Source organism: Schistocerca americana, chromosome 1 (assembly GCF_021461395.2).
Source record: "Schistocerca americana isolate TAMUIC-IGC-003095 chromosome 1, iqSchAmer2.1, whole genome shotgun sequence".
Taxonomy (NCBI): Eukaryota; Metazoa; Arthropoda; class Insecta; order Orthoptera; family Acrididae; genus Schistocerca; species Schistocerca americana.
In genome coordinates this window covers 1,212,290,928-1,212,363,016 of record NC_060119.1, presented here as the reverse complement: position 1 = coordinate 1,212,363,016, position 72,089 = coordinate 1,212,290,928, and the positions used below count along the sequence as shown (strand labels likewise).

The window sequence follows — 72,089 nt, the reverse complement described above, 5'->3', positions numbered from 1 at the left end:
AAGGAATTTTGCCTCGGATGTGGATTTGGCTGTCGCTTGATTTTCTCGGCAATAACAAATGACTCTAATACGTTAAAAATCAGTTGCAAAGAAGACATTTTATAGAGCATTCAAACATCAAGAGCCGTGAGTACAGTTAGCCGTCATGTCGCTTGCATCACAACTTCGCCCCTGCTCCACAAACATCATACATACAGATATTTATCAGAACATGGACCAGTTAATTTGTGTGAGTGATTTCAATAATAATCCAAATGCTATGAATCTGTGTTTGGAACCATATCTTCTATCCTGATCACGAACCTATGCAGGGTCCTCTCCTAAGTGTTACTGAAACTGAGTATCCTGTTTCAAGTGAACTATTATTGATTGTTTATGTTTGTCAGATGTACAAGGATTAGCAAAAGGTGAAGTCAAAACCAAAAAAGTGAAGTTCGTTAGAAATCTGCGAAAGTACTCTCAGTTTATTGCAGCGTATCGTTTTGCAAGTGAAGTAAGAATTAACTTTGGTTGAATTAGTCTTTGCTACTGTAACAACCGTAGAACTTGACTAGAGACACTATACTAGTTTATGGGTCCAAAAATGGTTCAAATGGCCCTGAGCACTATGGGACTTAACTGCTGAAGTCATCAGTCCCCTAGAACTTAGAACTACTTAAACCTAACTAACCTAAGGACAGCACACACATCCATGCCCGAGGCAGGATTCGAACCTGCAACCGTAGTGATCGCGCGGTTCCAGACTGTAGCGGCTAGAACCTCTCGGCCACTCCGGCCGGCTTAAGGGTCCCCATAATATTTTTCACATATTAGGAATAGTAATAGGACTATTATTGCTACTAAGGAAATCTGATATATTTCTATAAATGGGAGTATAAACAGTGTATTTGTGATATTAATTGTTTTTATTTGTGGTTGTTACACGTCAGTTAGGTCATAAGCCCCTCCTCTCTAATTTTAGTTCTGCACTTCTTGCAGTAACATTTCGTACTGATTCAAGCAATGATTTTGAGTGTAGCTCTTATTAGTGTCAGTGTGGTACAATTTTGCTTTCAATAGTTTTAGTAGGTGCTTTATTGGTGACTGCTGCTACACACAGCTGAGAGTGCCCTTGTCAGTTTGTATCCTATATGCTATTCGAAGGGAAATCTTAATGAAAGTCGCTTCAACAACTAGTATTCAATTTTCTTAAATATATATTTCCAAACTGATGTGGCTAATTGGGGTGGCGACCTTTCATTTTTTTTTCATTAGTAGCTGAATTTTACTACTTTCATTAACCCCCAAAGTTTGAAGTCTGTATAGTTTTTCTATTAATTGCAATATAATCAAAATTATAGTCCGATATCTTTGTCCATTAGATACACGCACGCTCAAATTTCCCAAATCCGATCAGAGGGTAACATTACCTTGTGCCACTGCAGGTTGCTGTTATAAGTTCAAATGTCAGAGTCATACTGATAGTTTTCTTTCATTTGAAGCATTAGTTCATCATGAACTCGTGCCACAGCGACAAACGGTTAATCGATGGTACTATCGGTACGTATTGCGACGCCTGCAAGAATATGTGAGAAGGAAACGGCCTGAAACGGGGCTCCCACGCCAGGGTTCCCGGGTTCGATTACCGGCGTGGTCAGGGATTTTCTCTACCTCGTGATGACTGGGTGTTGTGTGATGTCCGTAGGTTAGTTAGGTTTAAGTAGTTCTAAGTTTTAGGGGACTGATGACCATAGATGTTAAGTCCCATAGTGCTCCGAGCTATTTGAACCATTTTTTGAAACGGGGCGAGACCATTCATGGATCTTGTATCATGATGATGCATTCGCGCATTCACGCGTGCTGGTGCCTGGCTGTTGCACAAAAACGAAACCACTTGCTGCCTCTTCCTCCATACTCTCCCCACCTGGCACCTGTGGATTTTTTTTTAATTTCTGAATTTGGAAACTCCGTTGAAAGGACGAAGATTTGCAACGACAGACGAGATAAAAGAAAATTCGCAGACGGCGCTTCGCGCGATCGACGGAGAGGCATACCGAGACTGCTTTCAGTAGTGGTAACGGGACTGGGAGCGGTGTATCAATTGTGTAGGAGGTTATTTCGAAGGAGAACATGCACAATAAGTAAAAGGTAACCGCAGAAAAATTTTGTGGGTAAAGTTCTGGAATTTGTTGAACAGAACTCGTATCCTGCCTACTGGCAGTGCAGTGGAGTTAACGTAAGAGCTGGTGACACACACGTTCTATCGAGGACACATGTGGGAATCTCAACATCGCACAGACAATTCATAGAGACACGTGCCCTGTATGGAAGTGCATGACATCACGATAGTGACGCATGAGAGGCGACGTAACGTGAAACGTAGGGTCTCCATGACACACCACTGTGTCGGCAGAGTTCCCTTAAACACCACCAGCCGTTATCTGCAGCCATATTCGGTGAGTTCCCACACACCACGGCTCCACGAGTGACACCACTGTGTTTGTCCAAAACATTGAGAGAACAGGACTTCTCTCCAGGTCGCCGACATACTAGCCGGCAGTTTTTCCAGTCCCAGCAAGATAACCAACAAGAAAGAGTTTGGTTCGCAACCAAGGAAAACTGGCAATCATTGCCCGTTTTGACTCAAAGACAACATCAACTCACTGCTTTGATTGCTGTTATGTGACGTGTTCGCCTGTCTCATCTACAGTAACAAATTACTGCACAAAATGATTGATATAAAATGGTCCGAACACTGTTGAGAGTCATTTTGCAATTTTTTACTGATCATTAATAAATGAGCAGCTGCGCGGGTACCCGCAGGGTCCAAGACCCCCTGTCACGGTTTGCGGCGGCTCTCCCCGTCGGAGGGTCGAGTCCTCCCTCGGGCATGGGTGTGTGTGTTTGTACTTAGCGTAAGTTAATTTAATTAGTGTGTAAGCCTAGGAATCGATTACCTCAATAGTTTGGTCCCATAGAACCTTACCACAAATTTCCAATAAATGCGCCACCGATTATTCACAAAGCCTTCTACGAGTATTAGATAATTCTTCTTCCTTACGATACTGCTGCGACGTTAACTATTTGATGTTGTGGTCTTCAGTCCAGAGACTGGTTTGATGCAGCTCTCCATGCTACTCTATCCTGTGCAAGCTTCTTCATCTCCCAGTACCTACTGCAACCTACATCCTTCTGAATCTGCTTAGTGTATTCAGCTCTTGGTCTCCCTCTACGATTTTTACCCTCTGCGCTGCCCTCCATACTAAATTGGTGATCCCTTGATGCCTCAGAACATGTCCTACCAACCGATCCCTTCTTTTGGTCAAGTTGTGCCACAAACTCCCCTTGTCCCCAATTCTATTCAATACCTCCTCATTAGTTATGTGATCTACCCATCTAATCTCCAGCATTATTCTGTAGCACCACCTTTCGAAAGCTTCTATTCTCTTTTTGTCTAAACTATTTATCGTCCGCGTTTCACTTCCATACATGGCTACACTCCATTCAAATACTTTCAGAAATGACTTCCTGACACTTAAATCTATACTCGATGTTAACAAATTTCTCTTCTTCAGATACGCTTTCCTTGCCATTGCCAGTCTACATTTTATATCTCCTCTAGTCCGACCATCCTCAGTTATTTTGCTCCCCAAATAACAAAACTCAATTACTACTTTAAGCGTCTCATTTCCTAATGTAATCCCCTCAGCATCACCCGATTTAATTTGACTACATTCCATTATCCTCGTTTTGCTTTTGTTGATGTTCATCTTATATCCTCCTCTCAAGACACTGTCCATTCCGTTCAGCTGCTCTTCCAGGTCCTGTGCTGTCTCTGATGTAATTACAATGTCATCGGGGAATCTCAAAGTTTTTATTTCTTCTCCATGGATTTTCTGAATTTTTCTTTTGTTTCCTTTACTGCTTGCTCAATATACAGATTGAATAACATCAGGGATAGGCTACAACCCTGTCTCACTCCCTTCCCAACCACTGTTTCCCTTTCATGCCCCTCGACTCTTATAACTGCCATCTGGTTTCTGTACAAATTGTAAATAGCCTTTAGATCCCTGTATTTTACCCCTGCCAACTTTAGAATTTGAAAGAGAGTATTCCAGACAACATTGTCAAAAGCTTTCTCTAAGTCTGCAAATGCTAGAAATGTAGCTTTGCCTTTCCTTAATCTTTCTTCTAAGATACGTCATAAGGTCAGTATTGCCTCACATGTTCCAACATTTCTACGGAATCCACACTGATCTTCCCCGTGGTCGGCTTCTACCAGTTTTTCCATTCGTCTGTAAAGAATTCGTGTTAGTATTTTGCAGCCATGGCTATTTGACACACATATAATAACTATAAACCCAGATCACAATGTAATGCCAAATTGCAGCATTTACTTACCTGAAGCCTTCACTGGATCTATAAAATTTAACACAATATTACCCTCACCAGTGTTAATATATGATCCAAACAGGTGTGTAATGTCAATTTCCGTTATTATACCAAAAGTCTTTCTGTACTCTGACATCAAAGTTTTAAAATATGTTACCACATTTGGCTGTTTTGAATTATAGAATGAATGATTCGTCATTTCGCCATTTGCATGTACTTGTACACTGGTAGCTGCTATCAAGGTGTGGTGGCTATTTAGGGCTTTGTGCGAACTAAAAAAAAATCTGTATTTGATCCATATTTCACAAAAAATGGAGCAACATTTGAGTATAAATATAACTCTTTATAGCTTGTGTGGTGGAGAGTTCATTTATACTCCTATGTCGTTCCAATGCCTCTGTAATGTAAAGATAACGATGATTTTCCCTCTCACATGAAACTCATGATAATGATTATGTGCTGAAAAAAGCTGGTAATGTATGACAAATAAATGAAATAAGGTGGATCCAATATAAAATTAAAAACTGTTGAATGGGGTAAGTGGTTGTAACATAAGCAAAACTTCAGATTTTTCGCCTTACATACCTTTCGTGTTAGCTCAGTAAACTTTCTCCGCCGTCGAACGCTGATCTCCGTTATTTAAAGATAGATTTACTGATAGCTGTATTGAAGTAGGAATAATGGTGCGAAAGTTTGTTTCTCGAGTCTGAGTTATCGGCAGCAGCTGCCATGTTGACTAATTGCAGTTTTATCTTAGTTCTACAAAATGGAAAAAAGGTCCAAAGGTTACTCTTGTCACGGTTCGGGTGTTCTTAGTTTGCAGCTGTTCTGTGAGACAGGCTCATAATTACACGGTGATAACCTCTGTAGTTTACTGCAGTACCGTGCAGTACTAGGCGACTTGGCAGCACAAATCTCTCTCCATGCACACAGTAATAAATGTCTTTTGCTTTGGCGGACAGCCATATACAGATTTCTTTCGCGGCTGCGTTATTAATACCCCATTCTGTCACAATTAATGAGGCATCAAAAAATTATATGACTGTCGGTGTGCTTTAACACGGTAACACGAAATCCGCATCATTCGTTAATCTGTTTAAGAACAGCAGAACTCGTGTAAAGCTACTGGCCACAGACAGATACAGCTTCGCAAGAGGGAGGAAAGAAATAGTGCCGAGATGAATAAATCAGCTGCTGAAATTCGCCGCTCCCTTGCTGCCTGGCCGTAAAATGCTTTACGATCTTCTGTCGGCGCGGTGTTGAACAAAGGGAGTACGCGAACTGTTTGAGGGTTCAGGAGATCGCGTTAGATGCCAACGTATTTTCCAGCGAAGCCTTCTTAGCTACAGAAGCAGAGTGTAGAAACGTCAGCCATATCCACTTATCAAGAATAGCTAACGTGTGATAACGTGTGTTAGATGTACAACGAGTGAATGTGAGTAGAAACCCTTATATATCGCCAGAGAAATTGCACTTTACAGAAATTAATTTTTTCTTCCGTTTTTCTCCTTATTTTATAGTTGCAGTTTGTTTATAGTTAAGCATTTCTTCGAACCGATGTTAGTTGCCTCTGAAGTTCTTCTAGGAAATTAATATCGTCTGGCCGTATTTTAGGTAAAAATCATTATTTCCGTTGGCGTTAGACCATCAACACGCATCGTTAGGCGATGGGCGGAAGTAAAATCTGACACGTTATCATATTACTGATAATACAAAATTATTTTGAATATCAAGTGGGAGTTAGAAGTAGTGGAGTCGGTAATATTGGCAGTGCGTGCAGTGCTATACTAGGGTGTTAGTTAACAGCAGTTGTACGGTAGTACTTGCAGTACTTATTACGCGCTCGTGTTATCTTCGTACATATCCTCCCCACCTCTGACTGGACAGAGCTTCGATGACATTAGAAGGCCAGTGTTTTAGGACTCCTTGCAGCCAATAGTACCAGTCAGATAGTGAGGCGTGCAGTAACATTTAAACAGGCGTTATTGAAAACTGTGTTTCATTACGCTCGTGCGTAACTTATATGGTAATACGTAGAGGCGAGTTTTTATGTTGTATCGACATCCAAAATATGTAAATATTAATGTAATGAAAACCAGTAAAATATTTAAGAAAATATGTAATATCACGAAAATATTTTATTGAATATTTAACGTAATACAATAATATGAACTGAATTCAGCACTTTTAAAACTACCAGAAACACCAAAGCTGATTAAGAAGGTATATTTTACGTTATTTAATTTTTTATTTTGAAAGACTATGCTGTACTAAAAAAAGAAAAGTATTTAATATAACAGTATTTAATATAACATCTGTTTATTAAAATATCCATTTCCACTGAAATTGCTGCTGTACCCTACTTTACCTTTCATTTTGAAATGCAATTAACAGCCAGGTATTTCTCCAAATTCTCTGTAGTCAAACAATATCGTCGATCAAAAAGAAAGTTTTTGTAGGAGGAAAATGATCTCCCCACATTACAGGAAAGTGCAAATTTTAGAGAATGACATATTCCTGGAGAGTTTGGCACCGGAGTGTCTTCTTCTCCCCCCACAGAGGATACTGCAGATACTAGAAAAGTCGAGCAGCCTGAATTTCCTTCCAAAATAAAAAAAGAAAACTTTAACCGAGCAGGCCTTGGAGGCCCAACCGCACCGACCGGCCGCCGTGTCATCCTCAGATCTTAGGCGTCATCAGATACGGATACGAAGGGGCATGTGGTCAACACATTGCTCTCCCGACCGTTGTCAGTGTTCGTGACCGATGCCGCTACTTTTGAGTCAAGTAGCTCCTCAATTGGCCTCACAAGGGCCGAGTGTACTCCGCTTGCCAACAGCAATCGGCAGACCCATCCAAGCGCTGGCCAAGCCCGACAGCGCTTAACTTCGTTGATATGGCAGAAACCGGTGTTACCACTGCGGCAAGGCCGTAGGCTTCCTGTCAAAATAGCACCAAAATTATTCACTAGCCTCCGCCTGATATAACTTCTAATGTCAGCTTGCGCCTGACATTCTGAACCTTTTCAAACGATTTCTGCAAAAGCAGACCGATAGATTTTAATTCTTTAATGCTGCTGGCAAGGAAGCCGAAGTTGCTATGTACGTACACCAGAGCATTTTCCATTTTAGGTTCATTGAAAGCATTTTGCGCCTCTCGTACTGAAACCGGTGATTCTCTCGGAAGTGAGTCACTCGTTAATTTCAAGGCTTGAATTACCTCAGGTCACAGAACTTTCAGATGGCCATTCACAAAACGCTCTATTGCGCTTTACAACACTTGGCTTGCCCTTTTTCCACCAGATATACTGCGATGGCTGAAGAGCAACAGGAGGATTGCATATTTCTAGAGTTCCTAATAGCATTTGACACGGTGTCCCACAGCAGATTGTCAACGAAAGTAAGAGCATATCGAACAGATTTCGAGATACATGAGTGGGTCGAGGGCATCTTATGCAATAGAACACAGTACGTTGTAATCGACCACGCGTGTTTATCAGAGACAAAGACATCGTCAGCAGTATTCATTTTAATTTCAATAATCAACATCCTCAGTTGCAACGATTACCTAGAATTTACCTAGATTTCAGTCTGGATAACCCAACCTTCTTCAGAATAACTGTAACTACCGTTTGTCCATGCAAATCCATAAATTATCGTCAGACTGTAAAAACTTATATGAAAGTGCCTCGGCCCCACTTCGCGACCGCGATGCGGCAGCTTCTAGTGCTGTACTGGAACTGACCATAGCGTCATGAGGCCCGCCTAGGCGGACACAGTACCTTGGGCCTGCGCATAAACTGTATGATAGTTACTTGTTGGGACAGGACGCGAATTTAGCTCCTGACCTTGAATTTACTAGGAAAGTGAAATAAAAGGTATAGTTGAGGAAAAGGGCGTATATGTTATCCTGTGCAGAGATTACTTAGATCGACTGTCTCAACATTTATGAAGTATTCAATGGTCATGATATGGGGAAGACGTAATGTGCTTACAAGGTATGGCCTATCTAGGAAAATTTTTGTGGTTAAGCACGAAGTTTAATCACCTAAAAAGAACTTAGGAGTGGGAAGGATAATATAAAGCCAACATCGTCATTATTATGACTAGGTCTAGAAATTTTTAAGACGTAATTGTTAAGCACTTGCTTAGCTATGGTTACAACGTATGAACATCCTAATGACTTAGCACACAAATGTTCATGATTGAACTTATGAACATATCTATATCTAATCTGTCACATGCTGCAAAACGGGCCGTATAAAATAGATGGTCATTATACAAGATTAGTATATTCGACCTGAAATAGTCTAGAATCATGTCAAAAACTAATGCACGTCCCTGATTGAGCTTCTTGGCGAAGTTATGGTTTTGACTTACAGAAAACACTATAGTAGGGGATAATGTGGCGGCAATGGGGTACTGAATTTGTCTTCATGGAGGTGATCCACAGACACACATACTGTAAAAACTGTGTGTGGACCACTGCCATTATAATTCGGGCCTGGTGACCACTGCCATTGAACTTAGGTAATGACAGCGGAATTATGTTTAAAGCTAAAGTGTGACTTGGCGAACATCGCTCCAGTCAACACACTTAAAACTATTGACCGACAGAGGTCAATTATGCTCAAAGCTAAAGTGTGACTTGGCGAACATCGCTCCGGTCAACACATTTAAAATTATTAACGTCAGAAGGATGTAGGTTGCAGTAGGTACTGGGAGATGAAGAAGCTTGCACAGGATAGAGTAGCATGGAGAGCTGCATCAAACCAGTCTCAGGACTGAAGACCACAACAACAACAACAGGTCAATATGTACTTGCAGAACTAGTCTAAATTATGGGAGTATGAAGGGAAATGGTTAAATTACAATATGATTTGGTGAGTAACGCTCCAAGGACACCTTTAAACGTCATTGAGGAAGATAAATTCAAACTGATCTGGCTAGTCTGAAGCAAAACTTCGTACCCAGTAGATTGTGACAAGGTGACGTTACCCTCTCGTGATGCTTATATGGATATGACTGCCATTAATTATGTTAATAAAAAGTTGCGTATGACTAGGTGATGGCATCATTGCTGTCGTACACACATAGGATTGACCACAGTCGGTCACATTGAAGGATTAAGTGGTAGCACCTATATTCTGTAAAGGGGTAGTAACTTGGTGATCTTCATTCCGGTTACTACACGTACATGCTATTGACTGACGAAGTTATTATCCACTAATTAAATCAAGTGTTGAAACCGTTCTTAACTCTAGAACGTGCATACCGAATATCGGTTGACCATCTGTGTGCATGTTCAAGGTGTTCAATACGCCAAATGTTAACCATTTACGCTGTTACCCTATATAATAATGAAATATTAATTAGGTAACTGAATATTCCTATATAACTAATAGACAACGTCATAGATGGGTCCAAAAAATTTTTTATGGTGTCAAACTAATATACTTAGCTATTCAATCTACGGGAGTACAGACATATGTTGGCAATAGTAAAGCATACCCCGCATTAACATTACAGTAGATGAAATGATGGTTGTAAACCTTCAAAGTAGCTTCTATTTCGCAGCTGCAGCTGGTCGTTAAGAAGGTTGTTTTTGTCATGTAGTAAATGTTTAAAAATTTGCATTTCCTCTAAAATGTCTAATCTTGCACCTTTTACTTCACTATGCAAGAGCTGAGTATTGGTGGGGAGGGGGGGGGGGTTGGGTGCATGAGCTCATTGCAAATGTCCAAAACCGTGTGCAATCTCCAGGTTTAGTCGGAATATGCTCATTGTACCTTGTTAATAAGGCTCTTCCTGTTTGGCCAATATAAAATTTCGGACATTCGCCACACGTGATCTTGTATGCTCCGGATAATGACAATTTATCTTAAGGCTTTTTTGAATTATGAATCAGATTCTTCTGAAGACTATTATTAGTGGAACAAACTGTCTTAAATCCCTGGTTTTTCAAAAGACGCCCGATTTTATACGAAACTTTGCCTGTAAAAGGAATAGGTACTATGGCAGACGGAGTAATATCTGGCGCGGTGCCTAACGTAGAAGCTGTCATTGTTCTGTTATTGTTTACTTTCTTGTTATAGAGCCGTTTCACTATTTCAGGTTCATATCCGTTACTTCGGGTTATTGTTTCAAGAGTTACCAGTTCGTGTTCCAAGGCTTCCGCAGATAAAGGAACCGACATCGCTCTATGTAACCTAGAATGAAAAATGCCATTCTAGCTAGATATATTACTAGTGTAGGGCTTGTACTATTTTTCGACATAATCATCATTTACCTCAATACATTTTGTCATCCGTGGGACGAGTTTTTTGATTCCTGTGTCATAGAGGTCTCCCGCCGCCTTCTTCAGCCAGTTCTTCACTTCGACTTTCACCTCGTCAATGTTGGAAAAGTGTTTTCCACGAAGGTGTTCCTTCAATTTAATGAACTGGTGATAATTACTAGGAGCGAGATTGGGGCTGTGAGAGGGGTGGCTGAAAGCTTCCCATCTAAAGTAAGTGAACAATTCTTGTGTTGCATGAGAGGTATGCGGACACGAATTTTTATGAAGAAGACAGACTCCTGTTGTCAGCATCCCGCGACGTTTATTTTGTATAACACTGCAAAGTTTGTCCGCAGCTCATGGTCTAGTGTCTACCGATGCTGCCTGTGGATCACGGGGTCCCGGGTTCGATTCCCGGCCGGGTACAGATTTTCTCTGCCCGGGAACTGGCTGTTTGTGTTGTCCTCATCATTTCACCATCATCATCGTTCGTGAAATGGGCTAAATTGGACTGTGTAAAGATTGGGACTTTGTACGGGCGCTGATGATCTCGCATTTGAGCGCCCCACAAACCAAACACCATCACCAAACATCTGCGAAGTTCCTAGAATGAAATTTTCACTCTGCAGCGGAGTGTGCGCTGATATGAAACTTCCTGGCAGATTAAAACTGTGTTTCCTCATGGACCCACAATATCTTGCAGCATTTATTGTTTCACCTCTTTCCAAAAAATCAACGGGCAGAACCCCCTTTTCTGTCCCAACACACTGACACCATGATTTTCGTCGCTGTTTCCTGAGTTTCGAATTTTTTGGCTGAAGGAGAATTATGGCGCCACTGCATTGATAGTCGTTTGCTCTCTATGGTACGGTGATAAGCCCAACTTTCATTTTCTGTCACTAATGAGTTCAGAAAAGCCTCGCCTTCATTCACAAAACGATCAAGAAATTCTCGAGCGACAGTGACTCTATGTATTTTGTGTGCTTCGGTAAGCATCTTGGGGACCCATCGCGCACACAACTTGCGACAATTTAGTCCATCAGTTACGATTTCATGAACAACAGTTCGCGAAACGTTTCGTCAAACTGCATGCAGGTCGTCAATTGTCGAACGGAGATCAGAGAGAGATGTTCTTCAATTTTCAGCACCACACCATCAATCACAACAGACGGCCTTCCGCTTCTGTCTTCATCGTGAATTTCCGTCCTCTCAAAATTGAAATTCCGTACCCATATCGTCACATGTTGCCTCGACATTACGTCCTCTCCATAAACTGAAACAATTTCGCGAGGAATCGCAGCGGCATTCATGTCCTCAGCATTTAGGTAGCGAATTACAGCACGTACTTCGCGGGAGCCGAAATGAAGACACTCACTTCTAACAGTCGCCACAATGCCAATCGACGAGCTATTGAGGTGTTGGGAATACTTGTTCCTACCGCTGGCTTGCCGCTAACGGCAGTGGTACCAACTTCCCCCCGGACATTCCATGTTAAAACTACATGCCTTGTAACCTTGCACACTGGACTCGCAATCGGGAAGACGACGGTTCAGTCCCGTCTCCAACCATCCTGATTTAGGTTTTCCGTGATTTCCCTAAATCGTTTCAGGCAAATGCCGGGATGGTTCCTTTGAAAGGGCACGGCCGATTTCCTTCCCAATCCTTCCCTAACCCGAGCTTGGGCTCCGTCTCTAATGACCTCGTTGTCGACGGGACGTTAAACACTAACCACCTACCTACCACCTTGTAACCTTAGTTTCCGCATAACCCTCGTACTACGGAGATACGACTATAGCTGACAACATATAATGGAAAAATTCGTTTATGAAGTTTTGTGTGTCATTTAAATCTGCGTTAAAAACATTTGTTTCTTAGATGATTCCACTGCTTTGTTCATTGTGTGAGCATCAATACGTAGGTGTATGTATTGCTGAAGTTGGGACCTGATGGAGTAACCTTTCTGCTTAATGCACGCTCGACATAGAAGAATCCATCAGTAGTGAAAACATTGTCCAGCTTAACCTAAGACCTTAATTAATATGATAATTTTAGTATAACACGAGGCATCCTGAACACAAACATTCATTAAACGTTAAGAAGGACTTACTGGCATTTTTCTGGGCTCATACAGTCCTTAGTTCTACACTGGCAAACGTACCTAGCGGTCCGGAAAATTGCTTTGCCTCACTGCCAGTGTCAACAGAACACAAAGCCCTTTACTAAACGCAATATTAGCTACTACACTGCTACACTCAGTATTGTTACTGTATCTGCCCTGCTTTTGAGAACTGAAATACCAGCTCACAGAAAAATAAGCTGAAAGACGTTCATAATCCATTATGAACGTCATTTTCAGATGTAGTTTACTTCCAGTCTTTAGTTCTTATGTAGGCTGGATTGGGACATTTTATCGTAGGGAGTGGCTTACCGAGAGTGTGGAGAAATATGAAAAAGGGTTAAAAAGCGGTAATACGTAACTTTTGTAGCATAAAGTTAAAATATGAGAAAAAACATGTAATTATAGGGAAATATGTAAAAATATGCAACAGTAAAACGAAATATATAAGCGGCAGTAACACAACTTGTGAACACTTGCATTTCGCACGCGCCTAGGAGCGAAGAAAAAGAATATGCAATTATATAAAAATCTGGGCTCTGGTAATAATTAACATTACTGAACGTGTCTATACCGTGGTTATGATTTTACTTTCGAGTACACGAAACATTTGCGCAACCCGAAGCGTCGTGTGTCACTTGTGCTGCTGTAGACAACTGCTACGAAGTACAACGCACAGTTTTGGGAGCCATTCTCTTACATCCAATGGGTAGGCAAAATACAACTGACCCGAAAACATACCATGCACGAAAACAAAGGAAGTAGGTTACAGTACGCTTGTTCGCCCACTGCTTGAATACTGCTCATCAGTGTGGGATCCGTACCAGATAGGGTTGATAGAAGAGATAGAGAAGATCCAACGGAGAGCAGCGCGCTTCGTTACAAGATCATTTAGTAATCGCGAAAGCGTTACGGAGATGATAGATGAACTCCAGTGGAAGACTCTGCAGGAGAGACGCTCAGTAGCTCGGTACGCGCTTTTGTTAAGGTTTCGAGAACATACCTTCACCGAAGAGTCAAGCAGTATATTTCTCCCTCCTACGTATACCTCGCGAAGAGACCATGAGGATAAACTCAGAGAGATTAGAGCCCACACAGAAGCATACCAACAATCCTTCTTTCCACGAACAATACGAGACTGGAATAGAAGGGAGCACCGATAGAGGTACTCAGGGTACCCTCCGCCACACACCGTCAGGTGGCTTGTGGAGTATGGATGTAGATGTAGATGAAGACAGGTAACCCAATTTACGTCATCTCCACATGTAGCGTGGATAGCGTAATCTGAGTTGCCCATCTTAAGGTACAATTTCATTCTGTCCACCCTGTACGTGTATACTCTACAAGCTACTCTATGGTTCTATATCACGGTATAAGTGTCGTAAAGGATTGTGACTATAATACCAGTTAAATGTTTATTTAACACTAAAATGGTAGCCGGCCGGCGTGGCCGAGCGGTCCTAGGCGCTACAATCTGGAACCGCGCGACCGCTATGGTCGCAGCTTCGAATCCTGCTTCGGGCATGGATGTGTGTGATGTCCTTAGGATAGTTAGGTTTAAGTAGTTCTAAGTTGTAGGGGACTGATGACCTCAGAAGTTAAGTCCCACAGTGCTCGGAGCCATTTGAACCATTTTTGAACTAAAATGGTGAAGCCATAGTCACAGTACATAAAATTTTTCTTAAAAAAATGGGGTTACATTACCGGTTTCAACGAACTACGTCGCCATTTTCAAATGTAAAGCATCAGTTGGACAATATATAATGGGAGTTGTGCCCATACATCTAACAACAATTACGACAAATAATGAGACCAGGTAACCGAGGGAATGGTGACACAACCAAGTCACTAAAAGTTATGCCCGTGCTTGCCCAAACGTTGATTCCGTGTCCTAATATAAAACAGATAAAAACTACGCCAGGGTAAAAACTGCCGAACTTTCTTGCAATGTGTCCTGCTGTGACACAACGTTCGTATGGCTTATATGAATTCACAAGTCTGAAAATTAAACACATATATGTATATTTAACCGTTATCATGGCGCAAATTCCCATAAGATAAACACTTACGGTAAGGTTATTATATGTGTTTAATTTTCAGACTTTTGAATTTATATCAGCCAAACGATCGTTGTGTCACAGCAGGACACGTTGCAAGAATCTTTGGCAGTTTTTACCCTGGTGTAGTTTTTATCTATTCTACATTAGGACATGGAATGAACGGTTGGGCAGGCATGCACTTAACTTGTAGTGACTTGGTTGTGCCACCATTGCCTCGGTTGCCTGGTCTCATTATTTCTCGTAATTTTTGTCAGATGTATGGGCACAACGCCATTATATATTATCCAACTAGTGTTTTCCATTTAAAAATGACGACGTAGTTCTTTGAAACCGGTAGTGCAGCCTCCTTTATTTAAAGAAAAATTTTGTGTACTGTGACTATGGCTTCGTGTATTGTAGTGTCAAATAAACATAACTATTCTATGGTTTTGGCAACTGGTACCTCAGGCCAGTATTAGCGATTCCCTGCCCTATTCCATGTGTGTATTAACTAAGGGAAAGGAGGTTCCCTATATGCCTGACGTCTGTTGATCTCCACGCGACTTACACGATGACAGCAATAAAAAGACTGCATAGTCTTCCTCGAATACTGTTTCTCCAAGTGTACCCAACAGGGTTTCGCGAGGATTACCTCGTCTTGCTCCGAGGATTCTCATTTCACTTCTCCGAGAATTTCTGCTACACTTTCAAAAGGGCTATACCATCCTATTACGATCCTGCCAAAGAGTCCGTATTTATCCTTCGTCTATTGTCATGCCTATTTGGCAAAACTCCAAATGCTGGAATAACACTCCACAGTTGCTGGAAGTAGCATCTTGTTCGCGACATACTTTACAATTGCAGATACTGTAGTCACACACTGTGCGATTCCTTGTTTAAACAATCCTTTGCGAGTTGTTTCATGCATTTTTACAGGAGATGGACGAACGGATAGCGCGTGATTAAATTAACAGGCACTCAGTCTTGGAATTATCCTTGTATGTAATGTGACACGTAACGTAGTTAGTATACTTAGATTCTTAATTCTGCAAGAGTTTACACTTTAGCAAAACAGTCCTATTTTGTACATACTAAATTGAGCTACTTGAAGTGAAGGAATCAACAATGCCTGCATTCCACGAGTCAGTGGCGCAGAATCTTCGTACTTTAACTAAACGTTCAGGTGCACTGTATACGGTACATTTCCGAAGACCATTGGAGAACACATGCATATGATACTGCACGATTTTAATAGTGGCATATCCAGCACGTGTAACCAATAATTTCTCAAATTATTGTTCTTTAGATCTTCATTATCGTCATAATTATTTTCACTTCCAGCGGTTAGGCTAACTGCCTTTTTCGTCTTCACGGAAACCTGCTCGTGCCACGCGGGTAGCCGCGCGGTTTAAGGCGCCTTGTCACGGTCCGCGCGGCTTCCCCCGTCGGAGGTTCAAGTCCTTCCTCGGGCATGGATGTGTGTGTTGTCCTTGGCGTAAATTAGTTTAAGTTATATTAAGTAGTGTGTAAGCTTAGGGACCGATGACCTCAGCAGTTTGGTCCCATAAGACCTTACCAAAAATTTCCAAATTTCCAAACCTGCTCGTCTGTACGACGTGTCAAAATAAAACAAGAAACAAATCACTCTGCCTTTAAGCGAATCTGCCGCTTACATGATTCCATGTAAACTTTTACTAAGAGACTCAGAGAAATAAATGATTTTTATTAGCACTTGTACAGGAGAGTTTTCAGTTTCATAATACTGGTGGCACTATGTCATAGTACTCAATGTAATACGAACTATCAATTGTCGAATGAGGGTTTCACCATAATTTAGAGTCCTTGATATCCTTCGACATCGCGGTTTTTTTTGTTTTGGTTTGCTTATCACATCTATGTGCGAGCATAAAACAATGGTATCACAGGCATAGGAATTAATACTTCTGTTGCTCCTTGAATTGAAGACAAAACTGGAACTTCTTGTATCTGCCCAACGGAGTTCCATACGAGAGTTACGGGTATTAAAGTTTTTTCTAGGAAAAAGTTTTTGTGGAGAAATAAAAAGGGAGACACTGTATTCTGTGTAATATAAATAGCTTTTGTAAATATTCCTTGACTCATGTACCACACCGGCCGCTGTGGCCGAGCGGTTCTAGGCGCTTCGTCCGGAACCGCGCTGCTCCTACGGTTGCAGGTTCGAATCCTTGCTCGGGCATGGATGTGTGTAATGTCCTTAGGTTAGTTAGGTTTAATTAATTCTAAGTCTAGAGGACTGATGACCTCAGATGTAAAATCCCGTAGTGCTTGGAGCCATTTGCTCAAGTACCAAAAAGAAAGTTTTATAATCTGTGGAATTACCACAGAAACAGACTTTATGTTAGTTCTTATGTTGGTTTTTAGAGTCAGATTTGCGTGTGTGAAACTAGTGATCTTTCACTCGAGTTATGTATTATGTAGGACGCTCATGCAACCGAAGATGCTACGTGATGCATGTACGCGGACATTTAAAAAAACATTTGAAAGTCGACAGTGATTGCGTTCTTACCTCTGATGAACGGGATGAGATGTGGTACTGAGTGATGAATCCAAGGGCTGTCCTCGTCTTCTGTACATACTACAGTAGCTGATAAAAACTCCCTCACGCAAGAACGCGTGATACCGCTGCAATCCGTAACTTCCCGCTAAAAGAGCCATGTGTCAATATCGCGGCTTCAAAGGCAGTTGTGGAGATACATCTTGTAAACTACGTTGTATGAATCTGCATTAAATGCTAATCACGCGCTGTTACACTACACTGACATTTGGTTATTGCCAGTGATAAAAACTTTCGTGATTTCCATGCAATGAAATGTTTCATATATTACATATCTGATAAGGACTGTGCTGAAACCAGGGAATATATGGGGTTACAACATCTAGCTGGGACTTCGTCGGGTCACTCGGGAGTGTAGAAATGAAGCAAAAAATTTGTTTAAGGTAATTACTTTTTATGTAGAACACAATTACGTGGAATTTGTTGCGCAGTAGTAGTTGGTACACTTATTTTTCGAAAGATTTCGCCTTTTTTTAGCAAGTATTCTTTCCTTTTACGCATTTACAAAACTCCATGCAAGTTAGCTTATAGCTAAAAGTGGGACTGTAAGATTGATTCTATAGTCCCTGCAGCAGGCTATTTCGTTCATCAAGCCTCTGGGCCGACATCAGCGAAAATACTCGATGCGTCGATGCATACGCCGTAAAATGAAACTTCTTGCAATTGTTTTGTGCATTCAGACACAGAGCGTGGCTCGAGATGATTTTTAATTATCGCTGCAGCTTTGGTACCGGCTGTAGACTATTTTGCGGCTACTTTGAAGTCAGCGTACATTGGGGCATTCAGTTTTACGCTACAGTCAAGAGAATTGAGGGATTGATCATGCTTGACTACTTTATACGTTCTTGTTAGTTCTGCAGCAGCAACGAGCAATTCTTCCTGCATGTCTTCTGTAATCATGAATGTAGAAATACGCTTTGATGTCGATGCTTCCGCAAATCTGTTTGTATGATTCTTCGTAGAAAAGTGATGCCTCATATCAGTTTTACCTCCGTGAGTCACTGAGATGAAACAGCTACAAATCTCACAACGCTTCCTGATTCGTACATCCTTTCTCGACAAAAGACCACTCTTTCGTGTAACCATCTGAAGAGTGACATTTTCTCATTCCATCCTTAAGCATTTTCGTAACATATGATACGTTTATTAGAAGGTAAATAGTCGGCAATAACACTTTAGTCATTGAGGTACACGTCACTATACACTTCAAGCCGCATATACCAGCAGTAAACACTTCAAACATCATTAACTTATACTTGTTGTCCCCATTACGTTTAGAAAGAATCGTCTTATTAGGTCGCTATTCAAATGGGAACTGCCCGATTCTTCCACATGGTGCTAATTAAATAGTTCCAGCCCCGAGCTACTGGAGAAGTCTGGTATTTTCTCGAATGATGGAGCTAGATCTAGAAGACGCTTCCATCGTCGATACAGCATACGCAACATGCAGCGCCGCCTTTGAGACAACCTTGTCAACATCAACATGTTGACATAAATAAAAGTAACAGGCTGTAAAAATATGGTGTGCTAACAGATAACGTTACTTCAGTACCTGAGCCAAGCTCGTAACAGTATTTTGCAAAATCGGAACAAAATTGGAACTTGTCAGGATGTCGGGACAGTAAAGTCTACAACGGTGACGGTCCCGAGGTATCTGCACGGATGGCAATCCTAGTCATACAAGCGTATACATGTACGTAAATTATGAGTGGCCTGGAAATCACAGGGCAGCATAGCGTGTCGCGTCCTAAGGTAAAACTGATACTACTCCTACGATTGTTTCATGAATCCCCTTGACGAGCGGTTTGAAGAACGTTACGCCCGCCTATGCCAGCAGCGATCGGCAGATGTCCTTCGCGGCGGAAGTTCCTGATCAAACCCCCCCCCCCCCCTCCTCCCCCCACCACCACCACCCCGCACCCCACGGTTAGGACGCCGCCGACCTGCGTCGCCTGGTAAATCGACTCTTCAGTCACTCGCCGCCGCACAACGATGAAGCACCCTTAGTTCAGAGCTCAAGAACGTTATTTTAACATTCACAAAGAAATTCTACGTTAAGCAAAGGTAAATATTTAATCACTGTATTAGTCAATTTATGTGCGGAGAGAACTACGATTTCGAATACTCTAAGCACATACGCTCTGAGTGTGTAAACAGTGACGGGTGTGTGACATCATATTCTATATGCGCGATGAGCACGATTGTAACTCATGAACACGTCGCTAAGTACGAACTTTTGAATTTGAACGCTATGTGTATTGAATGCATGCGACGTCCCTTGCTCCGCAGGTTTTAGTCTCCATGGCCGTTTTTTCCCCCGAGCTGCTACCAGACGGGGAGAGACAGAGAACTTCAAATGGTTCAAATGGCTCTGAGCACTATGGGACTCAACTGCTGAGGTCATTAGTCCCCTAGAACTTAGAACTAGTTAAACCTAACTAACCTAAGGACATCACAAACATCCATGCCCGAGGCAGGATTCGAACCTGCGACCGTAGCGGTCTTGCGGTTCCAGACTGCAGCGCCTTTAACCGCACGGCCACTTCGGCCGGCAGACAGAGAACTCAAAACGGTAAATCCTCCAGGAATATCAGACTAACTGTTGAGTTACCATCAAGCAATAAAACAAAAAAGTTACTTCTGTTATCTTTAACATAATTGTCACCTAAGCACTTATTCTGAATATCTTTCAAGAATTTACCATATTTGTAAAGTTTTCTTAAGAAATCATTCATTAAATATTTTAATTTGTGTCTTGTCTTGTAAACTGAGTTTCTTTAGTAAAACCTAACAACAATACTATATATGCTGAAAGTTAACTCCTACCTCCCCGCTCCCCCCTAAATTTGAATGCTTGTAGAGTATAGTGCTGACCCAATAACAAGAGGGCGATTAAGTGTTTCATATTATTATTTCGGTTTTTGCATTAATTTTACTCTCGTAATTGATAATGTAATGATGTGAAATAAGAAAACGACATCTCATTTGTTAGGAAAAAAAAAGTGGTCGTGATAGACGAATTTACTAAATATTCAATGGCTGCATTTAACGTAGCAATACTTCCAGGAGTTGTAAAAGTAGTGAATGAAAGAGCCACTGGGAATAAATGAAGCGACGGTGCTCTTTTATCTTCTTCCTGTGTTATCTCCTTTTGTCGTTAGGAGCTCAAGCTGATCAGATATAAGTTTCGTAGTTGTAAATATATTTGACGGATAAGGGTTATTTAAATCTGTCATTAACCGAGCGGGGTGGCGCAGTGGTTAGACACTGGACTCGCATTCGGGAGGACGACGGTTCAATCCCGCGTCCGGCCATCCTGATTTAGGTTTTCCGTGATTTCCCTAAATCACTCCAGGCAAATGCCGGGATGGTTCCTCTGAAAGGGCACGGCCGACTTCCTTCCCAATCCTTCCCTAATCCGATGAGACCGATGACCACGCTGTCTGGTCTCCTTCCCCACACCAACCAACCAACCAAATCTGTCATTGCGACGGCTCCGTTATTGACTCAAGACACTACCTTGTCTCTTAATCGTTTACGTTCTGATGTGCACATGTTAAGGAAAACGAGATTTCAAGCGGGTTGTTCGCACACTACTACCCCCCCCCCCCCCTCCCGAGATACCTATTCCGATCATGTCTCGAGTGTACGCAATATTTCGCAATTAAAACTGCAGGGTCAGATCGGTTTCTGCTCCCGACCTATGACTTCTGCCAGCCTACGTAATGGCCTGATACCAAGTAGTTCTGCAAATAAACTGCACGAGGATGGATTTTTGAAAGGTAAATTGTTCTGTATAAGAAGGGAACTTTCCTGTGAGGCACCACATTGTGCGCTTCTTAGTAAAATTATCCATCATCAATTGAGCATGTTTCCACTTTGCGGCTTTTCTATTGCACTGAGATTTGTGAATTGTTAAATTCTCGGCGCACACTGGAGAAATCTTTTAAATTTTTTTAACTCTCATTGCGAGACTGGGTGACAATGCCTCAAGGAGGTGTGGCGCCACTCCATGGATTGCCGTTTTGTTTCTGGTTCGAAGCGATGACCCTGTCTGTCGTCGCCTGTGACGACTTTTAACAACATGCAAGCACTTTCGCACAATCTTACCTTGCTCTTTATGGTCTTCTGTCAGGCGACGGCGAAGAACCCAACAGGCACACGCCTTGGGAACCCCGACGGGTAGGCGTGTGTCCGCAGTACCAACACAGACGTCTAGTTGAGCAGCGAGGGCCCACTCGTCACCTCGATGAGAGGGTCCGCACGTTCCAACATTGCAGGAGTCACAGTTGCATGCGTTCGGTCGGCATGCAGGAGATCAGACAGGTTTGAGCGATCTTGTTGCTATAATGACAGACGCCTCGCCCAATGCCTCACCATGCTGAAACTTCCTGGCAGATTTAAACTGTGTGCCAGAGCGAGCCTCGAACTCGGGACCTTTGCCTTTCGCGAGCAAGTGCTCTACCATCTGAGCCACCCAAGCACGACTCACGGCCCGTCCTCACAGCTTTACTTCTGCCAGTACCTCATCTCCTCGAGGAGTCTCGATCCGGCACACAGTTTTAATTTGCCAGGAAGTTTCATATCGGCGCACACTCCGCTGCGGAGTGAAAATCTCATTCTGCCTCACCATGCTTTTGGTCAGTTCCAGGCCTCTGTAGACATTCTGGTTCAAATGGCTCTGAGCACTATGCGACTAAACTTCTGAGGTCATCAGTCGCCTAGAACTTAGAACAAATTAAACCTAACTAACCTAAGGACATCATGCACATGCATGCCCGAGGCAGGATTCGAACCTGCGACCGTAGCGGTCGCTCGTTTCCAGACTGTAGCGCCTCTAACCGCACGGCCACTCCGGCCGGCAGACATTCTGGAAGCGCCTATGAATATTTACAATGCTCCAGTTCTTCACCAAAAGAAACTGAATGACAGCTATTTTTTTGGAGCGCACCTCTGTTGCAGGCGCCATTTTGAAGGCTACTTTATGAAACTATAGGGGCTGAAGAGGGCATATTCCACGATGTCCCACAGCAAATTTCGCAATTTTTTCAACCGAAATTGACCGAGAAAAAAGTAAAAAGAAATATGCAATGATTAGGTGGTACCCTTGAAATTACAGACAGCATGGACACGACTCTTAATAAAGTTATAATGAAATCTAGACCATTTGCTGCTTAAAAGCGTTGATAAATATCAACAGGGACAGTTGAAAAACGTGTGCCCCAGCCAGGCCTCGAACCCGGGGCCTCCTTCTTACATGGCAGACGCTTTATCTAACTGAGCCACGAAGGACTCAGACGATAGTGCGACTGCAGGGACTTATTCTCTGGCATGCTCCCCGTGAGACCCACACTTTCCAACTTTCTGTCCACACACTACATTTGTGGTTGACTCCAAATAGGATGTGTGATCACGGACTGCAAAGCATGCTCTGTAACATGATCCCATACTGTCTACAAGGCTGGTAAGTAGTTCTTGTGGTAGGCCTTTCCATTCCTCCACTGGTGTGGTTGACAACTGGTTTATGGTCATTGGTGTATGTGGATGTGGTGTAGTATGTTTTCCCAATGCATCCCACACGTGCTCGATGGGATTTAAGTGGTGGAATGGGCACGCCAGTCAGTTCACCGAGTGCTCACTCCAAGAGCTCCTTCACTTGTGTGATGTTCAATGGGTTTGCGCACTGTGGTCAATATAATTGAAATCAGGGCTGAATTTGTTCCTAGAAAGATGCATATGGGGAAGGAGTTCAGTGTCACAATAACTATGACCGTTGAGTGTACCATGTTCAAAGATTGGAAGTCATTATGCCCATGGCCGGCCGGGGTGGCCGAGCGGCTCTAGGCGCTATAGTCTGGAACCGCGCGACCGCTACGGTCGCAGGTTCGAATCCTGCCTCGTGGATGTGTGTGATGTCCTTAGATTAGTCAGGTTTAAGTAGTTCTAAGTTCTAGGGGACTGATGACCTCAGAAGTTAAGTCCCATAGTGCTCAGTACCATTTGAACCATTTGAATCAATATGCCCATGCAACATTATGCCTCCCCACACCTTGACACCCAGACCACCAAAACGATCATGCTTGACAATGATTTTGAATGCATTACTTATTCTCAACTGTCTCACCATATGAGGGTACATAAAGCAGCCACAAACATTGTGCAAGATGATCATTTTGGTGGACCAGTTGTTACTGTGTGGGCAAGCATAATATTACATGGGCTTACTGAAACAAATCTTTGAAAACGGTACACTAACCAGTCAATCATTATGTGACAATGTCCTTCTTCCCCACATGCATCCCTTTAGAGGTGCAGTTATTTTTATTGATGGAAAGTGTGACCGCATCAAACTGCACAGTTGGAGGAGCTCATGGAACGAAATATACTACAAATGGACTGACCTACCCGATGCCCCACTTAAACAGCGTCAACCAAGTGTGGCATGCATTGAGAAAATGTATTGAAGCATGTCCACAAGCACCAATGACCATCCAACAGTTGTCAACTTCAGTGGTAGAGGAATGGAACACCCTGTCATAAGAACTCCTTCCTAATCTTGTGGTCACCATGGGAGCATATTGCAGAGCATGCATTGCCATCTGTCATGATCACACACACTATTACGAACTATGTCCTGCCTCTTGTAATGTCCAGGGGACCATCATAAACTGCGGTTACTTCACTGTAATTATTGTCTTTGAGTAGAAGTATTTCTGTTTGTCTCATTATATATTTCTTTTTGTTATGTTCTGTGTTAAATTTTCACTGTTCTTTCTGCATATGGTTCAAGTTTTTTCGACCCATGTTACTTTGTAGTGACACATCATGTGGCAGTTACTTTCATCCTTGAGTTTTAGACACCGGTACATTTGTCAAACATTCCTCCAGTTTGTACAGACATTCCACATGATCCTATCTCAGTTAGCAGTGGATGATGTGGTACAGTGCCAAATGCCTTCTGGAAATCTAGGAAGATGCGATCTACCTCTTCACATGTAGCTATTATTTTCAGTACATCATCTATGAATAAAGCAAACTATCACACAAGAGTGATTTTTGTTCTGAAACCATGTTGTTCTTCCTGACAAGCTTGTTTCCCTGCAGGAATGTCACAGCTTTTGAGCTTAGAACATGCTCTAGGATGCTGCAACAGACAAACATACCTGATACTGGCCTATGATTCTGTCCGTCCGATCTGTCGCCCATTCTGTAAGGGCGTTCGAAAAGAAATTAGTCAGAGTCATAATTACAGAAACCAGTAGCTATATGTTAGAAGTATTGTCCCTGGCTGTTGAGACACTCGTCCCACTGTGACACAAGGCGGTTGATGGCTGTCTCATTAAATTTCCCGGGGCTGCGATGTTAACCAGTTCCGCATGTACAGGTGGACGTCATCGTCCGAAGTGAATCATTTGCCCCTTCTTGGTGTTCTTCTTTGACCAAGATTGCCTCCTTCTGATTCACTCCCTGCAGCACGGGACAACAGCTAATGCCTAGCGTCACGCACAAACCTTGGCCACCCTTCACCAAGCGATCAAATCAAAACGACCAGAAAATCTCACCTGTGGGTCATTCTGCTCCACGACAATACAAAGCCTCATACAGCCAACATAGTCGCGAACTCCCACAGAAATACAAATGGGTGGCTCTCGGCCACCCTGCATACAGTTCGGACCTCTCCCCCTATGATTACACCATATTTTGGTCCCCATAAAAAGTCTCTGAGTGACAAACGATTCACCTTGGACGATGACGTCCTGCTGTATGTACAGAACTGTTAACATTGCAGCTCCAGGAATTTTATGAGCCAGCCATTCACCACCTTGTGTCACAGTGGGACATGTATCTGAACATCCAGGGTCATTCCTTCTGACACACAGTTACTGGTTTTTGTAATTATGCCTCCAGCTCATTTCTTTTTGAACGCCCCTTACATATTCAGGAATGCTCTGTGCTTCTTTACTGTCACACGGGGCTATTCCCTGTGCAAGCAGTTCTTGTTAAGTAGCTTGGACAGTGTGTTATCACTGACCGATAGCAACCCACTAGTGTCTCAAAGTTGGCAATGGAATTAAAAGTTTCCATCAGACACCTATAGCAGTTGTGCAGGATCCGGTGGACCCAATGGAGCACACCCACTGAGCCACACCTCCAACAGCTCCATTCCAGGAGTACCCTCTAGCATCCTGATGGCTGGTGGCTGCCACACTGCCCACTCGCACTCGCGAGCCACTTCACTATGTGCACTACACATTTACCACCTAGTCATAGCTCTGACAGGTTCATTTGTGCTATAGTTCAGAGAGCTTCTTCCTTGTTGACACTGATATCTGGACTCTATTACTTGGTGCATTATTTGTAATGAGTCCTTGTACACTTGGAGAAATACAAGTTAAGTAAATCTCCTGTTTACTGTGTTAACTTGTTCGCTGATAATTTCTGTTCCTGTCCATATTTCCTATGTCCATATTTAATTCGAATTCCGTCAGGACCTGCTGCTTTGTATACATCAAGCATGTTTAATTGTTTTACAATATCTGGGTAGCTAACATTGATATCACTCATTTTCGAGCCTGGACGGCAGTCGAGCGTTGGTACAGCAGTATCCTTTTGCTTGATACATTTTTAAACACAGAACTTAAAATTTCACTTTTGTGTATGCTGTCTTCAGTTTTGACATCAGACGCATCAGCAAGATATTAAATGGAAGGTTAGAACTGTTTATTGACTTACGTACGATCCCAATTTTCTGGCGTTTTGAGATAAATCTTTCGCCATGGTCTGACTGGAAATTATTGTAGGCTTCACGCATGGCACTTCTAACAGTTACTGAAATTTCTCTTAACCATAGGATGCAAAACCTCTTTTTGTGATGTGGATGCCTAACTGGGGGGGGGGGTTCAGTGAACCCACTGGTATTAAAATAGTCTACTGATAAAAAATTACAACTTTTGAAAAGGTTTATTATATTTTGACTAAGGCAGTAACCTGCAAATATTATTAACATGTTAACAGTTGTGAATGTTAGGCTGAAAACTAGCATATTCCAAGACAAAATACTAATATGTTGATATATTACACAAACTACTCTGATTCTTTGGATTCAAGGTAGGAGACGCACTTCACATTTCTCTCTGAATGTATGTTACATACAGAATTATGACACTGCCCACAGTAGTGCTTTGGTTTACCAAGATTGTTGCACTTCTGCTCCTTTCCATTAGTTTGTTTTAAACAAACATGGCACCTGCAGGCGGCTGACCTGATGTGTTGTCAATTCTTTGATTTTATTTTGCAGAATACTTTCTGTTGACCAAAAATTTGGTTACACATGTTTGTAATTAAACTTCCACTACCTGTGCCAGTGAGGATAGAAAACTATTCACCAGATTGGTACTCAACATTGTAGGAATGATGTTGAGACTTAGCACTGCTGGATTTGCTTTGTTAGTACTGACAGTGCCATGACTTTCCAGTTTACGAGCCATTACTGCTACGGTGACTTCGGATTGAAACTCGAGCATCAACATGCATTACAGTTGCAGACAATAACGTGGGTCTGGACAAAATGATCAGGGCTTTACTCATAAAGCTGGTTTGTAAAAAAAATAGCAAAAGTGTTTCTGCTCTTCTCGAGAATCAATGCACTAAAGGAATATGGTGAGGTGGTATTTCTGCACTGGGGTGAAGAACCTACTCGGAAGTTCGAATGAACTGGTGATTTGTGAATTGCTTCTGGAAGAGGTCAATGCCCAATTCTGCCAAAAACTGTTGAAGTTACTGTTGCTATAGCTCAGAATACTGGATGCAATGTGTGTCCTCCAAACTGTGTATGAGCTCTGTCATGAGAGCTGAACATTCTATGGTCCATCTCTAAAAAACAGTGCTGTGAGCTGTTGCGAAATGATACCTCTAGCGTGATTCCAGGCTGTCCTCGATGCAGATGGTTGTGACATACAGCTATGCGATTATCAAATGTTACCCACTCACTAGTAAATTTAAATCTGTTTATTTCAATGATTTATTCGTTATTTCTTGTCTGCATGTCATTATAAATGTCTCTCCAAAGTTTCATCATCTTACAATCACTCTTTCTTCATGACGGCCCTTCCAAGTCAGGAAAGTTTAATTATAACCACCTGTACTTCTTTCTGCTGCCTGTGGTTTCACCAATTCCATCCCAACTTGCAGAAGCTTGTTGCATTTCTTCTCATTCCATCTTGGATGTTGCTGAATGAATATGGTGGTTGCACTGATAGCACAGATATCGATGAGCGACTAAAATGCTAACAGGGTCCATCTCTTTGTTCCCCTGATGTAGGTGTACATACGAGCCATTTGATCAATATTATCAGTCCCACCTTTAGAGGAGTTACTGCATGCAATTACGCATGTTTTATTCTTCTCTTCTCCTTCAGTGTCTTCATCTTGGCGCATTGTTGACAACATAGCACGGTTTTTATTGGTTTTGTTTTTTCATTGTAGGACACTGAAGTGACTGGTGGCCTATATGTTGTTGGTCTGTGTACAACATTGGGCAACATACCTCTGAATCTGATGTGTTCTTCGTTATGTGTGGAACATGCTTCCTGTTTGACTGGAGAGTTCCAACTGTAATCATTTTGCCGTCTTGTTTCAGCTCTTATGCCAAATCCACCAACGTTTGGTATCGATGTGAAACAATATTTCAACCCAACCAGTATTTCTCACAGGCACAGCCAGACATTTAACAACAGCTACTGAACCTCATTCTTCCTGGGAGAAACTCTGTACTTTACCTGCACAGGGTTCATATTCGTGGCATGTCAACTGGTTTTGGCGCTATACATATAGGGATGTTGTACTTGTCCAGTTTGTCCTTCATAAATACTTTGAAGGGACAGTATTCACAGAACAAGCTGAGCATCTTGTTGGTGATGAGGTGCACATACATTCATTCATTCAGATTTAGCCACAACTGCATCTTGATGGTCACTACCTGAAGCTATATTATGTTCATCACTCCATCGGCTCTAATGTCCACATCATTTTCCAGTATGGATAATACTCCATAACAAAATCCTCATTTTCACTGAGAGCTCTTTCTAAATAAATTCACGTATTCTTTTAGAAACAGATGAGTCTCAATGTGAACAGAAGGGAACTGAACTAACTCATTGCAAGTATATAAGATAAATAACAGAATGTCATCAGTGATCACTTCCTCTGAAAATAAACTGAATGTCGAGAACATCAAGAATGCCAAACAACAAGAAATGTACACTTGCTTCTAGAACATGTAAACCTAGAGGGGGGGGGGGGGAGGGGTTTGTTGAACCCATATTCAAAGTTTTATTATGTCAGAGGAGTAGTTTTCTATAAAGTTCATTGATACACTATTAAATAAACAATAACTCAAAGGCAAAAATGTTGCATTACATTTACTTGGGCAGAGACTAAGGAAGATAAACAGCTGTGGGTTGAATGAACTACACTACAACCCTTCGTCGGCTACCAGTTCACCAGTAGTCTATTTTGTATTAAGAGTATAGTAGGCTCTCTAAATACATACTTTGCAATGACAGTGCAGATGAACATTACTGGACTTACAGTGTTTAAAAGTCACATGTCAACATTTGTATTGTGAAAGAGATTCAACTGAATGTAGGCATCGAATCGAGAAATCTGATGAAGCTCTACCAACTGGTCTTGAGGCATCATTAGTGATTTGGATACTGTGAGCCACAGCTGAAAGGAAACACTAAAGGGAAGGGTATATGTTATAATTCTTAAGATGGGAAGACCATGTAAAGTAGTTATGAAAACATTAGAAGAATAGCAGAATATAATATAAAATCAAAGCTGGTGTTCAAGCAGCCCTATGCCTTGATGACTGAAGTTGAGATCTAAATTCAGTGAAACTGACCAACTTGTAAATTACAATTATGAATTTCACTGTGTAATTTACAAACATCAAAAGCTGCAACAAAATTCTGTCATGAAAACTTGGCTCTTAAGGGTTGCTCCGAATGCAGACAAGCCAGAAATACACCTGAGAACTGTACATAGCTATTAACTGCAATTTTTCCATGGTAACAGGAGCTTCATATGATTACTTTCATAATACCAGATGCAAACCACAATACTGGATTGGTTTTCAGTTCTTTAAGGAAGCAAAGGCACTTATTGTAAGGTTTCAATCTTATACCTACATAAAAACATAAGTACAATGCCATTTACTTAAAATATGTTTGTAAGTTACACTTTTGATTACTGTGAAGAATATTAACTCTTCCTTGTTCTTACAATGTTTATTTGGCCTGACCAGATCTGAAGCTGTGTTTGGTGGGGAAAGAATTATAAAAGATTTGAAGATTGAAATGACAATGACAATAGCTGTTACGAAAGAACTGACTTTCAGTAGAGGACTCTGTAAACTAGGGTGAGTGAAATGTGGTTGACAGGGTGTTGTTCAATTTTTTGTTTCCTCTGCAAGACTATGTATTAAGAGAACCTCATTTCCTGTCAGATGCATCCAACTGATGCAAATGAATTCCAAAATTTGAACATTGTGTATAAACTGACCTATCTAATACATTGCAGTTTGTTATTGTGAATTTATCTTGGAGTTACTGAGAGTTAAGCTATCACCTGTAATGCCAACTCAGCAAGCATCATTTCAGTACATGGCTTTAGTTTACAGTGCGTGGTCTCAGAGAAGAAACTACTAGCAGATGAGGCAATATTTCAGATTTTATTATTTACTCCATACTAAGACCAGATGAAATAAATGCTTGCACATGATTTGTGCCTCTCCATTAACTTTCTCTGACATTGTTACTTACAAGTGGCATACTAGATAAGAAAGTATTGCAATTTAACTTACACTTTTGCTGAACACAAATAAACAATACCTGGAAAAACCTCTAAGGTTTAGTAGAAATAAGCTTCTACTGTGGTGATCACATACAAGTGGTTCTGTATGAAATTTTAATTTTCTTTGTGTTTATGACTTTAAGATTGCACTTCTTGTCTTCCCCAATAACTACTAGTGTTAATCTAGAAGTAAATGGGAGTAATAACAACTGTATAAGTTCCTCCCATTTACAGTTAGCTCAAGATATCTTTTTCAGATTAACTATTATTACAAATATGTGTTAACTGTTGCCTCAGTGTTTCTGTAATATATCTGGTACATAAAATTTTTTAACAATTTCATGTTTCTACACACTAACAATTTATGTAACACATTTGGAGATGTTTTTTCATTGATAACATGATAGGTGACCTAACAAAACATGAGCACCGTGATTTCAGGCATAGGGACATCTAAATGGAACTCTTAAGCATCCAACCTTTTTAAGTATGATGGTGAGTATAAAGCAGATATGGAAATCTCTGAAGCATTTATTTATCCATTCACAAAAGAAAATTAAGGAACATCCAGAGAACTTAGAAAACTCAGAATATTTCAAGGACCTACATGTCTGTACTATTCATTTGATGGTTACACTAAAAATTATGAAAAAGACATGAAAAAAAGAATCACTCTCAACTACTTAATTATAGTATGCTTCTTACAATAATCAAACATATTATGACAACATATCTACAAGAGTATTTGTAAATGATGTCTTTTAAAAGGTATTCTTTCAATTTTCTATTCTTAACAATGGCACAGTTTCATTGGAATAATTATACATTTAGTACATCTTGTCATTTTTAAAGCTCTTGATTAAAAAATCCATATATGATGGAACTGTTCTAGTAAAGGCAGGACATAAAAATTCAGTCCTAAAATAGAAATGGTTTCTTCCAACATGTCAGACTTTTATTTACTTGTTGCTTTTCTGTACTGTTCAAACAAATAATCCAAAAATATATGGTTCAACTTTTGTACTTGATTTGTCATTTAATAGCTTGGACAGTAAAATACATGTAGCACCTTTTCCCATTTTACCTGTTGACTTAACCATGTTACTGGCCTTAAAATATACCCTGAATGAGATCACTCTCCATTCCTGTTCAAGGAATGGTATTTCATTAACACAATTAGCTTGTAACTGTACAAATAACTCATTTTAATTCTTTTTCTTTTTGGACGTAGTTTTCTTCTGAGTAGAACTAGGAACTTTTTGTAACTTCAATATTACTAAAATTAAATTAACAAGATTAACAATATATGTTGTAACACATATCACACAGAAATCATAGAGTATGAAGTACAAAACATATGCAAGGTAGACAGAGCCAAAGTTAGATAGGATAGCCATAAACAGCTGAATCCTGCTTGCTACTACACTGCTTGTGAAACCTGAAACCAAGAGGATCAACAGTTAATATTTGACCACATATGTATTTAATTTGTAGCTATAAATAACTTAAGTTTGTATAATTGAGATGAAAAGCATTGCCTTTTTAATCCATTAAAGACTAATGACTACAGTTTTCAAGTAAATGCTTCAAACTAAAAATTCTTCTTACTCAGTTTCATGAAAAAAACATTGACTGGTGTCTTATTTGCTGAAATTTAGCTGTAACTTCAAATTCTATTTAGCTATGACCGAGTTCTATTTAGAAACCATACTGACTTTCCCCTCTCATAATGGTTTGTGCTTGTGAAAAATGTCAAGTTGAACTGTGGAGCAGATTCCACAAAAAGCTAAAGCTACTGTCATGAATGGTCAGGTTAGTTGATTTGGTATGAACAAGGAATGTAAAGGCATAAAACCTCTAATAGGATACTTTGGTGTTAGAAACTACTTTGAAGCTCATTACTGCATAACTGTTCACCAACAGGCCAAATAAGTGAGTGCAGATTAATGAATTTGTTGCACTCAGCACAGAGGAATACTGAGACATGACTGCGTACTCATGAAACAAGTTATATAATTGTCTGACATTCTATTTTGTGTTCGTATTAAGTTTTCTTTGTGGAATATATGTTCAGAGCAAAATCAACTCATATGCATAATGTCATTCAGTAGAAGTAAGTGGATATAACTCTGCACTCTTTCAAACCACACAAACTGTACGTTCTCTCTATATTTCATAAGATCGAAGAGTAGTAGATTGACCACAATCCATCTCTCTTTAACGTAGGATGTATATCTTACTGCTTCAAAATAAGCATATACAGTGTATTAAAAAGTGTCAAGTACTTTAAGAGGTGGTAATACTCATAAAATCAAAAAATGATCAGTCAGGAAATGCATACTTTCTACATGCAATAAACAGTGGTTTGGAAATGGACAATAACATATTTACAGGAGTTCAACGTGGTGCCCATTCATGAGAGTGCACCCCCTGCCCTTCAGTGTAAGGAATGATGCAACCTTTGAAGTACACTCAGTTGTTGTTGTACCTGATGGCACACATTGAAGACGTGACCCTGTAGTGTCTGCACATCGTTGTTTGGTGTGGTGTAGACCAATTACTTCAAGTGTCACCATAACCAAACGTGTAGGTGGCTTAAATCTGGGAACGAGCAGGCCACCAAGAGCAGATTGTGGTGTCCCACATACATTTCAGAAAGTGCACAACTTGTCAGGTGTTCGAGGAGTGCTGTGGTGAGTATCTCCAACACTTGGTGAAACCACATCCAGACACTGTGGGGTTAGGTGGCCACCCTTCACTACAGATGTCAGATGTCGTAAGCTGGGCACACTGGTAAAACAGGACCAGTGGTGAACACCGGTGGAATTAACATCAGACTTTAATGCTGGGCAGGGTACAATGTGTCTGAACATACTGTCCAGTGAACACTCCTAATAATGGGCTTCCGTAGCTGGTGAGCCATGCATGTGCCAATGTTAACATCATGACATTGGTAACTAAAACTGGAATGGGCATGTCACCATCAGCACTGCATTGTCTTATGGATTCCAATACCTTCTTCATCTTTCTGATGGGAGGGTGGAAATTCATCATCTTCCAGGGCAACAGCTCCTTGACATCTGTGCTGCGGGACTAACACAAACTGGCAGCAGCTCCAGTATGCTCTGTGGAATACTCATGTGGCATCCATGGGTCCAGTGGAGCTCGTGCAAGGCACCTTGATGGGTAAGGAGTACCATACACTGATCACAGACCGCGTAATCCCTTCATGACAATCATTTTTCTCAGCAGCAGTGGCACTTTTCAAAAAGAAAACATGCCATGTCACAAGGCCAAAAGTGTGATAGAGTTGTTTGAAGAACACAGTGGTGAGTTCCAATTGAAGTGCTGACTCCCCCAGCTCACCAGATCTGAACCTGATTGAAAACATCTGCCTCCAGTGACCTACCAAGGCCTCATTGCTTCCATGCCACTACTGTTATCCATGCCAGAGGTGGACACACTGATTATTAGGTACGTGGTCATAATGTTCTGGCTGGTCAGAAGCTGGAGCAGTTTTGCCAGTTCAACATGCTGCTTGATTATGAGTTCATATTCCAACGCAAATAAAATCCCCTCAGTGCTACAAGGGTTGATCTATCGCTGACAGGAGATTTAAGTTAATGTGCATATGACACCCTTTTTTTTTTCAACTATTTACCACTTGTGTGGCCAAATATTTGAAAGAGCATTATATTTTCATTTTTTAAAGAGAGAATATATTCATCAGTCAAAATTCCTCCAGTAAGAAAGAATAATATGTAGCATTCCCCTACTGTAATTTATGGATTTTTATGTTTAAGATAGAATTTTAACCCTCCCTTGGGAATACAAACAGAAAATAATTCACAGAAGCAAACAAGGTGCTGCTTTACCCATAATCAGAACAAACTCCCTTCTATTACTCTTCATGAAAATCAGCATCACAGCAGAAGTAAGTTACTAATACTGATATCACACTCATTGATCAGTTACTGAGGAACACAAACTGACAGAGGAAATAAAAACTGAATTTTATGGCAAACTGTTGAAGTTACTTTTGGAAAACTCCTCCTAATCCAAAGACTTTTATTTAGAAACTTGTAGCTTACATAGTGCAAAAATAAACTTACATTAATGAACTAAATATTTTTCAGAAGTGTATAACAACACATCCATATAGTGTGTAAATGATCATACCTATCAAATTAGTCATGCCATGGCACTAGTTAAAAAGCAAGAGACCAAGTTATGAGTGTCATCTGTATACTTACAACTAATGTAAATAATAAGTTAATTATAGGTCCCAGTAAGAAAAACTACATATCAAAACTAAATGAATCAAAATATTTACAGTAAATAAATAATTATTACATCAATAGGTTTTTTTATAGATGAATGAAGACACATTAAACAATTGGGTGTAACATGTTTGGTTAAGGAACAAAACAAAAATTCAGTTGCAGAAGAGAGGTAATACTTCTATATCTAGATGGATAGTTTGCAAATCACATTTAAGTTCTGGCAGATGGTTCATCGAACCACCTTCAGACTAATTCTATATTATTCCAACCCATACGTGTGTGGAAAAAACGAATTTCCGTGCGAACTCTGATTTTCCTTACTTTATTATGACGATCGTGTTTCTCCCTATTTAAGTCGGCGTCAATAAAATATTTTCGCATTCGGAGGAGAAAGTAGAAGATTGAAATTTCGTGAGAAGATTCCACCGCAACGAGAAACGCATTTGTTTTAATAATGTCCACTCCAAATCCTGTATCATTTCAGACACACTCTCACCCCTGTTACGCGATAATACAAAACATGCTGCCCGTCTTTGAACTTTCTCAATGTACTCCGTCTGTCTTATCTGGTAAGGATCCCGCACCACGCAGCGGTATTCTTAAAGAGGACAGACAAGTGTAGTGTAGGCAATCCCTTTAGTAGATCTGTTAAATTTCCCAAGTGTCACGCCAATAAAACACAGTCTTTGGTTAGCCTACCCCACTTTGTGTGTGTGTTCTTTCCAATTTAAGTTGTTAGTAATTGTCATTCCTAGGTATCTAGTTGAATTTACAGCCCTTAGGTTTGACTGATTTATCGTGTAATCGAAGTTTCCTTTTAGCACTCATGTGGATGACCTCACACTTTTCGTTATTTAGGGTCAATTCTCTATTTTTTCACTATACCAATATCTTTCCTAAATAGTTTTGCAATTTGTTTTGATATTCTGATGACTTAACTAAATGAGAAACGACTGTATCATCTGCAAAAAAAACAACCTAAGACGACTGCTCATATTGTCTCCTAAATCGTTTTCGTTTACATAGAAAAAGAACTGCAAAGGACCTATAACACTACTTTGGGGAAAGCCAGAAATCACTTCTGTTTCACTTGATGGCTTTCTGTCAAGTGGCTCTGAGCACTATGGGACTTAACTTCTGAGGTCATTAGTCCCCCAGAACTTAGAACTAGTTAAACCTAACTAACCTAAAGACATCACAAACATCCATGCCCGAGGCAGGATTAGAACCTGCGACCGTTGCGGTCTTGCGGTTCCAGACTGCAGCGCCTTTAACCGCACGGCCACTTCGACCGGCTGTGTGATGTCCTTAGGTTAGTTAGGTTTAAGTAGTTCTAAGTTCTAGGGACTGATGACCACAGATGTTAAGTCCCATAGTGCACAGAGCCATTTGAACCATTTTTTTGAATACTCACTTTAAAATTCTGAAGATGGCAGGGGTAAAACATAGGGAGCGAAAGGCTATTTACAATTTGTACAGAAACCAGATGGCAGTTATAAAAGTCGAGGGGTATGAAAGGGAAGCAGTGGTTGGGAAGGGAGTGAGACAGGTTTGTAGCTTATCCCCGATGTTATTCAGTCTGTGCATTGAGAAAAAAGTAAAGGAAACAAAAGAAAAATTCGGATTAGGAATTAAAATCCATGGAGAAGAAATAAAAACTTTGAGGTTTGCCAATGACAATGTAATTCTGTCAAAGACAGCAAAGGACCTGGAAGAGCAGCTGAACGGAATGGACAGTGTCTTGAAAGGAGGATGTAAGATGAACATCGACAAAAACAAAACGAGGATAATGGAATGTAGTCGAATTAAATTGGGTGATGCTGAGGAAATTATATTAGGAAATGAGACACTTACAGCAGTAAATGAGTTTTGATATTTCGGAAGTAAAATAACTGACGATGGTTGAAGTAGAGAGGATGTAAAATGTCGACTGGCAATGGCAAGGAAGGTGTTTCTGAAGAAGAGAAATTTGCTAATATCGAGTATAGATTCAAGTGTCAGGAAGTATTTTTCAGACGGTATTTGTATGGAAGTGAAACATGGAGGATAAATAGTTTAGACAAGAAGAGAATATAAGCTTTCGAAACGTGGTGCTACAGAAGAATGCTGAAGATTACATGGGTAAATCACGTAACTAATGAGGAGGTACTGAACAAAATTTAGGAGAAGAGGAATTTATGGCACAACTTGATAACAAGAAGGGATTGGTTGATAGGACATGTAGAGAGGCATCAAGGTATCACCAATTTAGTATTGGAGGGCAGCGTGGAGGGTAAAAATCGTAGAGGGAGACCAAGATATCAATACACGAAGCAGATTCAGAAGGATGTAGGTTGCACTATTTACTTTGAGATTAAGAAGCTTGCAAGTGATAGAATAGCATGGAGAGCTGCATCAAACCAGTCTCTGGATGGAAGACCACAATAACATCTGAGAATAAAAACCATAGTCAAAGAGAAAACACAGAATCAGTTCAACTGTTCATGAGTCGTACACTAAAGTGAGCGGCAAAGAGTTCGGAAGTAGATGCTAACAAGGGAGCCTTCCCATCGCATCCCCCTCAGATTTAGTTGTAAGTTGGCACAGTGGATAGGCCTTGAAACACTGAACACAGATCAATCGAGAAAACAGGAAGAAGTTGTGTGGAACTATGAAAAAAATTAGCAACATATACAAACTGAGTAGTCCATGCGCAAGATAGGCAACATCAAGGATAAGGCTGCGTTCACACTGCCGGCCGGGCCGAGCCGAGCCTGGCCGGGCCGCCGCCCGCTTCGATATCAAACACATGGTTTTGAATTGCGGTGTTCACACTGGCGGCCGGGCCGCGCCGACACGGCGTGAGCCTCCCGAAGCCGAGCCGACGACATCCCGAGTGTTTAATATTGCCGGCGCGAGCCGACCGCAGGCGCGAGCCTGTGCAGCAGCACTACAGCTTCTGCAGTACACGCATCACACGTCTCCCTTCTGCTTTCTTCACAAGTGTGACTGCACACGTCTTTTATTTTAAGATGTTACCTCACATTTCACAATCAGTGAGGAAAAATTACGTTTATTATAATGATACATGCGAAATTACTTTTATTTCGTTTATTTAACCTACATGCATTTACAATAGCTTGCCAGCGTTCGCGGCATTGCCGCCACTGAATAGTTCGCATTTACTTGTAAACGGAGGCAGATATGAGTGTCACTGAGGGACGGAAATGTGTCCCTACCAGATGACAATGCATTGTAAAGTCATGTTGTGGCACGTTACTATAACCTGTTGTCTGTGACATCTTTTTGCGATGTTCTTACTTTAATGGATGCAGAATAACACATACATGACATTAACTTCTGTCCATCACTTTGGTATCAGCATTTCGGCTAGTATGACAGTAATGATGCAGTTTCCAGATTATGGAACGAAGTAACCAAGGAGTGTGTTTCAGATAGTACGCACAAATATAAATTATTTTCCTTTATAATTTTATTTGTTTTATTTACAGTGAAATGAGATACAAAAAAATACAGTAAATAGCAAATTCTTTCAATTCCAAAATTTATTTGAGAGGTTTTTTAATTATTTTAAGTTGCATTTTTAACGAAATATTCAACACAAGTGTTCCTGACAGTTTTCGAACGTAATGTGGAATTTCTGTTGAATGTGGCACCAGCTGTCTGCATATCAGCATTGTTACAAAACTTTTCAGCTTCAACATTGCATCCTTCTCTGTCAATGACAATATTATGAAGTAGACAAATGCACTTAACTATGTGATCAGCTACGTCAACGGATGTTTCAGTTTCCTTCCTCAGTAGTCTCCATTTATTGGTCATTATACCAAATGCACATTCAACAACTTTCCTTACTCTGGAATGCATATCATTGTATAGAATCTTCTCGTTGTCCAAATTTCTGCGAGGAAAAGGTCTCATCAAATTCTCTAATAAGGGGTAAGCTTCATCTCCCAAAATGACGTACGGTAGTTCCTGACACATTCCTTCAAGGCTTGTTGGTGGCGGTAATAACAGCTCCCCATTTGTAAGTTTCTTATATAACATACTTTCTTTAAACACGCCTGCATCAGACTGTTTACCGTACGCACCAACATCCACAGCTATAAATTTGTAATTTGCATCAGCAACTGCTTGGAGTAGCCGGCCGGTGTGGCCGTGCGGTTCTAAGCGCTTCAGTTTGGGACCGCGTGACCGCTACGGTCGCAGGTTCGAATCCTGCCTCGGGCATGGATAAGTGTGATGTCCTTAGGTTAGTTACGTTTATGTAGTTCTAAGTTCTAGGGGACTGATGACCACAGATGTTAAGTCCCATAGTGCTCAGAGCCATTTGAACTGCTTGGAGTACAATCGAATAATACTGTTTGTAATTGTAAAACATGCTGCCAGAAAGTTTAGGACATTGGACACGTATGTGCTTCCCGTCTATACATCCAACACAGTTTGGAAATCCCCATCTCGTATGCATTTCACTGGCAATTTCTATAAAACGAGAAACAGTTGGCGTTGGTAAATGAATGGGAGCAAGTGACTCCCATATGGCCATACAAACGTCTTTCACTAACACTGATACGGTGGACACTCCTAATCGGAATGACGATGCTAGTGCATGAAAGGAGATGCCAGTGGACAGATACCTGAGAAAAAAAATCGTAAAATGTGTTACTCAAGTGTGGTGTTGGGCGAAGTTTTTACAGTTTTGTTTGCACAGTAGATATTTACTTAGTCCATGTCATTTCATAGTTATACAACAATAAATAATTAAAGAGACATTTTCTTGCATCCTTCTATATTCTTTCAATTAAAATAATGAAATCGAAATGCAAAGACCTGAGAGACAGTTACAGAGAATAACTTGGCAAAATAAGGTTCAAAAAAATGGCTCTGAGCACTATGGGACTTAACTGCTGTGGTCATCAGTCCCCTAGAACTTAGAACTACTTAAACCTACCTAACCTAAGGACATCACACACATCCATGCCCGAGGCGGGATTCGAACCTGCGACCGTAGCGGTCACGCGGTTCCAGACTGAAGCGCCTTTAACCGCACGGCCACCCCGGCCGGCTGCAAAATAAGGTCATGTGATCCAGGGAATAGTATATTAAAATGCAATTCCACTCGGGCTTTGTTCTGTCATATGATTTTCCTAAGTTCCAAGAGCTATGCACAGTTCCTTACCAGTGGAAATAGAACCACTGAGTCAAAAGGCATACCAGTCTGTCTATCTTACAAGGTAATGAAAAGAATTCTGTGAGGTCATCAGTGGCTCCACATGATGAACCATCACCACTGCCAAGCGCTGCATCATGAAGAAAAACGAAGAAAAAGTTGGAAAATTCTGAAGGAGTGTATCTGCGATTCTTCGTTGAAGGCACAGCAAGACATTACCCAAAATGACGAAGCTAATTACTTACTGATGATTCTCAGGAGTCCCATAAACTCTCTTCCCCTCAGAGGTAAGCGTTTGTTAAATTTAAAATACAAAAGCATGACTACAATTAATTAGAGGTAGTGAATGCTGCACAAAGTTCTACTGCAAACCAAAAAGTGTGTACTAACGAATCTTACCTTATCGTTATACACAATTTTTCTTCTGCTGTTATACTTCTGCGAAAATTTGTGTTCTGTTTCGAAATTTTGTCTTGAATGTTCTGCAGCACATACTGAAATGTATTATGATTCATTCTGTAATATGAATAAAATTTTTCAGGATAGTTTTTAAGTTCTTCATGTAAAAAAAAAAAACTCTCCTAAATGTCTGTCGCTATTTATGGGATGAATCCATAACCTCCTAGTTCTTCTATACTTCAAAACTCGACGAGTTACTGCAGAGTCAAAACAATACCAATAAAAGAGTGAAGACATTGTTCTATACGACAGCACAGACTAGCCAAAGGCGAGCAACTGTTGACTGCAGCTGCGCTTTCTAGTGACTTGCTTGTCAGCTGTCGAAGGGTGGGGATTTTTTTAATTTATTTATTTGGCCTTCGGCAACTAGCAGCCATTTAGCCAAAGAGTAGGGATTACCTTGACGGTGCAGCGCAGCCCGCCAAGGAAGGAAAAAAATAATGAAGAACAATGAAACGCACATCTGTGTCGATCTACAGTAGTTTCATTAACTCTCCATTTTTTTTTTTTTTTCTGTCAAAGTAGACAACGAGACTACAGAATTGCGCTTCAGTTTCTGCAGTAAACGTATCACAAATCTCCAGTTTGTTTTTATGATTAGTTTTACACCACTGATCACTAGTAATTAGTTTTTTTCTGTCCTGCATTATATGACTACATTAAACCAAGCTGTAACCGCTCGAACTCCGTGGCTTGCGGACGCGGCACTGACGCCACTGAATATCTCGCATTACTTGTGACCAGAGACAGATATCAGTGTCATTATCATTTCAAAAACTTTTTGGTACTTTTAGCTACATTTCATTCGCAACAATGTATGGTCTAAAACGGATCTAACAGTAAGCTACCCGCTACATAACTTTTTCACTACAAGATTTGTAAATCAAGTGCACGACGTTGACAAATAGCATCATTTAACAATGACTGTTAAGAAATATGAAAAGATAAATGATTCAATACGAAGCTAAGATGTTACACTAGCACGTGTACAAAAATCAGATTTTTTAGCCGCATAATTTCTTCAAAATCGGCTGGGAAGCGTTACGAAACTAAGAAATCACGCGAAACGAAAAGTAGACCTTTTCTTTTTTCACGACGTAAGTAACGCTTTTAAGGAAAAAATGAGTTCATAAAACGATGTGGCGCAGTCTTATATACCTCTAAGAATTTTTAGAACATGAAAATCGGAGAAGTGGATTTTCCCCCATTCCGCCGACCCGGCTCGGCGCGGCGCGCAGTGTGAATGCCCTACACGTCGGCCTGAGCTGGCTAGGCACGAGCCGAGCCAGTACGCGTCAGCCCGGCTCGGCCCGGCCGGCAGTGTGAACGCAGCCTATGGTGTGAGCTCAGGAGCGCCGTGGTCCCGTGGTTAGGGTGAGTAGCTGCGGAACGAGAGGTCCTTGATTCAATTCTTCCCTCGAGTGAAAATTTTACTGTCCTTATTTTCGCAAAGTTATGATCTGTCCGTTCGTTCACTGACGTCTCTGTTCACTGTAATAAGTTTAGTGTCTGTGTTTTGCGACCGCACCGCAAAACCGTGCGATTAGTAGACGAAAGGACGTGCCTCTCGAATGGGAACCGAAAACATTTGATCGCAAGGTCATAGGTCAACCGATTCCTCCACAGAAAAAAAAACGTCTGAAATATTCTATACGACACCGGTGACGGAATGTGAGTCACATGACAGGAATATGTTGTCGACCCACCTAACTTTTACACTTGGCGAATGGGTAAAAAGATTCTTCTACCTCGCCCGATTTAAGTTTTCTTGTGGATGTGATAATCACTCCCAAAAAAGTGATGAAAACATAAGAGTTTGTCACATAAACTGAAACAAATGAATGCAACAGTTTCACAGTCGCACAGTTTTCCCTGTGCTCTGTCAAAACATATGTTTTTAACGTTTTCAAATTTTTCCGTGTGTAGACCGTCAAATCCCGCATATGCCAACCAAATCTGAACATGTCCTGGAATTTTGGAGAGCGAAGTTCATTATGTGTGAGTGCCTGAACCTCGATAATGGACACACGATCACGTAAACAATACTGCCCTGTGTACCTGTGCAGCTTCGCAAAATCATAGAATCTTTTCACAGTATTTCACTTGCCGAAAACCAAACACATCTAACGGTTGCACAAGAGGTGTACAACCTGGAGGAATGGTAATCACGTCTACTCCCACACTAAAATTGTACAATGCCTGATCCTTCTGCCTGTACAGCTGTCAAGGAGATAATAATTGTCTGAAAATAAAAAATTAAACTTTTCACTCGAGAGAAGACTTGAACCAAGGACCTCTCATTCCGCAGCTACTCACGCTAAACACGGGACCAAGGCGCTCCTGAGCTCACACTATCCTTGATGTTGCGCATGGACTACTCAGTTTGTATATTTTGCTTATTTTTTTCATAGTTCCATACAACTTCTTCATGTTTTTTTCGATTGATCTGTGTTCAGTTTTTCAAGGTCTATCCACTGTGCCAACTTATAACTAAATCTGAGGGGGATGCCATGGGGAGGTTCCCTTGTAAGCATGGAGAGCCAGAAGGACAGGTCACTCCACCAGAATAAGAGCAACAGTCAGGAAGACCGCACAACCACAATGTGGGGATGGCTCGATACGTAAAATAAAACTATGGCTCAGTCTGGTGCGATAGAGAGGCAACATACAACGGTGAATTCCATCGGAGAGGAACGGAAGGAGCTAGTACAATGGAGCAGTAGTCTCCCTGATAGTGCGGAGTTCATTAGAAGGTGTACTAGCCCAGCAGACGTTGATCCATCTCCGTGTGGCAAACGTTGGTTTTGTCGCAACCTTAGTAAAGCATAGACGGCTTGTAAAGATAACATTCGTGACTAAATGGGCTTCACGCTGTTGCACTGCATCATCGCACCACATAATGCGATTCTATCTATGTTTCTACTGGCGCAGTTCTAGGCGGCTATGGTTTTTAGTCACTACTGACTGTACTTCGCCGCGCGGGACTAGCCGAGCGGTTTTAGGCGCTGCAGTCATGGGCTGTGCGGCTGGTCCCGGCGGAGGTTCGAGTCCTCCCTCGGGCTTGGGTGTGTGTGTTTGTTCTTAGGATAATTCAGGTTAAGTAGTGTGTAAGCTTAGGGACTGATGACCTTAGCAGTTAAGTCCCATAAGATTTCACACACATTTGAACATTTTTGATTGTACTTCGTGGTTGAGAGATAATAATACCCAGTTGTCGATATTCTCTCACCTGATTTACAGTCGTTCCATTCACAGGAATGACTGTACACTTCTTGCCTGAGCGCAACAGTTTAATGCAGAGATGACAGTTTAACGTAAAGGTGGCATCCAAAAGTTCCTGAAATTTGCAGCCGAGTAGTTACGAGTTCTCTGAAATATCACTAGGTGTCACTGCCTACATCCTCCTACCAGTACGCAAGTGGCTGCAACCTGAGCTGTTTGGTTACCATATTTCCTTTACGTAAGCTGGAGGAGGAGGAGGAGGAGGAGGAGGAGAAAAAGAAACGTGAAGGGGCTAGTGATATCATCTGCTTCGGGACTTTATGCGGAATCAGCGGCGACGAGTGAAAATGTTTGCCAGACAGGTAATCAAACCCGCGATCTCCTACTTACTAGGCAGTTGCATTAACAACCCCGACACAGTGTTCATCGCGAATGTGCAGACCATCTTGGCAAACTACCCAGGCCAACACACATTCTCTCCTAGCGCCACCTCTCCATTGTCTCCGTCCGTGTTCTCCATTCTCGCTAATTTTAGATTCCCGCTGGAGGTCGAACGTAAATGTGTATCCGCACTGAAGCTTGTGCATTCATTCACTATCGAGGCGAATAGATTATATGAACCCCATTTCTTTGAGTTTGCAGTTTCGCGACTGATGTCTCGAATTAGCATCGTGACTGCATACAGTTTTCTTTTCAAGCTGCGGAAAACTGCTGAGGAAAAACACCAGACGTCGAAGCAAGCATTTGATGACAATGCTGTAGTTCAGATACTGACCAAATAACAGTCGAAGCTCGATTGACCATTCAATCGTCAATTGCAGTCTTCACACCAAAACAAAGTGTTCATAAAACGTGGGATCTGATTCCGTGATATCGTGGACAGACCATCCGAGACCTATGTAAGACTTTGGGAATAATTTATGGTAGACAGGTACTTATTCTGTCAGTAGAATTGAAAATGAGAGGGACTACAGCGAAGTTTGTGCCACGAGTGCTTGAATACCACAAGGGGCAATATATCGTGTCGAAGTCTGCAGGGAATTTAAACAACTGCTTCTAGGCAACATAAACTTACTTTCAACGCTGTCACAACTGACGGGAGTTGGATTTATGGTTACGACATGAAAATAAGCAGCAGTGGTTTCAAGGTATGGGAGTTCTTTTCTACCTCGGCCAAAAAAAAACCCTCTACAAGTGACATGTATAACATTAACCCCCTTAACGTCTGAATAAATTTGTAGATGAGAGATAAAAATAAAAAATTATGGTGCGTTAGAAGTACCCGAAAGACTCTGTAGAATGCAGCACTTGTCAGAAGCGTTGGTAGCTTCATTAATAAATCGTCTATCGGCAGTGGCATTCAAAAACAATTAACCTTCCAGTTAGTAGCAACAACACTGGTAATGATGCGAATTCGCGACCCTGGGCATTAAGGGGTTAAATCCTCTGGCCAAAGTGTTCGTCTCTTCTAGTCAGCAGTCAGTGAAAACTTCTATTCCGATGTTCTAAGACGTTTGAGCCAGGACATGAGGGGTAAACAGCCACAGAAGGGGGCGCACGAACGACTGAGTACTCCAACATGACAATGCACGACCGTATACGGCCCAAATTATTCAGGAATTATTAACGAAAGCAAGTACTATTGTTCCCCAACCGTAGTACTCATCACACTTATCTACGTGTGAATTCTCCCTCTTTCCCAAAACGAAAGTTACGCTGAAGGGGCGAAGATTTGATGTAATGGAAGAGATCCAAGAGCAGTCGCGAACGGTATTAAACGTCTTACATCTACAACTACATGGATGCTCTCCAAATCACACTTTAAGTGCCTGGTAGACGCTTCATCGAACCGCCGTCACAGTAATTCTCTATTACTCCAATCTCGAACAGCGGGCGGAGAAAACGAACACTTGTATTTTTCCGTGCGAGCTCCGATTTCCCTTTTTTTTTTTTATGATGACCGTTTCTCCGTGTATAGGTCGGCGTCAAAAAAATATTTTCGCATTCGGAGGAGAAAGTTCGTTACTGAAATTTCATGAGAAGATTCCGCCGCAATGAAAGATGCCTTTATTTTAATTATGTCCACCCCAAATCCTGCATGATGTCAGTGACGCTAGAGATAATACGAAACGTGCTGCTCCTCTTTGAACTTTCTTGATGCACTCCATTAATCCTATCTGGTAACGACCCCAGACCGCGCAATATTACACCAAATGAGGACAAAAGATGATTTCCAGGAAACATGTCGAAAGTGTCAGAAGCGTTGGGATCGATGTATTCGCTCGCAATTCGTCTACTTTAAAGATGATGGTGCAGAATAAGATCTAAGTAAAGGATAAGGAGTTAACATTCTTCGGGAGCGCCGGCCAGAGTGGCCGAGCGGTTCTAGGCGCTACAGTCTGGAACCGCGCGACCGCTACGGTCGCAGGTTCGAATCCTGCCTCGCGCATGGATGTGTGTGATGTCCTTAGGTTAGTTAGGTTTCAGTAGATCTACGTTCTAGAGGTCCGCTACCGGTGGTCTCGCGGTAGCGTTCTCTCTTCACGAGCACGGGGTCCAGGGTTCGATTCCCGGCGGGGTCAAGGATTTTTCCTGCCTCGAGATGACTGGGTATTGTTGTGTCGTCCTCATCAACATCATTCATCGCCATTACGGTCGGAGGAAGGCAATGGCAAACCACCTCCGTTAGGACCTTGCCTAGTACGGCGGTGCGGGTCTCCCGCATCGTTCCCCTACGCTCCGTCACGGAGTATGGGACTTCTTCATCATCATCATCATCATCATCATCATCATCACGTTCTAGAGGACTGCTACCTCAGAGCACAACCTTGTAGAAACAGTTTTGCGGTTATCAGAGCGATGTCCAGGCATAAATAAAACTTCTTTCGAGCAGCCATTAATGTAAGGTATCAGATTTCTAGCTTTCAGTCTTGTTATCAACAGAAACAACTTTCATAAACGTGAAGCTGAGCTCAAAGATGTCTCTTTTTCTTACGAATATCTCCGCTTTAAACGACCACAACCTGTGGATAAACTAAAGTCGTGAACGCTGAAATAAATATTTTTAATGTTACCCACATTTTTTGATGCTGTAATGGGTTTTGTTACGTGTTCCACCACCTTGAGATCTTTAAACGTTAATCCTGCAAATAGAGGAATGGTCTGCAGTTATAAAAGAAGAGGACACAGTAATATGTAACGTATACAGTAGTCTGGCACGAAGTGGAATTCAATGAGCAATATTAACACTGGCTCAAACATTTAACACTTGTTTATAGAAAAGTGCATTACCGGTTACAAATCTCCATTTTGACAATTTAAAGCACGATCTGTATAAAGAAATTGTTCTTAATAGTGTACTGGATAGAAATAAGTTGAATCAGCCGATATTTATTATGAATGACCATTTAATGTTATAATGGGATGTTAATTTGTACTTGGCAGCTGTACTTTTCCCAGCAACAAAACAACTAAAAAGCCTTCATGAATATAAAATCAGATCTTTACAAGACTTTTGCCAGAGGCAAATGTTTGAAGCTCAATCTGTAACTGAAAGGAAGAAGGCGTAAAAAAATACATCGAAATCATTATAGACTTCGGAAGTGGAAGGTTTTAACTTCATCTTTTTGAAAGATAATATCCCATACTGAAACCCATAATGAAACGCCATTTATAACTATAAAATTTTTGAAAATCGGCACAACCGGTCGTCCATAATAAATATTAATTAATGTGATCATGGCTAAAGAAATTTTTTTTTAGTTAAATATAGAGCGCACCTTACATTTTGTTAATATGAGAAACTTCAATCATCTTGTTTTACGCTTGAAACGAATAATAAAAAATAAGGCACATCTGGCATAGGTTTAAAGGCCACTCGCCACAAATGTGTCTGAGCCCCTGATTTCTTCTTAGGCTGTTATTTTGTTACGTTTCGTGGAACAATCTGCGCCATAGCATCTAGTTTACGTAAACGGTAAAGAAATACAGCTTACAAAACGCTAATTTAAAAAACGACATTTGTGGCTTTCAAACTTCATTTCTTAATATGATTTTTTTTATTTAGAACGTGTTTTTCACTGTAAGTCAGTTGAAACGTGCACCACAGTGTACACCTTCTTATAGTACGGTTAAGGTGGTGTTAAACAACTGCAGTCTTTATCCATCTGGTGTTCAGTGACTGAATGTAGCAATTTGCTTTGAATGAGTTCCTAGATGTCGAAACAGCCTAAAATCATCAGGTACGAGAAACGATAGCGCCACTTTCTAGGTTGAGGACATTCTTGACGAAAGCTCTTGATAAAACGGTTTTTACACAGCATTCTTCACTGAAAGAAATGGTCGTTCCATGTGAGGCTGTGTCTTTTTTAATCTGTTACGTGACTTCTGATTAAGATCAAATAGAAGAATGTTCATGAAAAATGGTGCACTTATACCATACTGAAGAAACACAAGAGAGAGGGAGAAACAGCAAACTGAGAGACCCACTAGATGAGAAGGCTCTGCACGACTGACTAGCTACACATTGCAAAAACGAAATTGCCGGTATCTGCAGAAACATCAGAGAAAATGCGTCTGCGACTCTGACGATTACGCGATAAGTCATACAAATCTGAAGGCTGTAAATTCAACTAAATACTCGGGGATTACAATTACAAATAACCTAAATTGGAATGATCACATAGATAATATTGTGGGTAGAGCAAACCAAAGACTGCAATTCATTGGCAGAACACTTACAAGGAGCAACAGGTCTACTAAAGAGACTGCTTACACCACTCTTGTCCGCCGTATTCTGGAGTATTGCTGTGCGGTGTGGGATCCGCATCGGGTGGGACTGACGGATGACATCGAAAAAGTACAAAGAAGGGCAGCTCGTTTTGTATTATCGTGAAATAGGGGAGATAGTGTCACAGACATGATACGTGAATTGGAGTGGCAATCATTAAAACAAAGGCGTTTTTCGTTGCGGCGGGATCTTCTCATGAAATTTCAGTCACCAGTTTTCTCCTCCGATTGCGAAAACATTCTCTTGGCGCCCACCTACATAGGGAGAAATGATCATCACGATAAAACAAGAGAAATCAGGGCTCGCACAGAAACATTTAAGTGCTCGTTTTTCCCGCGTGCCGTTCGAGAGTGGAACGGTAGAGAGACAGCATGAAGGTGGTTCATTGAACCCTCTGCCAGGCACTTTATTGTGAATAGCAGAGTAATCACGTAGATGTACGAGGGACACCCGTTATACAGTCAGTGACGGTACAGCTTCTTTAGCCATAATGTAAGAAACGGGTATTTGTTTTTAAATTCAGTGTTAAAACTGTCAATCGTATTTTATTTTGCACGACACTAAGCGTTACATGTTCTTGTATTCGTTTACAATCTCTGCAGGCTACATTATTTTTCAGAGTGTATGGTGAAAGACGCTACCTGCTCTAAAACAAAGAAGAAAAAGTGTCATTTGTACATCGGTTATAGACTCGTTGCAGAACAAAAGTTCCTTAAAGCAGGCCAACTTTTTATTCTTTTAAATTAATGTTTTACATATAAAAATATTTATTTACACATGTCACGACTTCATGATAGAGGCGCAGGATTATAGGAATGACAGAAATTTTCGAGTGCGTTTTTGTATAATAAATTGATCCGGCACGTATTTTGATGTCAGTGTCATGTAAACAGCAAAGATGTTAGCGGAACAAGCCTGAACCACCGCTTAGCTCTGCAACTGGGAATTAGAAAGATCGTATCGTAACATTATCAAGAAGGGTCTCCAATATTGTCCGCAAGCATTTCCTGTTGTGCATGAGTGTGTTTCCAGATCAACTTCCGTGACTTTACTTCTGTGGGATATTTCCGAATGGGATGTATAGGAAATTTTGGATCGTAAGTTTCAATGTCTACAGATAACGTCTAGTTTAGCCTGCCATGCAAGGTACGTGAAAACATAAAATACGCACCATTACGTGACAGAATATTGCATAATGTTAAAACTGGTGTTCGGTTTGAAAAACCGGTTTATTATGGTGACTCAGACGTAAGCTTTGCGTCAGCTGATGCACCTTTCTAGTATTTCCCCTTTTAAAAAAAACACCGGTACTGACGTTTCTTGTGCTATACATACTGAGAAATAAGAAAATAATTGTACTTTTGTAATTTTGGGTGTCCTGTGACAGAGAAACTCTCACATAGTTTTCTTTCCGCTCATTTTTCACCCACGAAACAGAAACATTACCTATATTACCTTCTTACACCGTTAACACGTTAGAACACTATTTACTTCTTTAAACAATATGTGGTTATGGATTTCTAATTTTTTAAAAAAACTTTTCCAGTTTAAAGCAACACTATTGTTTTTACTGTTAAGTTGCACTGACGACAAATTTAGGGTGAATAAAATAAAAATACTTTTTGCTGACAACGACCGCTGTTCAATGACGTTTGACTGGAAGAAACCTGTTGCCATATTTTATAATTTCGTTCGTTTCCATGTAACGTATAACTATTCACCAAGTGCAACGCAGAGCTTATTTGTTGACAGACTTCGAACTACGTCTTCTGCACAAAGCCGGTAACCGACCACCTTACAGGACTTCCGAACTCGGTAGCCACCTGTTGCTCCTGAAGCCGAAATCTGTGGACGCCACAGCGCTGAACTTTGACGTTCCACAAATAGCCAAGAATTCTTATCTTCTGCGTATCGCAAGAGGACAAGCAAAGCCTGTTTCGTATTTCAAATAAATATTGCTGCGAGCAAGCTTTATAAATCAAAGCTAAAAATACCCAGATTCTCGGGGAAGGGTTACATAGATTGGAGATCTCTTAGTTTAGTAAGATTTAGCTGGAAGTATTTCAGAATTCCCTTGTTCCGAATGAGTCAAAAACGTTAAGAAACACAAACGCAAAGGCATTGTTACTAACAGTACCAATATTCACAAACTGTGTCGTAATGAAAAGTGCTGAGGAGTAGTCTCCTTAAAGAGTTACGCATAATTTCAAAACACAGCATAGAAATTCCTATTCAAAGCAGTCATTAGACACGCGTACGATATGGAGCCCAACGTTTGATACTTGCGTCTTGTTCAGCTACAACAAGATAAGTATAACTTTCCACTGACAAACACAGAAACATCTGTGGTGAAATTTTATTAATAATTTTTACCAACTTACGATGGGAAGGCAATGATAATGCTGAAACTAGATCCCGAACAATGATTACGACACCAGAGGTGTAAAATAGTTTTCATGCACCGCGTTATTGTTTACTTACTGGTTATGTGTGTGTTCTACATATTTTATAAAACAAATCTACTGAAAAAAGTGGTATGTGTTGTGAGTGGGGAGGGGGGGAAGAAGAATAAGATTCTGAGATGACCTGCAGAAGGAAATACAAAACAACAAACCAAATAAAAAATGCCTACAGCTGAATATATATGCTTCACAAAAACTTATTAAATTTCATTTGGCCTTTGAATTACATCTATGAGCAAATAACAAAAAAATGACAACTGTATGTAGACTACTTACTCAGAGCGGCAAAAACACTGTAGAAAAACATCCCAATAAGGCCATTGGAAACATGTAGGGCGGAATCTTTTCCCAGCGTACGATGCACAATGCCGAACCCTTTTCCGAATCTGTAATTTGGAACATACAAAACTTGCCATCCGTACAAGCAATACACAAATAAACAAAAAAATAGGTACAGCTATTAATATTTTCGGTATCTGTAATTATCGTGTCTGGAGGCTACAAGTTAACGGCATTGGCAATTTTGCTGTATACTACAAACATTTATCACGAAACCTGATGCAGAAGAAAATTTACTGGGATGCAAAACAAATCGATAGATGCAAAAATTTACGTACAAAACAATATGATTTTCATTTGTGCGTATATTATGCAAACGGCCGTGATTCATCACACTTTACCCTATCATTTAAAAATTATCCACCGCAGTGAGCACAAAACAAACATAGCTGAAGAATTACAAGTGCTTGTTACATGTCACCGAGAGCCAAATAACAGTGTATGCATATTCCAAATATGTGTAAGTAAAACTTCGAAAACTTGCGAAGCATTAATTTGCTCTCACGGGGTACTCACTCTGACATAAACGCTTTTGAGCAGCTCATGTGCTCACTAATGTCACACGCGGGTTGGTAGTTGGCATCAGCTTCTTTCGATGTTTCAACAACATACGCATAATACGACAGTCCCATCCCCAATAGACAGGAAGCAATTATAGCACCGTTCAATCCCATAACGAAAATTATTAGAATCTCACACCAAACACAAACACAGCGTCCAACAGAGCTCTTAATAACAGATTTCCTCCTGCAGCACAAACAACGTACGACATGCGACTCACGAATTCCTCTATTAAACTGCCGGCAAGCCTCAACAGATAGCAGCAGCGTCTAGAGAAGATATCGATCTTACGCGGTATGCTGGTAGTTAAGGCGGCGCCCAGTAGATGGCAGAGTCTGCACGATACGAAACGTAGCGGCTAAGATGCAGTGTCGCGCACAGCATTACGCAAGAAGACAAAGTGCATTGGGCACAGACTGAGAAAGGAAGAGCTCTGATAAAATTTGTTTCCGTAGTTTCGTCGTCAGTCGTGCCATATTGTTCAGCGGCCAAAGCAAACTATTCCCCGTTTGTGTACATGCAGATATAACTATCGACGAGTTAAGTAAATTTCAGTTCTATCGTGCTTCCGTTAAGTTCAACAGTGACTGCACGTAACAATATACTCGGCACACAGGCGTTCACACAGATAACTATTCCAAAAGATATCAGTTGAAACGTTTTCAAATTAGCATACTGTAAAGCAAATTTCAGGAGACGTGATAAATATTTTAGAGACGAAAGAACGTACGAAAAATTTATAGTTACGAGAGTACATGTAACATGTAAAACAAAATGGTTCAAATGGCTCTGAGCGCTATGGGACTTAACATCTGTGGTCATCAGTCCCCTAGAACTTAGAACTACTTAAACCTAACTAACCTAAGGACATCACACACATCCATGCCCGAGGCAGGATTCGAACCTGCGACCGTAGCAGTCACGCGGTTCCGGACTGAGCGCCTAGCATGTAAAACAATTACAGTCGTGTGAATTCGATGCCAAGTAGAAACCTCTCAAAAACGATCAGTAGCATAAAAATAACGTTTGGTTGAGATTTTCAGTCCGACGATCATTTATTGCACAACGGCCTATAAGAGAAAAAAAAAAAAAAAAAGAAGAAATGCCCACATTACGGGAGAAAAAACAGCACTAATTATAAAATTATAAAAGAACCCATTACAAAATCACAATAAAAAAGGATGACAGTCAGTCATAACAGATGATATATCTACTGCAGATGGTGGTCCATCTTTCCCGGTTTCCAGCTTCATCTTCCACCCTGCTTCTTTCAGAATTGTTAATACTTGATCCTTCCATCGCGTCCTTGGACGTCCCCTTGGGCGTCTTGCAGCAGGCTGAGAATGAAGGCCTGTGTATGGGAAGGATCTATCAGCTCGAAGGATAAGGCCAAACCACCGTAGCCTCTTGTGCCCTAATATTCGACCAATGTGCGGTTTCCGAAACAACTGTACGGATCTTCTTTATTTCTTCGTTCCCATTTACCCTCCGTGGTACTGTAGGGGTCCATAGATCTTTCGAAGTACCTTCCTATCGAAGGCACAGACTGTTTCTTCAGTCGTTCTGACGATGTCCAGATTCTACAGCAATATAACAGTATATCGGCCGTGTTGGTGTCATGTAGAGGTCGACCTTATTCTTGTGTGATATCGATCATGACTCAAACAAATCGTTCAGATTAAAGAACATGCGATTAGCGTTTATTATTCGCCGAAGCACTTCTTTCGTCACTTCATTTTTCTTACTCAGTATGGAGCCCAGGTGTTTGAATTCTTGCACTCGTCCAAAGGTGTGGGCGTCAACAACAATGGACTGATAACTCCAGGATTGTGTCTGCTCCTACCGTCTCCATTTCTCTGATTCGACAAGTATCACGGCTTATTTTTTTCCATGGCCAAGCTGAATAGCATTGGTGTCTATGGACTTCCTCGTCCCAGTCCATTTCATATACTGGATGGTGACGGTAGGTGGTTGCCCAATTATACTTGACAAGTCGATTGAGAGCAGAAAGCTGCAATTAGTCGGCTATATTTCTATGGGATGTGAAAGTCCTCTAACGTTTTCCATAACATGGAGCTTTCAGCGCTATCATAAGCTTGTCGAAAATCAATGAAGATACGATGTAATTCGCGCTAGAACTTGTAAAATTTTTCTATCAGCTGCCTCAAGGCAAATATGTGGTCAAAATTTGATAATTCGGGGACGAAGTCACGTTAATAGGGACCTACAATTCCTACAGTCGTTGTAAAGACTTTATAACCAGTTTCAAGTAACTAAACCCCTCGGCAGTTGGAAACTTGTGAAGCATCACTCTTCTTGAATATGGGACATATAATTGCTCCTTCAATTCTTCAGGAATTATTTCTGTTGTCCAAATGATACATCTGGATAACATGTATGGTATGTGATTTTTTTCCACAGTGTACAAAGTGTAGGGATTGAACGATAAGAGGATACAATCCAAAAATGGTCTAATGAACTTGTGTCCGGAAATGCATGGTTTACATGCTAGAGACAATTTATTCGATCCTAATTTGTTACAGAGACTGCGGTCTAATACGCGCAGTACAATGCAGCCACAGTTGCAGTATGCATGGTTTCCTCCTAGAGGGTGGTACTGTTCTTCATACGTCATGCTCTAGCGTCCTCTCATGCATAGTAATTGGTAATTTGTGTCCGATTCACTTCTCTTCTGGCTCCCATTGCGGTGGACGTGATAACAGCGTTGAATACAATGGTTCCGTATTCGCATCGAGAGCTTGCCGACATGGTGTTTACGTACGGAAAGGCAAATGGCAACGGGCGGCGGGCACCAACGTTATATCAGCAGACCTATCCCCGCCAACAGCCACAGCGTTGAATGTTTGCAATACAGTTTCGTCGTTTGTCTGAGACTTGGCCATTTCAGGAAGCAAGAAATCGTGAAGGACGTATCCGATATATTCGGGCACCAGTACAGGGTAAGACAGAAGACCGTCACCTACAGCCTGTGCAGGAATTACTTTCTACATTGGGATGAGTTTTGTCACTGATTTCTTCACCGGGCGCACACGATTACGGGATTTTTGTCGTCAGTCTTGTTCACAAAAAATGGTTCAAATGGCTCTGAGCACTATGGGACTTAACATCTGAGGTCATCAGTCCCCTAGAACCTGAACTACTTAAACCGAAATAACCTAAGGACATCACACACATCCATGCCCAAGGCAGGATTCGAACCTGCGACCGTAGCAGTCGCGCGGTTCCGGACTGAAGAGCCTAGAACAGCTCGGCCACCGCGGCCGGCTAGTCCGGTTCACAGATGATGCCATCTTTACGCAGAATGGTATCTTCAATTTTCATAACAGTCACCTGTGGGATAGTATGCGGAACCCCCACGGTATGGTGACAGCGAATCATGCAGCTGGAAAGTGTGGTCCGGGATAATTGGCGACCGTATTTTGGGACCAGTCTTCCTTCCACGCCGCCTAACACGCCGAAACTATCGGCGTTCGTTCCGGGTGACTTTGCTTCCTCTACTGGAAGAAGTGCTACAGCAGATCCGAAGTGTTAAGTGGCTGTTACATGATGGTGGTTCACCCCATTTCGCCGTTGACGTCCGGACGCATCTCAATCGTGTATTACCTGGTCAAGGGACGAGACGGGGGAGTCCAGTTGCATGGTCTGCTCGTCCACCGGATCTCAATCCGTGCGGTTTCTGGTTATAGGACCATCTCAAAAGTATCGTGTATGGAGAACCCGTTCTGATGTAGATACACTGGAGCAGCGCATTTATGCTACCTTTGACACTGTTCAGTTGCCGCCGAATTGAATGTGTGAGACACACCAAGCTACGACGCGTACACGCGTGCATTGAGGCACGTGGAAACCATTTTCAACACATACCGTAACCGTGGCTGCATGGTACAGGGCATATTACACCTCAGTCGCTGTAACAATGTTGTTGTTGTTGTTGTTGTTATTGTGGTCTTCAGTCCTGAGACTGGTTTGTTGCAGCTCTCCATGCTACTCTATCAGGTGCAAGCTTCTTCATCTCCCAGTACCTGCTGCAACCTACATCCTTCTGAATCTGCTTAGTGTATTCGCCTCTTGGTCTCCCGCTACGATTTTTACCCTCCACGCTGCCCTCCAATACTAAGTTGGTGATCCCTTGATGCCTCAGAATATGCCCTACCAATTGACCCCCTCTTCTTGTCAAGTTGTGCCACTAACTCCTCCCCAATTCTATTCAATACCTCCTCATTAGTTATGTGATCTACCCATCTAATCTTCAGCTGTCTTCTGTAGAACTACATTTCGGAAGATTCTATTCTCTTCTCGTCCAAACTATTTATCGTCCACGTATCACTTCCATACATGGCTACACTCCATACAAATACGTTCAGAAACGACTTCCTGACACTTAAATCTATACTCGATGTTAACAAACTTCTCCTCTTCAGAAACGCTTTCCTTGCCATTGCCAGTCTACATTTTATACCCTCTCTACTTCGACCATCATCAGTTATTTTGCTCCCCAAATAGAAAAACTCCTTTACTACTTTAAGTGTCTCATTTCCTAATCTATTTCCCTCAGCATCATCCGACTTAATTCGACTACATTCCATTATCCTCGTTTAGCATTTGTTGATGTTCATCTTATATCCTCCTTTCAAGACACTGTCCATTCCGTTCAGCTGCTCTCCCAGGTCCTTTGCTGTCTCTGACAGAATTGCAATGTCATCGGCGAACCTCAAAAGTTTTTCTTTCTTCTCCATGGATTTTAATACCTACTCCGAATTTTTCTTTTGTTCCTCTACTGCTTGCCCAATATACAGATTGAATAACATCCGGGAGAGGCTACAACCCTGTCAACTCCCTTCCCAACCACTGCTTCCCTTTCATGCCCCTCCACTCTTATAACTGCCATCTGGTTTCTCTACAAACTGTAAACAATCTTTCGCTCCCTGTATTGTAGCCCTGCCACCTTCAGAATTTGAAAGAGAGCATTCCAGTCAACACTGTCGAAAGCTTTCTCTAAATCTACAAATGCTAGGAACGTAGGTTTGCCTTTCCTTAATCTTTCTTCTAAGATGAGTCGTAAGGTCAGTATTGCCTCACGTGTTCCAATATTTCTACGGAATCCAAACTGATCTTCTCCGAGGTTGGCTTCTAAAAGTTTTTCTATTCGTCTGCAAAGAATTCGCGTTAGTATTTTGCAGTTGTGACCTATTAAACTGATAGTTCGGTAATTTTCACACCTGTCAGCACCTGTTTTCTTTGGGATTGGAATCATTATATTCTTCTTGAAATCTGAGGGTATTTCGACTGTCTCATACATCTTGCTCACCAGATGGTAGAGTTTTGTCCATTTCCATAATATTGTCCTCAAGTACATCGCCCTTATATAGACCCTCTATACTCTCCTTCCACCTTTCTGCTTTCCCTTCTTTGCTTAGAGCTGGGTTTCCATCTGAGCTGTTGATATTCATGCAAGTGGTTCTCTTTTCTCCAAAGGTCTCTTTAATTTCCCTGTAGGCAGTATCTATCTTACCCCTAGTGAGATAAGCTTCTACATCCTTACATTTGTCCCCTATCCATCCCTGCTTGGCTATTTTGCACTTCCTGTCGGTCTCGTTTTTGAGACTTTCGTATTGCTTTTTGCCTGCTTCATTTACTGCATTTTTATATTTTCTCCTTTCATCAATTAAATTTAATATTTCTTCTGTTACCCAAGGATTTCTAATAGCCCTCGTCTTTTTACCTACTTCATCCTCTGCTGCCTTTACTACTTCATACCTCAAAGCTACCCATTCTTCTTCTACTGTATTTCTTTCCCCCATTCCTAACAATTGTTCCTTTATACTCTCCCAGAAACTCTGTACAACCTCTGGTTTAGTCAGTTTGTCCAGGTCCCATCTCCTTAAATTCCCACCTTTTTGCAGTTTCTTCAGTTTCAATCTGCAGTTCGTAACCAATAGACTGTGGTCAGAGTCCACATCTGCCCCTAGAAATGTCTTACAATTTAAAACCTGGTTCCTAAATCTCTGTCTTACCATTAAATAATCTCATACCTTCTAGTATCTCCAGGCTTCTTCCATGTATACAACCTTCTTTTATGATTCTTGAACCAAGTGTTAGCTATGTTTAAGTTATGCTCTGTGCAAAATTCTACCAGGCAGCTTCCTCTTTCATTTCTTATCCTTAATCCATATTCACATACTACGTTTCCTTCTCTCGCTTTTCCTACTATCGAATTCCAGTCACCCATGACTATTAAATTTTCGTCTCCCTTCACTACCTGAATAATTTCTTTTATCTCATCAACGTATGACTGAACAAATGGTCTCTAGCACGGAAACCATGCATTTCCGGACATAAGTTCATTAGATGTTTTTTGTTCCGTATCCTGTCATCGATAAATCCCTGCAGTTTGGACACGGCGGAAAAAATCATCCTATATGTATAGTGCAAGCTCTTTGCTATTCATATTTTGGGAGGAGGTAGTATGGACCAAAACAAGAAGTAAGGTTGAGTAAACATGGGTTCGAAAAAGCACATCTTAAAAGCAACGAGCACTTTTTCAGTAGAAAAGACCTCTTTCATAGTATCGAAGATAAACAAGTGCTCATACGTCTTAAAGTATAAATTTTCACTTTAGAACCCATTGTTAATAGACTTACTTGCTTCTGTATAAGGAACAAGTCCCTAAAGATTTAGTTTTTTTATACTGAACATTAACAAAACCGGCAAACACCAAGAAGGAGTTCTGCGACGTAAGCGAAAGTTGGTAGGCACATTTCTACATCCGAAAGACGACGTCTATTCAAATTTCGTGCCAGAGGCGTAAGAGTGACGTCAGTAGCGTCTCCATGAGAATATGAGGCTGAAAATCAGGTTTGCTTTAAATATACGCTGTAACGACCGTGAAAATTAGTTACATTTGAGATTGTAGGTGGTGAGTTGATGTTAGTCAAGAATGCCTTTAAGGCAACAAAGACGCCAATATCAACACCTCACTGAGTTTGAAAGAGGTCCTGTAAAACGGAGGGCTACGGGAAGCTGGATGATCGTTCTGTGATATCGCAGAAAGACTTAGCTGGAACCTAGCCACTGTACATGATTGCTGGTAGCAGTTTTCACAAGAATGTACTGTTGCAGGAAGACCGGACCTTAGTGGCCATGTGGCACTCCTGACACGAAAGACCATCCTGTTAACTGAATGGCTATGGAGCATAGTACTGCATCTGCAACAGCAATCTGAACAGCGTTTGGCACCACAGTGACACAACGAACTGGTACAAACTGGTTACTTCAAGGACAGTTCTGACTAAGATGCCCTTTAGCGTGCATTCCAGTATCCCCAAACCACAGCCATTTGCAACATGAGTCGTGTCGAGCGAGAGGTCACTGGACGGCCGGTTGGAAGTCTGTTGTGTTTTCTGGCGGAAAGTTCCCAGTGATGGCCATGTGGTGGGTAGAACGAGGCCAGTTGAGAGCTGCAATCAACCTGTCTGCAGTAAATACGCTAGATCTGCACTTAGAGTTATGGTTTGTTTTCTTTCTGTTTAAATACCAAAACTCGACGTATTTTGGTGTCTCATAACTTAATTCCCGCAGCATCGCCTGATGTAATTTGACTACTCTCCGTTATCCCTTGTTTACTTCTATTGTCATTCATTTTACAACCTGTTTTCAAGACGCCATCTAAGCCACACTCGTTGTCGAGTCCTCATCGGCAGCACGAGGCTACATCTTTGGCGGTCGCTAAGCAACAGTAGTACTGTACAGTAGCTTCACACCTTTGTAAAAATAAAGTTTTAACAAAATGTCAGTTTGGTTTCCAGAAAGGTTTTTTCAACGGAAAATGCTATATATACTTTCACTAATGAAATATTAAATAGTCTGAGTAGCCGGAAGTCACCCGTTGGGATTTTTTGTGATCTCCCAAAGGCTTTTGATTGTGTAAATCATGGAATACTTCTAGATAAGCTCAAATACTGTGGTGTGAATGGGACAGCGCTCAAATGGTTGAAATCATACCTAACTGGAAGAGTGCAGATAGCTGAAATAAGCAGTTCACATAATATGCAAAAATACTGGTGATTTCTCAAACTGGGGAAGAATCAAGAATAGGGTGCCGCAACGTTTGATCTTGGGTCCTCTGCTGTTTTTAATATATATTAATGACTTGCCATTCTATATTCACGAAGATGCAAAGCTGGTACTTATTGCCGATGATACAAGTATAGCTGTCACACCCAACATACAAGATTTAACTGATGAAATTTTAAACGATGTTTTTCAGAAAATCATTAAGTCGTTCTCTGCAAATGGGCTCTCATTAAATTTTGACAAAACACAGTACATACAGTTCCACACAGTAAATGGAATGACACCATTAATAAATATAGACTTCGATCAGAAATCGGTAACTAATTTAGAATATTCAAAATTTCTAGGCGTTTGCATTTATGAGGGGTTGAACTGGGAAAAACACTGCTGAAACGTTCGAGTTCAGCTACTTATGCTATTAGGGTCATTGCATTTTGGCTTACCACACCTATTTTCATTCTCTGCTTTCGTTGGCATCATATTCTGGGGTAACTCATAATCGAGTAAAAGAGTGTTCATTGCACAAAAGCGTGTAATTAGAATAATTGCTGGAGCTCATCCAAGATCATCCTGCAGACACTTATTTAAAGAGCTAGGGATCTTCACTGTAGCCTCACAATATATGGTTTCCTTCGCCCTTTGCTTTGGAGTATTTCAATTTGCATCGGTACCAACAACTATATAAATAATTGTGTAAAACCATGGGATTTACGTGTTTCGGACTAAGCCTAAAACTTACATAATAGATGTACGGATGTCTCGTGCCAATTTTGGTATATGTAATATGCCATGCTCAGTCCATAGACAATGATCCTGCACTGTTGTAATGCAGGGAGTTGTAGAGGGAAAACAGACCACAAAATAACTGAGGACGTAGGCATTAAGTGCTGCTCTGAGATGAAGTGGTTGACAAGGGAGAATAATTCGTTACGGACCGCATAAAACCAGTCTGCTGATGACTTAGAAAAAAGGAAGTGGTTTAAATGCTTATCAAACGTGTGAAGATATTGCTAATTATGAGAGATAATTTTTTCTTTTCTTCTTTCTTTTCTTGTGCTTCCTTTCACTCTTTAAGTATATCTTTGATGATTTAGGATAGTTTCTTTCTGTAATGTGAAACTTTACTATGTTTTAATTTATTTGTATTGCTACGTGAGTCTCCTTTTAACTGAATATGCTAAAGTTACAATGCAGTTTCATTTTCTTTGTACTGCTTATGTGTAATGTGCTGGTGATTTCCAGCATTGCTGTATGAAATGAGATGCGAGAGCAATATCGATAGCTGCAGTTGATTTGTGCAGAAGCTGTCATGGCGCGCGCGCTGTTTATGGTGGTTTATCATGTTTAACAGAATCACATGAAAATTCAGGGCCGTGTTTTTATTTTTCAGCCACAGCTTGAGTCAAACTTCAACGAGGACGTTATGAAACAATATGTGACAGCGTGAGTACTGCGACCTACGCGGAGTACTATAAACAGCAGTGACAATGTATAGGAAAATGGGCGGTGATTGTCGTTGTGAAAAATGAACGATTTATACTTAACGTGAGTTGCACGAACTAATTTGCTTTGAAACACGGATCTCGTTCCGCTGCACAAGACATTACTGCACGCGTTAAAACATTAACGGTCGCCTGGAGACTTACAAACTGATTCTGACGGGTGGCACTGTTTTCCTCAGAACCGAATTCGCTATCGTGATTGCTAAAATAAGGACTGTAATACCGCGATCAGCGGGTCGAATTGAATGTGTACTATTTTAAATTTTTGTGCGGGACATGGATAGTCAGGCAGCAGTTAGAGTTGACGGTAAACTGAGTTCATGGTTCAGAGTAGTTTCAGGGGTAAGACAAGGCTGCAACCTGTTTCCACTGTTGTTCATATTATTTATGGATCATATGTTGAAAACAATAGACTGGCTGGGTGAGATTAAGATATGTGAACACAAAATAAGCAGTCTTGCATATGCGGATGACTTAGTTGTGATGGCAGATTCGATTGAAAGTTTGCAGAGTAATATTTCAGAGCTAGATCAGAAATGTAAGGACTGTGGTATGAAGATTAGCATCTCCAAAACGAAAGTAATGTCAGTGGGAAAGAAATATAAACGGATTGAGTGCCAAATAGGAGGAACAAAGTTAGAACAGGTGGACGGTTTCAAGTACTTAGGATGCATATTCTCACAGGATGGCAACATAGTGAAAGAACTGGAAGCGAGGTGTAGCAAGGCTAATGCAGTGAGCGCTCAGCTACGATCTACTCTCTTCTGCAAGAAGGAAGTCAGTACCAAGACTAAGTTATCTGTGCACCGTTCAATCTTTCGATCAACTTTGTTGTATGGGAGCGAAAGCTGGGTGGATTCAGGTTACCTTATCAATAAGGTTGAGGTTACGGATATGAAAGTAGCTAGGATGATTGCAGGTACTAGTAGATGGGAACAATGGGAGGAGGGTGTCCACAATGAGGAAATCAAAGAAAAACTGGGAATGAACTCTATAGATGTAGCAGTCAGGGCGAACAGGCTTAGATGGTGGGGTCATGTTACACGCATGGGAGAAGCAAGGTTACCCAAGAGACTCATGGGTTCAGCAGTAGAGGGTAGGAGGAGTCGGGGCAGACCAAGGAGAAGGTACCTGGATTCGGTTAAGAATGATTTTGAAGTAATAGGTTTAACATCAGAAGAGGCACCAATGTTGGCACTGAATAGGGGATCATGGAGGAATTTTATAAGGGGGGGCTATGCTCCAGACTGAACGCTGAAAGGCATAATCAGTCTTAAATGATGATGATGATGATGATGATGATGTGCGGGACGTTGCTAACGGAAACGTGTGTATAAGGAACGTTGTAATCGTACGCATACGAATGTGGATTTATGCATAAACAACTACGTTCTACCGGTCTGCGACATACGAAATGCAACTAAGAGTAAAATAACCGCCTGGGGAAACAAATTCCAAGCAATAAAAGATATTTGCTGCCGTTTCACAACCGTCAGCGCTGCTTTAATGACGCTGGCAGCAGCGACGAGCCACCGCTGATGTCACAACGCATCGTCTTCAAAACGATAAGCTGCAAAATCAATTGCTCCCCATTTTAAACAGTTCCAAATGTAAATTTTGTTTGCTTTGTAACAAATGTTTTTCAATGTTTGCTTCTCTATTTAAGGGAAGCACTTTCCGTAACGTTTATTTGCAGTCAGTGTTGACATTGTTCATTTCACTATAAACTGTAGTCACTGTTATCCGCTACTTCTATCTTTCTATGTATTTTATTGTAGCTGTTACTGCGTACTTTTACGTATTTTTGGAGGGGTGTGCTCCATCAGACGTGTTTACGTGCTTTGTAGTGGTACGTGTCAAAGTTGCTGCGTCCGCCATCAAATTCTGACTGCCGATCAATCACAGTTAGGCGGCTCGTTCGCTGTTGGTGCAAGGCACGCTATAGCTGGGAAATCTGAATACGAAAATGACAGCTGTCAACGTCGTAAATTGTGCTTACGTTAAAAAAAGAAGTCATAATACCACAGAGCCATGACTAAGTGCCAGTGTATTTGGCTCTTACAGTTATAACTAAACAAAATTACGGCCATTTCCTTAAGTACTCGCATTTATGAATTTATTTAAGGAAATTTTCGTGTTTTATGTTCTTTGGGTGTTTGTTGACAAACTGAGGCTTAGACACTTTTGTTAAGTTTGAAAGTAAAACGCGTTCTTTTGAGTTTAAATAATCTAAATTCACGGTCAAAATTACGTAACGTAGACCCGTGAGAACAGTTTTCTTCACATATGGCAGAACTACAGCCCCTGGCCAATTTCTTGGACGCACTATAGTTTTGAAACAAATTTTGATATATGTCAAACGAAATTTGTTCTTTTTAATGCGCAAATTATGATAAAGTGATTGTGTAGTCTACTTCATAACTAAGGTGATACAACAAATTAATAAAACGTAGTGTTTGTTAAAAATATTTTATTTCAATAATTACAACAAAAAGTAAAATATTGTGAAAGTGAGAACATTAGTTTTAATATCTCGTTGAGCCACCTTTTTGCAGCTATGAGAGCCTGAATACGACGTGGCGTGCTGTCAATGCAGGACTGTACTGTGTCCTGCATTTGTGGAAGATGATACCGCACATGGATTATTTTCTCTAAGAGTTGAGTTTTTTTTTCGTGATGACGTCTTTTGCAATCTCCCTCTTCTTAAGTTCCCGTACATTTTCTATGGGGTTCATGTCGAGACTGTTACCTGGCCAGTCTAACAGAGGGATATTTTGTTCCTTCAGAAAGGATTTAACTGACCTGACTGTGTGACTGAGTGCTCCAACCTGCATAAAAATGGTTCCCCATTCGGGAACCATTCTCTGAGTTGTGGTATTAACCGTTTTTGCAGGACTTCCTTGTACTGGTCTTGCCTCATTATGCTTTAACAACGAGCGGTTCTAGGTGCTACAGTCCGGAGCCGCGCGACCGCTACGGTCGCAGGTTCGAATCCTGCCTCGGGCATGGATGTATGTGATGTCCTTAGGTTAGTTAGGTTTAAGTAGTTCTAAGTTCTAGGGGACTGATGACCTTAGATGTTAAGTCCCATAGTGCTCGGAGCCATTTGAACCATGCCTTTAACAACGTAAAGACGTCCTGTAACCTTGCCACAGATGACAGACCAAATCATCACCTTAGTTGCGTGTTGTACGGTCTGAATAATACAGTCGGGATGAAATGTTTCTCCTGTTCGATGGCGCACGTATTGAGATTTGTTAGTTAAAATTTCAAACGTGCTTTCATCATTGAAGCATACCTGTAAAAATCAAGAAACATAATTAATATACTATGAATAAACGTACATAGGTTATATCATAACGTAAATAATAATTTTAAAGTTAAATTATCGATCTCCTGAAGTCCACATCCTTATCACATCTTTGTTTAGCCCACTTCAGATGCTTTGCTTTCACTGTGGCAGTTAACTTTGGTTTTCTAGCGGGTCAGCAGGCCATGAAATCAATATCCTTAAACATTCTGCGAACAGTGCTTTCAGATACATTCACTTTAGCCTCGTCCAGTTGAGATTTTATCTGTTTCGTTGTTGAAAATATGTTTTATAGGCAAATTCTTTTGAGAAATCTTTCTGACTTTGGGGCGAAAACTGGTTTTCTTCCATATTTATTCTTCCTTCTGGGGCTCAATTCTTCACCTGAATCAATTTTCTTCTTTATGCGCCTCACGGTAGTTTCTGACGTTTCCAGTTGGAATACATTTTAGTATTAATGAATTAACAAGTGTGATTTCAGCGTCTTTACTTGGTGAGACTTGGTGAGACGTCCCGTCTTTTACCCATTTTAAAGGTCACAATTAGTAATATCTAGCTGTTAAACAATCAATTGTGATGTCGATATTACGAAATTGATAATCAAAGCGAAGAAAGTATTACACCAGCTACACACGAGAGTTCCACTGAATAGGTCATTTCCTGTACGCTGTACTCTGCACATAGACACCTACAATAAGTCAACAATCGAATGTCACGTAGCAACAACAGATACAAAATGCAACAATGTAATAAGTGCCATGAATAACTGCCATAAATTTTACGATTAATCGCATTACATATAGTACCCAACACATAATTATTACAAATAACATTAAAAATGTGCAGTGCGTCTAATAATTTGGCCAGGGACTGTAGGTAACACAGTAATTTAAATACACGGTCAAAATTATGCAAAGTAGATCTGTGAGAACAGTTTCCTTTACATATGGCTGGTTTGGTGACAGAAGTAGATAACTCAGCATGTTATGGCTTAATTTAATTATACTACTGAGTTATTTTCTTCACAAATGGTTGCAAAGAACCTTCACTCACCAGGTATTGGTCAGGTGCTTGTAGCAGATTTCAGGCGAAAGAAGAGCGGACAGTTTAATATACTGTATCGTACATAACACGTCCCAACATACACTATTCTTCAGTTCTAGCTCCTATGAGGTGTGACAATAAAGTAATGAGACTGATTTTCTTTGGAAGAAGTGGCAACCCTGCTGGCTTGCGTAGGCACAATATCTTTGACCTTGGTCTATAAGCTGCTTCTAGTCCAAGCGGAACATCGATCCAACTCCTCAATCGTTAGTTGTGGTGTGATATGTTAACACATGTTTGTGTATCTCGTCACGGAAATGGAACCACGTAATATTGCGCAACGGTATGCCATATCTTTTGCATTAAATTGGGTGAAAATGGTAAGCTTCAGAAGGCTTTTGGAGAGGAGGTTATGTCAAGAGCTCAAGTTTTTCATTGGCATAAAATGTTTAGTGAAGGCAGAACGAATGTTGAAGATGAAGACCGCAGTGGACGACCATCAACCTCACGGACGGATGTCAACTCGGCCAAGGTGCATGAACTCATACGGTATGATCGAAGACTAACCGTGAAAATGATTGCAGTAGAACTCAACTTCGTAAAAGAGTTCTTCATGTCTGTTCCAACATTGCTGATAATTAGATTCTGCATTATGATAACGCGTCATCTCATACTGCTCTGTCAGTTCAGAAATTTTTAACCTCAAAACAAATTTCGGTACTACCATAGCCACCTTATTCACCAGATATCGCTCCATGCGACTTTTTCCCATATCCAAGAGTCAAAACGGCGGTCAAGGGACACCATTTTCAAACAACACAAGATGTCCAAAAAGCTGTGACGAGGGTCTTCGAGGATATTACAGAAGATGAGTTCCAGAAACGTTACCATCAATGGCAGAAGCACTGGAAAAAGTGTGTCCAATCAGAAGGGAACTACTTTGAAGGGGACAACAGTAAATTTGACTAAAACGGTAAGCAACATTTTTTCACATCAGTCTCATTATTTTATTGTCGCACCTCGTAGTTACAACAATTACATTCGCGCTGTCACTAGGAGTTTGGTATCGATATGAAGAGCAGGTAGAGGTGTGAAGGTCAAAACTAGGCTAGGATGAAGGGCGAATAAATAAATAAAGCTCCTTAGGAGTTCTTGTGTGTCTAGTCTTCTGATGTAGCATATCAGTTGGGATGAAGATGGAGAAGTAGAGGTTCGCGATGTAACACGCAGTCGTCGAAGTGTTTCTCCACCATATATCCGCCCCGCCTTTCTCTCTCCGTTCCCCTTTCTCCTACTCACTCTCACTCTCCCTCTTTCTCCCTCTCTCTCTCTCTCTCTCCCTCTCTCTCTCTCTCTCTCACACACACACACACACACACACACACACACACACATACTTTGTACAGGAGCAGCCAGATTTGAAAGAAACCAATCGTGCCGGCAGAAGCGCAGCGGGCGGTCGGTCGGTGGCAAATAACAGGGCAGGCCGCCCACGCGAGTGGGCTGTTCTGTTCGCTTGCGGTGGCGGCGGCTCCAGGCCTGTAATTGCGGCGACGGCCACCGGCGGCGCTGTCACACAGCAAAGCTACGCTGCCCGCTGCGGGCAGCTACACAGCCGCCACAAAAAGAGTTTCGCGTCGCCACCGCGCTTTCAAACTTTGGCTAAAGCTTCAGAACGGACGAAACAAACATGCTTATTTATACTTGATATTGCAAGCGACTTGCGTGGTCGGCCCTGCCCCCTTATCCGTATTCCCAGGAGGATAAAAAAAGCTTGTTCCCAAGAGATAAGTGGGATTCTTAGCCACATATGTAATAGCTCCCTGAAGTAGGGTATTTTCCAGTGATCTCTATACAACCTGGATGTAGAACTCTGATCTCTGAATATAGAACTGCAACGCGTCAGCAAATACATGTACTTTGCATCGTCCGCCATATTGTAGTTTGGCAAACAAATTTCCATCGGTCTGCAAGTGACAAGGAATTGCAGACTGATTTCTTGTTTTGAACTTTATGTCAAGATATGAAGTAATATGCTTATGAGGGAGAGGAATTGAAAAGTGTTTTCTTTTCATGTTCTAGTGACATTTTCTAGCAGCCATGTTGTAGTTTGGCAAGAAACGAAATATGAGCATCTATGGCTAGCACGATAGAATGGCTGAAGTTCAATATCCAGGTAGCATAGAGATTACTGGTATTTTCCCAGATAGACTGAAGTATGCCATTGTTAAACCAGTGCATAAAAGAGGGGATACGTCTGATGTCAACAACTACCACTCAATCTCTCTTCTGACTGCCTTATCTAAAATTCTTGAAAAAGTAATTTATTCTAGAGTACCTTCACACCTTTGTAAAAATAAAGTTTTAACAAAATGTCAGTTTGCTTTCCAGAAAGGTTTTTCGATGGAAAATGGTATATATACTTTTGATTGTGTAAATCATGTACTGTGGTATGAATGGGACGACGCTCAAATGGTTTAAATCATACCTAACTGGAAGAGTGCAGTGAAATAAGCAGTTCACACAATATGCAATAAAACTGGTGATTTCTCAAACTGGGGAACAATCAAGAATGGGGTGCCGCAAGGTTCGGTCTTGGGTCCTCTGCTGTTCTTAATGTATAAAGGGGGGTAGGACGTCAAACTGGCCGACTTGGAGCCGGAGGGGCACCTCAGGACATTTTAATTTCCAGTGTCTATACTTTTACAAATAAATTCATAAAACTTTGTCAGCAGCACCAGGAAGGATTCAGGATTCACACTCATTGCAGTGGAAGTTCGAAAACATAACAATTTTTTTTTTAAGTGCGAAATTTCATCATTTTTTTCACTTACTAATGGGTGCATTTGTTGCTATAGGTACACTTTTCTTCATAAGTTAGAGAGATTTTGCACAGCATACATACCATACTCACAGGTGTATGAAACTCTAGAATTTATTTAATTTATGAAAAAACGTATGAACTGTTATATTTTAAACTTCATGTTTAGAAAAAACACAATTTTTGTAGTTAATTACCTCAATTTTTACCACAGTTTTTAATAGATTTAAAAAATTCTAGAGTTTCATACACTTTTAAGTATGGTTTGTATGCTGTGCAAAATTCATCGGAGAATCTCTCTTACTTATGAAGCAATGTGTACCTATAGCAACAAATGCTGCCATTAGTAAATGAAAAAAATGATGAAATTTCACACGTAAAAAAATTTCTTCGTTATGTTTTAGAATTTCCACTGCTATGAGTGTAAATTCTGAATCCTTCCTGGTCATGCTGACGAAGTCTTATGAATTAATTTGTAAAAGTATAGACAGTGGAAATGAAATGTCCTGTGGTGCCTCTCCTGCTCCAAGTCGGCCCGTTTGACGTCCTACTCCTCTTGATGACTTGCCATTCTATATTCACGAAGATGCAAAGCTGGTACTTTTTGCCGACGATACAAGTATAGCTATCACACCCAACAGACAAGAATTAACTGGTGAAATTGTAAACGATGTTTTTCAGAAAATCATTAAGTGGTTCTCTGTAAATGGGCTCTCATTAAACTTTGACAAAACACAGTGCATACAGTTCCACACAGTAAATGCAATGACACCATTAATAAATATAGACTTAGATCAGAAATCGGTACCTAAGGCAGAATATTCAAAATTTCTAGGTGTATGCATTGATGAGGGGTTGAACTGGGAAAAACACACAGAAGATCTGCTGAAACGTTTGAGTTCTGCTACTTATGCTATTAGGGTCATTGCAAATTTTGGCGATATACATCTCAGTAAATTAGCTTACCACCCTTATTTTCATTCTCTGCTTTGGCATGACATCATATTCTGGGGTAACTCATCATTGAGTAAAAGAGTGTTCATTGCACAAAAGCGCGTAATGAGAATAATTGCTGGAGCTCATCTAAGATCATCCTGCAGACACTTATTTAAAGAGCTAGAGATCTTCACTGTAGCCTCACAAAATATATATATTCACTTATGAAATTTGTTATTAACAATCCGAACGTATTCAAAAGTAATAGCAGTGTACGTGGCTACAACACTAGGAGCAAGGACGATTTTCACTACTCAAGGTTAAATCTAACTTTGTCTCAGAAGGGGGTAAATTATACTGCCACAAAAGTCTTTGGTCACTTACCTAAAAGCATCAAAAGTCTGACAGATAGCCATATGGCATTTAAAAGGAAATTAAAAGAATTTCTGAATGTCAACTCCTTCTACTCATTAGATGAATTTTTGGATATAGTAAGTGGGTAATTTCCCCAACACCCACAAAAAAAATTGAGTGTCATGTAATATTTTGTGTAATGTAATATCTTGCATAGACATCTTTTATTAACCTGACACGTTCCACATCATTACGAAGTGTCGTATTCATGATCTGTGGAACAAATACTAATCTAATCTAATCTGCACCGAGAGCACTGCAGAACCGCTCTGCTGGATCCGTCACAGAGGGAGTTGCTGTTAGGAAATAGTATTTACAACGACAACACACGGCAGTTGGATTTTCGTAATTTTTTATATTTACTTTACGTGAAATTCATAACTCGAATATCAATTGCGCGAAGCAGTTAGATGTAACACTCAAGAATTATCGAGAGAATCGACTGTGAAATATTTCCGAAAGCCGTTATGCCATCGACAGAGAGCATGGCACTGTGATAGACTACTTGCTTGCCACGTGGGTGGTCCAGGTTTGATTCTGGGCCATGCTAAGTTTTTTAAACAAAGATACACATTCTGTGTACATTTCAGTGAAGAGTAAAATACATGAAGACGAAAATAATTTAATTTGTAATGATTTTCTTTAATTTAAACAAACTGCACTAACAGTGTTTTATAAAGGATCGGTACCGGTAATTATGAATTTATATTAGCAATGAAAACTCGATTAGCCGGCGGGAGTGGCCGAGCGGTTCTAGGCGCTTCAATCTGGATCCGCGCGATCGCTACAGTCGCAGGTTCGAATCCTGCCTCTGGCATGGATGTGTGTGATGTCCTTAGGTTAGTTAGGTTTAAGTAGTTCTAAGTTCTAGCCCCCCCCCCCCTCCCCATGAACCATGGGCCTTGCCGTTGATGGGGAGGCTTGCGTGCCTCAGCGATACAGATGGCCGTATCGTAGGTGCAACCACAGCGGAGGGGTATCTGTTGAGAGGCCAAACGTGTGGTTCCTGAAGAGGGGCAGCAGCCTTGTCAGTAGTTGCAGGGGCAACAGTGTGGATGATTGACTGATCTGGCCTTGTAACCCTAACCTAAACGGCCTTGCTGTTGTGGTACTGCGAACGGCTGAAAGCAAGGGGAAACTACAGCCGTAATTTTTCCCGAGGGCATGCAGCTTTACTGTATGGTTAAATGATGATGGCGTCCTCTTGGGTAAAATATTCCGGAGGTAAAATAGTCCCCCATTCCGATCTCCGGCCGGGAACTACTTAAGAGGACGTCGTTATCAGGAGAAAGAAAACTGCGTTGTGCGGATCGGAGCGTGGAATGTCAGATCCCTTAATCGGGCAGGTAGGTTAGAAAACTTAAAAAGGGAAATGGATAGGTTAAAGTTAGATATAGTGGGAATTAGTGAAGTTCGGTGGCAGGAGGAACAAGACTTTTGGTCAGATGAATACAGGGTTATAAACACAAAATCAAATAGGTGTAATGCAGGAGTAGGTTTAATAATGAATAAAAAAATTGGAGTGCGGGTAAGCTACTACAAACAGCATAGTGAACGCATTATTGTGACCAAGATAGACACGAAGCCCACACCTACTACAATAGTACAAGTTTATATGCCAACTAGCTCTGCAGATGATGAAGAAATTGATGAAATATATGATGAGATAAAAGAAATTATTCAGGTAGTGCAGGGAGACAAAAATTTAATAGTCATGGGTGACTGGAATTCGAGAGTAGGAAAAGGGAGAGAAGGAAACATAGTAGGTGAATATGGATTGGGGGAAAGAAATTAAAGAGGAAGCCGTCAGGTAGAATTTTGCACAGAGCATAAGTTAATCATAGCTAACACTTGGTTCAAGAATCATAAAAGAATGTTGTACACTTGGAAGAATACTGGAAATACTAGAAGGTATCAGATAGATTATATAATGGTAAGACAGAGATTTAGGAACCAGGTATTAAATTGTAAGACATTTCCAGGGGCAGATGTGGACTCTGACCACAATCTATTGGTTATGAGCTGTAGATTAAAACTGAAGAAACTGCAAAAAGGTGGGAATTTAAGGAGATGGGATCTGGACAAACTGAATTTCAGGGAGAGCATAAGGGAACAATTGTCACAAATGGGAGAAAGAAATACAGTAGAAGTAGAGTGGGTAGCTTTGAGGGCTGAAGTAGTGAAGGCAGCAGGGGATCAAGTAGGTAAAAAGACGAGGGCTAGTAGAAATCCTTGGGTAACAGAAGAAATATTAAATTTAATTGATGAAAGGAGAAAATATAAAAATGCAGTAAATGAAGCAGGCAAAAAGGAATACAAACGTCTCTCAAATGAGATCGACAGGAAGAGCAAAATGGTTAAGCCGGGATGGCTAGAGGACAAAAGTAAGGATGTAGAGGCTTATCTCACTAGGCGTAAGACAGATACTGCCTA

The 72,089-nt window shown here is 41.0% G+C and overlaps 1 protein-coding gene across 1 annotated transcript; it reads right to left on the bottom strand.

Moving 5' to 3' along the window:
• Positions 1–30,109: 30,109 nt before the first annotated feature.
• Positions 30,110–51,758, bottom strand: LOC124544584 (vitamin K epoxide reductase complex subunit 1). Its single transcript, XM_047131945.1, has 3 exons — positions 51,491–51,758; positions 50,912–51,021; positions 30,110–31,688 (listed from the first exon to the last, which is right to left on the bottom strand). Exons 1-3 carry the CDS (start codon positions 51,646–51,648, stop codon positions 31,456–31,458), a joined length of 501 nt encoding a protein of 166 aa, XP_046987901.1. The 5' UTR covers positions 51,649–51,758; the 3' UTR covers positions 30,110–31,455.
• Positions 51,759–72,089: the final 20,331 nt, after the last annotated feature.

Coding starts and splice junctions, on each gene's coding strand:
- LOC124544584 (XM_047131945.1), bottom strand. CDS start 51,648: ATGGGATTGAACGGTGCTATAATTGCTTCCTGTCTATTGGGGATGGGA. Junction 51,022..51,490: donor TCAAAAGCGTTTATGTCAGA/GTGAGTACCCCG, acceptor TCCAAATTACAG/ATTCGGAAAAGGGTTCGGCA. Junction 31,689..50,911: donor CAGTGTTTTTGCCGCTCTGA/GTAAGTAGTCTA, acceptor TCTTGGTTTCAG/GTTTCACAAGCAGTGTAGTA.